Genomic DNA, 72,089 nt, shown 5'->3' on the forward strand with positions numbered 1-72,089 from the left:
TTCACGATGCTGAGAGGGTCGTGGATAACACGTTTAGTGAGTTGGCCACACCGCAGGTAAGGGCTGCACAGGCAGAAGGGAAATGGGTGACCATCAGGCAGAGCAGTAGAGGCAGGCAGGTAGTGCAGGGGACCCATGTGGCCATCCCCCTCTCAAACAGGTATACCGATTTGGATACTGTTGAGGGGGATGACTTACCAGAGGAAGGTAGCAGCAGCCAACTTCCTGGCACCAGGGGTGCTTCTGCTGCTCAGGAAGGGAGGAAAAAGAGTGGGAGAGCAATAGTGGTAGGGGATTCCATCGTAAGGGGAACAGATAGGTGTTTCTGTGGCCATAGACGTGACTCCAGGATGGTTTGTTGCCTCCCTGGTGCCAGGGTCAAGGATGTCACTGAATGGCTGCAGGGCATTCTGAAGGGGGAGGGTGAATGGTCAGAGGTCATGGTTCACATTGGGACCAATGACATGGGTAGGAAGAGGGATGAAGTCCTGCAGCAAGAATTTAGGGAGCTAGGTAGCAGATTAAAGAGCAGGACCTCAAAGGTTGTAATCTCTGGATTACTCCCAGTGCCATGTGCTAGTGAGTATAGGAATAGGAGGATAGAGCAGATGAATGCATGGCTAAAGAGTTGGTGCAGGAGGGAGGGCTTTAGTTTCCTGGATCACTGGGCCTGCTTCTGGGAAAGGTGGGACTTGAACAAGTCAGACGGGTTGCACCTGAACCAGAACGGGACAAATATCCTTGCGGGGTGGTTTGCTAGCACTGTTCGGGGGGGTTTAAACTAAAATGGCAGGGGGTTGGGAACCTGAGCAGGGAGACAGAGGAAAGGGAAACAGGGATAAAAGCAAAAGATAAGAAGGAGAAAATCAAAAGTGGCAGTCAGAGAAATCAATGGTTTAAATCAAACGTGGCCACAGTAAATAATAATTCTAATAGGTCTAAGAGCGTTAAAAAAACAAGCCTGAAGGCTTTGTGTCTTAATGCGAGGAGCATTTGTAATAAGGTGGATGAATTGGCTGCGCAAATAGAGGTAAATGAATATGATTTGGTTGGGATTACGGAAACGTGGCTCAAGGATGGCCACGACTGGGAACTCAACATCCAGGGATATTCGATATTCAGGAAAGATAGGCAAAAAGGAAAGGGAGGTGGGGTAGCATTACTGGTTAAAGAAGGGATTAATACAATTGTAATGAAGGATATTAGCTCTGATGATGTGGAATCTGTATGGGTAGAATTGAGAAATACTAAGGGGAAAAAACATTAGTGGGAGTGGTATATAGACCTCCCAACAGTAAGGCGGAGGTTGGGGATGGCATTAAAAGGGAAATTAAAGAAGCGTGCAATAAGGGCACAGCAGTCATCATGGGTGACTTTAATCTACATATAGATTGGGCCAACCAAATTAGTAACAATACTGTGGAGGAGGAATTCCTGGAGTGTTTACGGAATGGTTTCCTGGACCAATATGTTGAGGAACCAACCAGAGATCAGGCCATCTTAGACTGGGTATTATGTAATGAGAAAGGATTAATTAGCAATCTTGTTGTACGAGGCCCCTTGGGTCAGAGCGATCATAATATGATCGAATTCTTCATTAAGATGGAGAATGAAGTAGTTGACTCAGAGACTAGGGTCCTCAATTTAAATAAAGGAAACTATGATGGTCTGAGGAGCGAGTTAGGTAGGATTGATTGAGGAATGGCACTCAGAGGGTTGACGGTGGATAGGCAATGGCAAACATTCAAAGACCGAATGGATGAGCTACAGAATTTGTTCATCCCAGTTTGGCATAAAAATAAAACAAAAAAGGTGACTAACAAGTTAAATTAGGGATAGCATAAGATCCAAGGAGAGGACATATAAATTGGCCAGAAAAAGCAATAATCCTGAGGATTGGGAGCAGTTTAGGATTCAACAAAGGAGGACAAAGGGATTAATTAAGAAAGGGAAAATAGAATATGAGAGTAAGCTTTCAGGGAACATAAAAACTGACTGTAAAAGCTTTTATAGATATGTGAAGAGAAAAAGATTGGTGAAGTCAAGCATAGGTCCCTTGCAGTCAGAATCAGGGGAATTTATAATGGGAAACAAAGAAATGGCCGACCAACTAAATTCATACTTTGGTTCTGTCTTCACAAAGGAGGACACAAATAACCTCCCAGAGATGCCGGGGAACATAGGGTCTGACGAAAGCGTGGAACTGAAAGAAATCAGTATTTGTAGGGAAATGGTGTTAGGAAAATTGATGGGACTGAAGGCCGATAAATCCCCAGGGCCTGATAATCTACATCCCAGGGTACTTAAGGAAGTGGCCCTGGAAATAATAGATGCATTGCTGGTCATCTTCCAGAACTCGATAGACTCTGGAACAGTACCCATGGATTGGAGAGTAGCTAATGTTACCCCACTATTCAAAAAAGGTGGTAGAGAAAAAACGGGGAATTATAGACCGGTAAGCCTGACATCGGTAGTGGAGAAAATGCTAGAGTCTATTATAAAAGATGTAATAACAGAGCACTTGGAAAGCAGTGACAGGATCGGACAAAGTCAACATGGATTTACAAAAGGTAAATCATGCTTGACTAGTCTACTGGAATTTTTTGAGGATGTAACTGGTAAAATAGATAAGGGAGAACCAGTGGATGTGGTCTATTTGGACTTTCAGAAGGCTTTCGATAAGGTCCCACATAAGAGATTAGCGTGCAAAATTAAGGCACATGGGATTGGGGGCAAGGTATTGACTTGGATAGAGAACTGGTTGGCGGACAGAAAGCAAAGAGTTGGAATAAACGGGTCGTTTTCCGAGTGGCAGGCAGTGACTAGTGGGGTACCGCAAGGATCGATCCTTGGATCCCAGCTGTTCACAATATATATTAATGTTCTGGACGAGGGAATTGGATGTAATATGGCAAATGCACTATAATGTGAATAAATGTGAGGTTATCCACTTTGGTGGCAAAAACAGGAAGGCAGATTATTATTTGAATGGCAATAGAGTGGGAGAAGGGGAAGTGCAAAGAGACCTGGGTGTTCTTGTGCACCAGTCGCTGAAGGTAAGCATGCAGGTGCAACAGGTGGTTAAGAAGGCAAATGGTATGTTGGCCTTTGTAGCAAGAGGGTTCGAGTACAGGAACAAGGATGTCTTGCTACAGTTGTACAGGGCCTTGGTGAGACCGCACCTTGAGTATTGTGTGCAGTTTTGGTCGCCTTACCTGAGGAAGGACGTTCTTGCCATGGAAGGAGTGTAGCGAAGATTCACCAGGCTGATACCTGGGATGGCAGGAATGACGTATGAGGAGGGATTGTGTCGATTGGGCTTATACTCACTGGAGTTTAGAAGATTGAGAGGGGATCTCATCGAAACCTATAAAATTCTGTCAGGCCTGGACAGACTAGATGCAGGAAGGATGTTTCTGATGACCGGGGAGTCCAGAACCAGGGGTCATAGTCTAAGGATAAGGGGTAAGCCATTTAGGACTGAAATGAGGAGGAATTTCTTCACCCAGAGAGTGGTGAACCTGTGGAATTCTCTGCCACAGAGGGCGGTGGAGGCCAGTTCATTAAATATATTCAAGAAAGAGCTGGATATATTTCTTAAGGCTAAAGGGATCAAGGGATATGGGGAGAAGGCAGGGACAGGGTACTGAATTTGGATGATCAGCCATGATCTCATTGAATGGCGGCGCAGGCTCAAAGGGCCGAATGGCCTACTCCTGCTCCTATCTTCTATGTTTCTATGTTTCTATATTGCTAATGATAATGGTCTGCAATATCTGGGCTTTATTGGTCTGTGAATGTCTGGTATTGGATGGACCAATTACTGTAGTGTCTGTTGGGAGAGGGGATTCATGAGGTTTTGGATCAGTTAGGAACTCTGATGGTTTCTAAATATTTGCCACTGTTTACGTAATTGACTGGTATTAGGATTTATGTTTCTTGGGTTGAAGTTAATTGTCTTGATATCCTCTGTTGGGGTCAGGTTTGTAACATTGGAGCGACAGTCCTTTTTAGGGGAGAGGCAGTGTTCGGTTCTAGAATTAGACTTAGGAACATTAGGGTAGTGAAAGGTTAGGGAGGGGGTGAGTGTTGTATTAAATTGCAAGGGTTTGATAGGCCTGTAGCAGCTCGCTGGCAATCATACTAGTGAGACAGCTTTATCCACTATAAGACAAATCCACAGCATCCGGATCGTCAACACATCACCAATTCCCTGCTAGCATCTACCAAAAATGCAGCCCAACAATCCATTTATTATCTGCATGGTGCATAGAAGAGCCTCCAGACTACTGGTTGCCATCAGACTGGAGAAGAGAACGATGTTCCACAGCACAATGTTCTTGGGTTTTTCACAAATTGCCCAGAGCGAATGATCATACAGGTAACGTTCAGCACTGCAGATAAAATGTACAAAGCACACCAGACAGTTAGGGCCGTAGTAACACATGAGAGATTAGAAGAGCATTAATTTGTGAGATTAGAAGTCCATAAACAGGAGCGATTAGAAGACCAATAACACGAGAGATTAGAAGACCATTAACACGAGAGATCAGATGTCCATTAAATCGAGGGATTAGATGACCATTAACTTGTGAGATTAGAAGAACATTGACAGGAGAGATTGTAAGACAATTAACAGGACAGGTTAGAAAACCATTAAAATGAGAGATTAGAAGACAACTCGAGAGTTTAGAAGACCATTAACAGGAGAGATTAGAAGACCATTAACAGGAGAGATTAGAAGACCATTAACAGGAGAGATTAGAATACCATTAACAGGAGAGATTAGAATACCATTAACAGGAGAGATTAGAAGACCATTAACAGGAAAGTTTAGAAGACCATTTACACAAGAGATTAGAAGACCACTAACAGGACAAATTAGAAGAGCATTAACACGAGAGATTATTAGACCATTAACATCAGAGATTAGAAGTTCATTAACAGGAGAGATTAGAAGAGCTTTAATTTGTGAGATTAGAAGACCAGTAAAAGGAGAGATTAGAAGATCATTAACATGAGATTAGAAGGCCATTAATAGGAGAGATTAGATGACGATTAACACGGGAGATTTGAAGACCATCAACAGGAGAGATTGTAAGACCATTAACAGGAGAGATTAGAAGACCATTAACATGAGAGATTAGAAGACCAATAAAGGAGAGATTAGAAGACCATTAACAGGAGACATAAGAAGACCATTAAAAGGAGAGATTAGAAGAATATTAACAGGAGAGATTAGTAGAGCATTAATTTGTGTGACTAGAAGACCAGTAACAGGAGAGATTAGAAGATCATTAACAGGAGAGATCAGGGCCTAGAAATTCAGTCTGGCCACTTTTGGGGCGGTAAAGTCGGGCGTTCGCTAAAGTTAGCGCCCGCCGGAAAGTGTAGGCCACTTCGCCGAAATTCAGTAGATTTGGCCAAGAGTTTGGGCGAGCGCTGAAACTGTCGTTGCGCTGCAATCTTCAGGCGCTAAGCCGGCGATGCGGACTGATAACGCCGAGGCCGGGCGCAGCGCAGCTGCGGACATGTTTTGATTGACAGCAGACACCCTGACGCCGGCCAGCTCTTAAAGGGGGAAGGGTCGACTTTGACTGCTGCCACGCCCTGCCTAGTGGAGCCCTGCAGCTAGGCCTCAACACTGCTGGTGGACCCAAATAGCGCCTGAAGCCATGGAGAAGGCCCGTGAACGAGCGCAGCGCTTCTCCCAGCATGCTTTGAGGGTGCTGGTTAATGGTGTGGAAAAGAAAAGAGAGATCTTGTGCCCGGACAGTGGCAAGAAGGCTCCCAGGAGGCAGTACAGGAGAGCCTGGAAGAAGATCGCCCAGAGGGTCTCATCCACCAGCGATGTCCCCAGGAGTGCGGACCAATGCCGCAAGAAGTACAACGACCTCACTCGGATGGTGAAGGTGAGTACCCTTTCCAGTGTCCTCCTCATCCTTGCATGTGCACCTCACATTATGGGCAAAGGGACCTCAAAGGCCTAATGGCCAGCCCTCCTCCCGCAGCTATGGCACTGGCATGATCAATAGCACTTTCTGCACTTAACACACTGGCCAAGCTATTCGACCATGGGAGGCAGTGCACACAACAACAGGGCACCACACTGGCCAAGCTATTCGACCATGGGAGGCAGTGCACACAACAACAGGGCACCACACTGGCCAAGCTATTTGACCATGGGAGGCAGTGCACACAACAACAGGGCACCACACTGGCCAAGCTATTCGGCCATGGGAGGCAGTGCACACAGCAACAGGGCACCACACTGTACTTAGAGGCCGTCCTTTCTCTTGCAGGCCAAGCTGGCGCGGAATTTGAGGAGCCAGTCTGCCACCGGGGAGGCCGTCCCCAGTACCAGGCACGCAGTGAGCTGGAGGAGAGCGTGGCTCGACTCATGCGTGGCCGGGTGACTGGCCCTGTTGCCATTGGAGATGCGGACCCTGTACTGGGACCCACTGGTAAGGACATGACCGGTTGGACCTCTCTCGTTGCCCTCGCGCTTCAGATCGACATCCTTTCCCACTGTCCGACCAATGCGCATAATGCCACCACTCATGCCTCCCTCGCTGACGCCCTGTCCTCACTCTAAAGCTACTCTTGTGCCTTCCTGCTTTCAGCTGGTGAGGGGCAGGTGGTCCCTGAAGCTCAGAGTGCCAGGCCCTTGGAGGAGGAGGACGACGAGGACCAGGAGGAAGGCGGCACATCGGGGGAACCCTCATCTGCGCCAGGGGATGGCAATGGAGGGGACACGTCTGGCCTGGAGGAGAGCCAGGGGGAAGTGTTGCAGAGGGGTGTAGCTCCTCGGCACAGTGGGGTCGAGGCACGCGGGAAGGGTCGGGCAGCACGGCGGCCTTCTCCCCAGAGGGGGGAAGTGTTGCAGGGGAGGGCAGTTCCTGGGCCCAGTGGGGTCGAGGCACGCGGGAAGGGTCGGGCAGCTCGGCGGCCTTCTCCCCAGAGGGAGAGTCCGCCCTCCAGTCCGGAGACGGTCCTCGCCCAGGAGGTGCGCCTCCTTGATGAGATGTCCGCGGCGTCGGAGCGGCACCACAAGGAGTTCATGGGGTTGTGGGACAGTTGCCTCAGGCCATTGAGTCCCTGGCTCATAGTGTGGCCGCTTTCGGGGAATCACAGGCCAGGGGGGTCGACCAACTCGCGGCAGCACACGCCAGGGGTGTCGAACAACTCACGGCAGCACAGGACAGGGGTGTCGAACAACTCGCGGCAGCACAGGGCAGGGGTGTCCTGCAACTCGCGGCAGCACAGGACAGGGGTGTCCAGCAACTCGCGGCAGCGCACGACGCGAGTCGTGAGTCCATGAGTGGTGACGTCCAGACACTCGCAGATCTGATGCGGGCACAGACCAGGGCAGTTCGGGCACTCACTTCTGCCACACTCGCTGTGGCGCGGAACCAACGCCAGGGCACCCGCCGCCCTGCTGCAGCACAGCGGTCTGGCCTCCACCAGATTGCTGCGCTTGCTGCACTGCCAGCCCGGCCGAGTGCCAGAGTCTGTTGCGAACAGCGCGCGCCTGGCATCAGCCAACTTGCCCCCATTGGTGCAGCCAACACTTCCACTCCCCCAGCCAAGGTGCGACGATCTGCTGCTGAGACTGATGCTGGCCAGCCACAGCTGCAGCAGTCAGCAGCCGGCCCCTCCAGGGCCGTGCCTCGTCTAGGCCGACCCCCAAGGGCATCTGCCGTCACGCATTGTGGCCCTCATGAGCCTTCCCCCAGCCTTGCCACACCCACAGGGCCCAGGTTGAGGCGGAGCAGCAGGTCGGGCAGGGGCCGGAGAAGCCTGCATAAGGACTCGCCCTCTCGGCACACCCAGTAGAGTGTGGTGATAGCGCTTTTTTTGATATGGGGGTGTTTGTGTTCTGGGGGGGGGCTTATTTTGGTAAGGCCGAAGATGAAGGCATTTTGGATGGGCAAGTTTTGTTATTCCTCCCCAGGTTGTGGGAGTGAGAGATGTTTTTGACTGTTTTTTGGGGGTCTTGTCTGTTTTTCTGTTTCATGTGGGAAGGGCCCTGAGTTTGTAAAATAAAGCTTTTTATTTATTCAGCATGTCCAGGTGTCATGTTTCAAGTGGTTGTTGCGTTAAGCGGCTGAGGGCTTGCAGAGCGGCTGCATTCAGGTGCGTTCATTGCCACAGGCCATTCCCTGACAGGGGGCCTAGAAGTGTCGTTCAATAAGCCGCCGGCGGACGGCCCTTGGACCTTGTGGCTCCCTCCTGGGCTGGTACTCCTCCTCCTCCTCCTCCGCCTCCTCATGGTCCTCCTGCTCATCCTCCTGAGGTGGTGGTGCAACGTCAGGTGGCAGTGCCTGAGTCCTGCGGATAGCCAGGTTGTGCAGCATGCAGCACACGACGACGAACTGGGAGACTCTATCCGGCGAATACTGTAGAGATCCGCCGGAGCGATCCAGGCAGCGGAACCGTTGCTTGAGGACGCCAATCGTTTGCTCTATGATGTTCCTTGTGGCTTGATGGCTTTCGTTGTATGCCTCCTCCGCAGGGGTCCTGGGCGAGCGGAGCGGGGTCATGAGCCATGTACACAAAGGGTAGCCCTTGTCCCCAATAAGCCATCCCCTTGGTGGAGGCTGTGCCTCCAACATGTCAGCCACAGTAGTCTGGCGCAGGATAAATGCATCGTGGCTGCTTCCTGGAAAGCGGGCATTGACAGCTAGGATGCGCTGCCTGTGGTCACACACCAGCTGTACATTAAGGGAATGGTAGCCCTTCCGGTTGCGGTAATCCTCGGCATTGTCGATAGGTGCCCGCATAGCCACATGCGTGCAGTCAATGGCGCCCTGCACCATGGGGAAGGCCGCGATCCTGCCAAATCCGACTGCACGCTGCTCCTGCCTCTCTGGGGTCATGGGGAAGGAGATGAATTGGTGTCTCCTCGTGAAAAGGGCATCGGTGACCTGCCAGATGCAGCGATGCGCGCCGAACTGGGAGATGTTCGCTATGTCCCTAGCAGCGGCTTGGAAGGAGCCGCTTGCATAAAAGTTCAGAGCCACCGTGACCTTAACTTCCACCGAGAGAGACGTCCTGCACATCAGCTGTGGACGCAGATCTCTGTGAAGCAGCTGGCAGATCTCTGCAACCACCTCCCTTCTGAAGCGCAGCCTCTTAACACACTGTGCGGCAGTCATGGTGAGATAGGACACCTGCTGCCGGTATTCCCTGAGTGGGTAAGGCCTACGTTGCCGACGCCTGATGGCCCCTCTGCGTCTAGGCATGGCTGGGCCTCTCACACAGCGTCTGCGAGCCCTTCGCACATAATGCTGGAACTGAGGGTTGCGACCCCATACAGCCCCCATAATAAACTTGCAAACAGTGAAATCACAATGATTCAAATGTCAAAGCTCTGGCCAGAAGCCAAAAATACCTCTCCTATGTTGTCCCAAATCAGTAAGCTCTGTTCCTTGGTCTCTGTCCAGAAATCCAAAGCACTAAAGTCATTGCAGCAAAATGGCTGGGCTTTATACGTCAGTGTAAGTGCCCTTTAATTAGCACTCCCCGAGGCCCACAGGGCCTCTGTTGTGTTCCACTTCACAGTTCTTAACAGCGCCACGCCCACATTGTGCGGCCGCCACTGAATTTCCGGTTTGGGGCGCACAAACAGCGTTGCACGACGAAATGACGTCATAAGCTGCGCGCGCAGCTGAGCGGTCGCTAACACTTTGCGCCGGCGCTAAATGTCAACTGAAGTTGGGGCGAGGTGCAGATCGCGTTGCGCCCGGGCGCTAAGTGCCCAGCGCTGGAAATCTACCCCCCTTAAGGCGTTAACGGCTGGCGATCGCAACTGAATTTCTAGGCCCAGAAGACTATTAACACAAGAGATTAAAAGACCATTAACACGAGAGTTTAGAAGAACATTAACACGAGAGATTAGAAGATCCTTTACCAGAGAAATTAGAAAACCATTAATTTGTGAGATTAGAAGATCATTAACACGAGCGATTAAAAACCATTAACATGTGAGATTGGAATAACATTAGCAGGAGAGATTAGAAGACCATAAACATGAGTGATTAGAAGACCATTGAGAGGAGAGATTAGAAGACCATTAACAGGAGAGATTAGTAGACCATTAAAAGGAGAGATTAGAAGCCCATTAACATGAGAGATTTGAAGTCCATTAAAAGGAGAGATTAGACAACCATTAACAGGACAGATTGGAAGACCATTAACAGGAGAGATTAGTAGACCATTAAAAGGAGAGATTAGAAGACCATTAACAGGAGCAATTAGAAGTCCATTAACATGGGAGATTAGAAGACCATTAACAGGAGAGATTAGTAGACCATTAAAAGGAGAGATTAGAAGACCATTAACCTGAGAGATTAGAAGACCGTTAATAGGAGCGATTAGAAGTCCATTAACATGGGAGATTAGAAGAACAGTAACCGGAGAGATTATAGTGGACCATTAACATGAGAGATTAGAGGACCATTGAGAGGAGAGATTAGATGACCATTAACATGAGAGATTAGAAGTTCCTAAACATGAGAAATTAGAAGACCATTAACAGGCGAGTTTAGAAGAGTATTAAATTGTGAGATTAGAAGAACAGTTACAGGAGAGATTAGTGGACCATTAACATGAGAGATTAGAAGACCATTAACAGGAGAGATTAGAAGACCATTAACATGACAGTTTAGAAGACCATTAAAATGACTGATTAGAAGACCATTAACAGGAGAGATTGTAATATCATTAACAGGAGAGATTAGAAAGCCATTAATCTGTGAGATTAGAAGATCATTTACACAAGCGATTAGAAGACCATTAACATGAGAGATTAGAAGACCAGTAGCAGGAGAGATTAGAAGACCATGAACATGAGTGATCAGAAGATGATTAACATGAGAGATTAAAAGACCATTAACATGAGAGATTAGATGACCATTACCATGAGAGATTAGAAGACCATTAACAGGAAAGTTTAGAAGACCATTAACACGAGAGATTATTAGACCGTTAACATCAGAGATTAGAAGAGCATTAATAGGAGAGACTAGATGACCATTAACATGAGAGATTGGAAGTTCATTAACAGGAGAGATTAGAAGAGCTTTAATTTGTGAGATTAGAAGACCAGTAAAAGGAGAGATTAGAAGATCATTAACACGAGATTAGAAGGCCATTAATAGGAGAGATTGGAAGCCCATTAACAGGAGAGATTAGAAGACCATTAACCAGATTGTGAGATAAGAAAATCATAAACATGAGAGATTAGTGGACCATTAACTTGAGAGATTAGAAGACCATTGAGAGGAAAGATTAGATGATGATTAACACGAGAGATGTGAAGACCATCAACAGGAGAAATTGTAAGACCATTAACAGGAGAGATTAGAAAACCATTACAATGAGAGATTAGAAGCCCATTAACATGAGAGATTAGAAGACCATTGAGAGGAGAGATTAGATGACCAGTAACAAGAGAGATTAGAAGACCATTAACTCAACAGATTAGAAGACCATTAACACAAGAGTTTAGAAGACCATTAACATGAGAGATTAGAGGACCAATAAAGGAGAGATTAGAAGACCATTAACAGGAGACATAAGAAGACCATTAAAAGGAGAGATTAGAAGAATATTAACAGGAGAGATTAGTAGAGCATTAATTTGTGTGATTAGAAGACCAGTAACAGGAGAGATTAGAAGATCATTAACAGGAGAGATCAGAAGACTATTAACACAAGAGATTAAAAAACCATTAACACGAGAGTTTAGAAGAACATTAACATGAGAGATTAGAAGATCATTTAACAGAGAGATTAGAAAACCATTAATTTGTGAGATTAGAAGATCATTAACACGAGCGATTAAAAACCATTAACATGTGAGATTGGAATAACATTAGCAGGAGAGATTAGAAGACCATTAACAGGAGAGATTAGTAGACCATTAACAGGAGCGATTAGAAGTCCATTAACATGGGAGATTAGAAGAACAGTAACAGGAGAGATTAGAGGACCATTAACATGAGAGATTAGAAGTTCCTTAACATGAGAAATTAGAAGACCATTAACAGTAGAGTTTAGAAGAGTATTAATTTGTGAGATTAGAAGACCAGTACCAGGAGAGATTAGTGGACCAGTAACATGAGAGATTAGAAGACCATTAACATGACAGTTTAGAAGACCATTAAAATGACTGATTAGAAGACCATTAACAGGAGAGATTTAATATCATTAACAGGAGAGATTAGAAAACCATTAATCTGTGAGATTAGAAGATCATTTACACAAGCGATTAGAAGACCATTAACATGAGAGATTAGAAGACCATTAGCAGGAGAGATTAGAAGACTATGAACATGAGTGATCAGAAGATGATTAACATGAGAGATTAAAAGACCATTAACACGAGAGATTAGATGACCATTAACACGAGCGATTAGAAGACCATTAATTTATGAGATTAGCAGATCATTTACACGTGCAATTAGAAGACCATTAACTTGAGAGATTAGAAGACCATTAATAGGAGAGTTTAGATGACCATTAACAGGAGAGAATAGAAGAGCATTAATTGGTGAGATTAGACGACCAGTAATAGGAGAGATTAGTGGACCATTAACATGAGAGATTAGAAGACCGTTAACAGGAGAGATTAGAAGACCATTCATGTGAGAGATTAGAAGGCCATTAATTAGTGAGATTAGAAGACCAGTAACAGGAGTGATTAGAAGACAATTAACAGGAGAGATTAGAAGGCCATTAAGAGAAGAGATTAGAAGACCTTTAACATGAGAGATTAGAAGTTCATTAACGTGAGAGATTAGAAGACCATTAACAGGGCAGATTAGAAGTTCATTAACATGAGAGATTAGAGGACCATTAACAGGAGAGTTTAGAAGAGCATTAACAGGAAAGTTTAGAAGACCATTTACACAAGAGATTAGAAGACCATTAAGAGGACAGATTAGAAGATCATTAACACGAGAGATTATTAGACCATTAACATCAGAGATTAGAAGAGCATTAACAGGAGAGACTAGATGACCATTAACATGAGAGATTGGAAGTTCATTAACAGGAGAGATTAGAAGAGCTTTAATTTGTGAGATTAGAAGACCAGTAAAAGGAGAGATTAGAAGATCATTAACATGAGATTAGAAGGCCATTAATAGGAGAGATTGGAAGCCCATTAACAGGAGAGATTAGAAGACCATTAACCGGATTGTGAGATAAGAAAATCATAAACATGAGAGATTAGTGGACCATTAACTTGAGAGATTAGAAGACCATTGAGAGGAAAGATTAGATGATGATTAACATGAGAGATTTGAAGACCATCAACAGGAGAAATTGTAAGACCATTAACAGGAGAGATTAGAAAACCATTACAATGAGAGATTAGAAGCACATTAACATGAGAGATTAGAAGACCATTGAGAGGAGAGATTAGATGACCAGTAACAAGAGAGATTAGAAGACCATTAACTCAACAGATTAGAAGACCATTAACACAAGAGTTTAGAAGACCATTAACATGAGAGATTAGAAGACCATTAACATGAGAGATTAGAAGACCAATAAAGGAGAGATTAGAAGAATATTAACAGGAGAGATTAGTAGAGCATTAATTTGTGCGATTAGAAGACCAGTAACAGGAGAGATTAGAAGATCATTAACAGGAGAGATCAGAAGACTATTAACACAAGAGATTAAAAGACCATTAACACGAGAGTTTAGAAGAACCTTACCATGAGAGATTAGAAGATCATTTAACAGAGAGATTAGAAAACCATTCATTTGTGAGATTAGAAGATCATTAACACGAGCGATTAAAAACCATTAACATGTGAGATTGGAATAACATTAGCAGGAGAGATTAGAAGACCATAAACATGAGTGATTAGAAGACCATTGAGAGGAGAGATTAGAAGACCATTAACCTGAGAGATTAAAAGACCATTAACAGGAGAGATTAGAAGTCCATTAACATGAGAGACTTGAAGTCCATTAAAAGGGGAGATTAGACGACCATTAACAGGAGAGATTAGAAGACCATTAACAGGAGAGATTAGTAGACCATTAACAGGAGCGATTAGAAGTCCATTAACATGGGAGATTAGAAGAACGGTAACAGGAGAGATTAGTGGACCATTAACATGAGAGATTAGAGGACCATTGAGAGGAGAGATTAGAAGACCATTAACAGGAGAGATTAGATGACCATTAACATGAGAGATTAGAAGTTCATTAACATGAGAAATTAGAAGACCATTAACAGGAGAGTTTAGAAGAGTATTAATTTGTGAGATTAGAAGACCAGTAACAGGACAGTTTAGAAGACCATTAAAATGACTGATTAGAAGACCATTAACAGGAGTGATTGTAATATCATTAACAGGAGAGATTAGAAAACCATTAATCTGTGAGATTAGAAGATCATTTACACAAGCGATTAGAAGACCATTAACATGAGAGATTAGAAGACCATTAATAGGAGAGATGAGAAATTAGAAACCCATAAACACAAGAGAGTAGAAGACCATTAAAAGGAGAGATAAGAAGACATTAACAGGAGAGATTAGAAGATCTTTAACAATAGAGATTAGAAGACCATTAACACAAGACATTAGAAGATCATTAACATGAGAGATTAGAAGATCATTAACACAAGAAATTGGAAGACCATTAACATGAGAGATTAGAAGGCCATTAATATGAGAGAGGAAAGACCATAATCAGGAGAGATTAGTAGTATATTAACATGAGAGATTAGAAGAGCATTAACAGTAGAGATTAGAAGACCATTAACCCAAGATATTAGAAGACCATTAACAGGAGAGTTTAGAAGACCATTAACAGGAGAGATCAGAAGACCACTAACAGGAGAGATTAGAAGACCATTAACAGTAGAGATTAGAAGACCATTAACACAAAAGATTAGAAGAACATTAACAGGAGAGATTAGAAGACCATTAACATGAGAGGTTAAAAGACCGTTAAAAGGAGAGATCAGAAGACCATTAACATGAGAGATTAGAAGATCATTAACATGGGAGATTAGAAGACCATTAGCAGGAGAGTTTAGAAGACCATTTACAGGAGAGACTAAAAGACGACTAACACGAGAGATTAGAAAACCATTAACATGAGAGATTTAAGACCATTATCATGTGAGATTAGAAGACCATTAACACGAGAGATTAGAAGACCATTAACACGAGGGATTAGAAGACCATTAACACAAGAGATCAGAAGACCATTAACAGGAGAGATTAGAAGACCATTCATTTGTTATATTAGAAGGCCATTAAGAATAGTGATTAGTAGGCCATAAACATGAGAGCTCAGTAGACCATTAAAAATAGAGATTAGAAGACCATGAACACGCAAGATTAGAAGGCCATTATCACGAGAGTTTAGAAATTCATTAACACAAGATATTAGAAATCCATTAACACGAGAGATTAGAAGGCCACTAACACAAGAGATCAGAAGACAATTAACACAAGAGATTAGAAGACCATTAACACGTAAGATTACAAGACCATTTACACGAGGGACCAGAAGACCATTAACACAAGATATTGGAAGACCTTTAGCACGAGGGATTAGAAGACCATCAACATGAGAGATTTAAGACCATTAACATGCGAGATTAGAAGACCATTAACACGAGAGATTAGAAGACCATTAACACAAGAGATTTATGGCCATTAACACGCGAGATTAGAAGACCATTAACAGGAGAGACTAGAAGATCACGCGAGATTTGAAGATCATTAACACATGAGATTAGAAGACCATTAACATGAGAGATTAGAAGAGTATTAATATGAGGGAGAGAAGACCATAATAGTAGAGATTAGTAGAATATTAACATGAAAGATTAGAAGACAATTAACAGTAGCGATTAGAAGACCATTAAGAGGATAGATTAGAAGACCATTAATAATAGAGATTAGAAGACCATTAACAGGAGAGATTAGAAGACCATTAATTTGTGATATTAGAAGGCCATTAAGAGTAGTGATTAGTAGGCCATAAACATGAGGGATCAGTAGACCATTAAAACTAGAGAGTAGAAGACCATTAACACGCAAGATTAGAAGGCCATTAACACGAGAGTTCAGAAGCTCATTAACACGAGAGATTAGAAGTCCATTAACATGATAGATTAGAAGGCCATTAACACGAGAGATTAGAAGACCATTAACACATAAGATTTGAAGACAATTAACACGAGGGACCAGAAGACCATTAACACGAGAGATTGGAAGACCATTAGCACGCGGGATTAGAAGACCATCAACATGAGAGATTAGAAGATCATTAACACAAGAGATTAGAAGACCATTAACAGGAGAGATTAGAAGAACACTAACAGGAGAGATTAGTAGACCATTAACAGTAGAGATTAGAAGACCATTAACACAAGAGATTAGAAGAACATTAACATGAGATATTTAAGACCATTAACATGCGAGATTAGAAGACCGTTAACATGGGAGATTAGAAGACCATTAACAGGAGAGATTAGAAGACCACTAACAGGAGAGATTAGAAGAGCATTAACATGAGAGATTTAAGACCATTAACATGCGAGATTAGAAGACCATTAACACGAGAGATTAGAAGACCATTAACATGAGAGATTTAAGACCATTATCACACAATATTAGAAGACCATTAACCCGAGAGATTAGAAGTCCTTTAACACGAGGGATTAAAAGACCATTAACACAAGAGATTAGACGACCGTTAACATGAGAGATTAGAAGACCATTAACAGTAGCGATTAGAAGACCATTAAGAGGATAGATTAGAAGACCATTAACAATATAGATTAGAGGACCATTAAGAGGAGGGGTTAGAAGACCATTAACAATGGAGATTAGAAGACCATTAACAGGAGAGATTAGAAGAACATTAACAGGAGTGGTAAGAAGACAATTAACTCAAGATATTAGAAAACCATTAACAGGAGAGATTAGAAGAACATTAATTTGTGATATTAGAAGGCCATTAAGAGTAGTGATTAGTAGGCCATAAACATGAGAGATCAGTAGACCATTAAAACTAGAGGTTAGACCATTAACACGCAAGATTAGAAGGCCATTAACACAAGAGTTTAGAAGTTCATTAACACAGGAGATTAGAAGTCCATTAACACGAGAGATTAGAAGACCATTAACACAAGAGATTAGAAGACAATTAACACGAGAGATTAGAAGACCATTAACACGTAAGATTTCAAGACAATTAAAACGACGGACCAGAAGACCATTAACACGAGAGAGTGGAAGACCATTAGCACGAGGGATTAGAAGACCATTGACATGCGAGATTTAATACCATTAACGTGCGAGATTACAAGACCATTAACACGAGAGATTAGAAGACCATTAACAGCAAAGATTAGAACACAATTAACAGGAGAGATTAGAAGACCATTAACAGGAGAGATTAGAAGACCATTAACAGGAGAGATTTAAGACCATTAACACGCAAGACTAGAAGACCATTAACACACAAGATTAGAAGACCATTAACATGAGAGATTAGAAGACCATTAACACGAGGGATTAGAAGACCATTAACACGAGAGATTAGAAGACCTTTAACACGAGGGATTAGAAGACCATTAACAGCAAAGATTAGAAGACCATTAACAGGAGAGATTAGAAGACCATTAACAGGAGAGATTTAAGACCATTAACATGCAAGACTAGAAGACCATTAACACGCAAGATTAGAAGACCATTAACATGAGAGATTAGAAGACCATTAACACGAGGGATTAGAAGACCATTAACACAAGAGTTTAGAACACCATTAACATGAGAGATTAGAAGAGTATTAATATGAGGGAGAGAAGACCATAATCAGGAGAGATTAGTTGTATATTAACATGAGAGATTAGAAGACCATGAACAATAGTGATTAGAAGACCATTAAGAGGATAGATTAGAAGACCATTAACAATATAGATTAGAAGACCATTAAGAGGAGAGATTAGAAGGCCATTAACAATAGAGATTAGAAGACCATTAATAGGAGAGATTAGAAGAACATTAACAGGAGAGGTTAGAAGACAATTAACTCAATATATTAGAAGACCATTAACAGGAGAGATTAGAAGACCATTAATTTGTGATATTAAATGGCCATTAAGAGTAGTGATTAGTAGGCCATAAACATGAGAGATCAGTAGATGATTAAAACAAGAGATTAGAAGACCATTAACACACAAGATTTGAAGATCATTAACACGAGAGTTTAGAAGTTCATTAACACGAGAGATTAGAAGACCATTAACACGAGAGATTAGAAGACCAATAACATGAGAGACTAGAAGACCATTAACACGTAAGATTTCAAGACCATTAACACAAGAGATTAGAAGAACATTAGCACGAGGGATTAGAAGACCATTAACATGAGAGATTAGAAGACCATTAACAGGAGCGATTAGAAGACCATTAATACGAGAGATTAGAAGACCATTAAAATGAGAGATATAAGACCTTTATCACGTGAGATTAGAAGACCATTAACACGAGAGATTAGAAGACCATTAACATGAGGGATTAGAAGACCATTAACAGGAGGGATTAGAAGACAATTAAAAGAAGAGATTAGAAGACCATTAACACGCAAGATTAGAAGAGCATTAACACAAGAGATTAAAAGACCATTAACATGAGTTATTAGAAGACCATTAACATGAGAGATTAGAAGACCATTAGCACGAGAGACTAGAACACCATTAACACAAGCGATTAACCAATAACATCAGAGATTAGAAGACCATTAACATGAGAGATTAGAAGACCTTTAACATGAGAGATTAGAAGACCATTAACAGGAGAGAATAGAAGACCATTAATACAGGAGATTAGAAGTTCATTAACTGGAGAGATTAGAAGACCATTAACATGGGTGATTAGAAGTTCATTAACTGGATAGATTAGAAGACCATTAATTTGTGATAGTAGAAGGCCATTAAGAGTAGTGATTAGAAGGCCATAAATATGAGACATCAGTAGACCATTAACAGTAGAGATTAGAAAACCGTTAACAGGAGAGATTAGAAAACAATGAACAGATAAATTAGTAGCCCATAAACGGAAGAGAGTAGTAGACCATTAAGAGATGAGAAGACCATTAACAGGAGAGATTAGAAGACCATTAACCCAAGATATTAGAAGACCATTAACAGGAGAGATTAGAAGACAATTAACACGCAAGATTAGAAGACCATTAACACAAGAGTTTAGAAGACCATTAACATTACTGATTAGGAGACCATTAACATGAGAGATTTAAGACCAGTAACACGCGAGTTTAGAAGATCATTAACACAAGAGCTTGGAAGACCATTAACATAAGAGATTAGAAGGCCATTAATATGAGAGAGGGAAGACCATAATCAGGAGAGATTAGTAGTATATTAACATGAGAGATTAGAAGAGCATTAACAGTGGAGATTAGAAAACAATGAACAGATAAATTAGTAGCCCATAAACGGAAGAGAGTAGTAGAACATTAAGAGATGAGAAGACCATTAACAGGAGAGATTAGAAAACCATTAACCCAAGATATTAGAAGACCATTAACAGGAGAGATTAGAAGACCATTAACAGAAGAGATTAGAAGACCATTAATTTGTGATTTTAGAAGGCCATTAAGAGTAGTGATTAGAAGGCCATAAACAAGAGAGATCAGTAGACCTTTAACACGCAAGATTAGAAGACCATTAACACGAGAGATTAGAAGACCATTAACACAAGAGATTAGAAGACCATTAACACAAGAGATTAGAAGACCATTAACAGGAGAGATTTGAAGACCATTAACACTTAAGATTTGAAGACCATTAACATGGGGGATTAGAAGACCATTAACATGAGAGAATCGAAGACCATTAACAGGAGAGATTAGAAGACCATTAACACGAGGGATTAGAAGACCATTAACATGAGAGATTAGAAGACCTTTAACATGAGAGATTAGAAGTTCATTAACTGGAGAGATTAGAAGACCATTAACACAAGAGATTAGAAGAACATTAACATGAGATATTTAAGACCATTAACATGCGTGATTAGAAGACCATAAACACCAGAGATTAGAAGACCATTAACATGAGAGATTAGAAGACCATTAACACGAGGGATTAGAAGACCATTAACAGGAGAGATTAGAATTCCATTAACAGGTGAGATTAGAAGACCATTAACACAAGAGATTAGAAGACCGTTAACACGAGAGATTAGAAGACCATTAACATGAGAGATTAGAAAACAATGACCAGAAGAGACTAGAAGACCATTAACACGAGAGATTAAAAGACCATTAACACAACAGTTTAGAAGACCATTGACATGAGAAATTAGAAGACCATTAACATGAGAAATTAGAAGACCATTAACAGGAGAGATTAGAAGACCATTAACTGGAGAGATTAGAAGACCATTAACATGAGAGATTAGAATTCCATTAACAGGTGAGATTAGAAGACCATTAACACAAGAGATTAGAAGACTGTTAACAAGAGAGATTAGATTTCCATTAGCACGAGAGATTAGAAGTCCATTAATTTGTGAGATTAGAAGACCATTAACAGGAGCGATTAGAAGACCATTAACACGAGAGATTAGAAGTCCATTAAGACAAGAGATTAGAAGACCATTAACACGAGGTATTAAAAGACCATTTACACGAGAGATTAGAAGACCATTAACAAGAGAGATTAGAAGACCATTAACAGGAGAGATTAGAAGACCATTAACAAGAGAGATTAGAAGACCATTAACAGGAGAGATTAGAAGACCATTAACAGGAGAGATTAGAAGGCCATTAACAGGAGTGATTAGAAGACCACATACCCAGGTCTGATCTATCTGATTAACAATGTTGTTATATGAAGCTCTGTTCTATCTCAATAGTACACTTAGACCCAGCTCCAATCAATTGGTTCAGCTGGTTAACCAGAAAGAAGATGTTACAAATGCTTTTGGAATTCATTTACCGTGGAATAACATTTAACCTTTGAATGATGCTTTTCTAAGAAGTCTCATTGACTGGCGACAGGCTAATTTGTAGCTAAAGAACTGAGTATCCTTCACATTACCTGTTGCTTCTGTTCCAGTTGAGGAAAGGGTAACCCCACAGCTGAACTTGGGTCTTGTTGGACATGGTGGTGTTAAATAAGCAAAGGGGGCCTTTTGCAAGTCCTAGAGCAGATGCACCAAAGCAGGTACCCGAGCCAATGATAGCTAGTAGGGAGTAAATAACAGACACAAACATCTACAGACAGAAAGAAAAACAGTTACTCAACCTGTGATATGCCTTCCATTTCCTTAATGTTTTTCTTTTAATTATCTTTCAGCTCCAGTGCCTTCTAATCTGTTGGATGCCTTAAAATAACTGTACTGGTTTGCCCGTAGGCTTAGCCAATTTAAGCAGCAAATAATATAAACCCGGAAGGCCTTGGTTGCAATCCCAGTCTGTGTTGAGTTGGCTGCTCTCAGCTATGACGATGGTAGGAGTACTATAATTGGACTAAAACCCTTGCATTATCTAGAGGAAAATTGTCTATGGTAAACACCCCCGTTTGGCACCCATGGAGTGTGTTGTGTGTTGTGTGTTTGCGTGTGTGTGTGAATACACCAAATGAGCAAAGGACTAGGCTGGATTGTGATGCACCCAAAATCAAATAGCCTGCTGATACATTTTTAGCAGGTGATGTTCTGAAGGGTAGCCAGTGCCTTGGATCTGTACTCCAGGAAGGAGTCAGCACCTTGAGATGAATGCAAGGGGGAAAGGAAAAGTAGCCAAAAAATAACTGTCTACAATTCCTTGAGCAAAATGATTGTCCATGTAATCACCACAGTGAGTTCCACACACACCATCAGTATGATCACCACAGTGAGGCCTAAACACCATCAGTGTGATCACCACAGTGAGGCCCACACCCCATCAGTGTGATCACCACAGTGAGGCCCACACACCATCAGTGTAATCACCACAGTGAGTTCCACACACCCCATCAGTGTGATCACCACAGTGAGGCCCACACACCATCAGTGTAATCACCACAGTGAGTTCCACACACACCATCAGTATGATCACCACAGTGAGGCCTAAACACCATCAGTGTGATCACCACAGTGAGGCCCACACCCCATCAGTGTGATCACCACAGTGAGGCCCACACACCATCAGTGTGATCACCACAGTGAGGCCCACACACCATCAGTGTGATCACCACAGTGAGTTCCACACACACCATCAGTGTGATCACCACAGTGAGTTCCACACACACCATCAGTGTGATCACCACAGTGAGTTCCACACACACCATCAGTGTGATCACCACAGTGAGGCCCACACACCATCAGTGTGATCACCACAGTGAGTTCCACACACCATCAGTGTGATCACCACAGTGAGTTCCACACACACCATCAGTGTGATCACCACAGTGAGTTCCACACACACCATCAGTGTGATCACCACAGTGAGGCCCACACACCATCAGTGTGATCACCACAGTGAGTTCCACACACACCATCAGTGTGATCACCACAGTGAGTTCCACACACACCATCAGTGTGATCACCACAGTGAGGCCCACACACCATCAGTGTGATCACCACAGTGAGTTCCACACACACCATCAGTGTGATCACCACAGTGAGGCCCACACACCATCAGTGTGATCACCACAGTGAGGCCCACACACCATCAGTGTGATCACCACAGTGAGTTCCACACACACCATCAGTGTGATCACCACAGTGAGTCCCACAAATCCCGTTAATACATGCTATAAGATGAGTATCAGTGGTGCATTTCAAGTGTGACAAAGAGTTTGAAAAGTTATTCACTCCCAGAATGTAATCGGTGAGGGGTGCACAGTCACACTGGGGCTTACCTTAACCCTTGTGCTCATGCACAAACAGCAGCTACCATCAGCAGCAGCAGCTTTATTTTGAAGTGCAGCCAGAACTACCTGAGAAGGACAAAGTCAATGAGTTACAGCCTCAGTCCATGAGCACCAGGGAATCAGCTCAAATCTTTTATCTTTACAGAATGATTGTTATTACAAACCCTCTCTATTCACACTCAGCAGGGAAAGAGACCAGTGTTACAGCTCACAATTGTATGTTTCAGTTTGCGGTTTATGTGTTGGCTGTGGTCTATTTTTGCCTTTCAAAGAATACAAAAGAACATAAGAAAAAGGAGCAGGAATAGGCCATTTGGCCCTCAAACCTGCTCCGCCATTCAATAAGGTCATGGCTGATCTACTACCTCAGCTCCACTTTCCGCCCGATCTCCATAACCCTTGATTCCCCTACAGTCTAAAAATCTATCGATCTCAGCCTTGAATATACTCAACGACTGAGCATTCACAGCCCTCTGGGGTAGAGAATTCCAAAGATTCACAACCCTCTGAGTGAAGAAATTCCTCCTCATCTCAGTCCTAAATGGCCGACCCCTTATCCTGAGACTATGACCCCTAGTTCTAGACACTCCAGCCAAGGGAAACATCCTCTCAGCATCCACCCTGTAAAGCCCTTTAAGAATTTTATACATTTCAATGAGAATACGATGGAATTAAACCTCAGGACAATTTATGATGATATCAACCCACCAAGTAAAAGTACTTTGGGGCTCTTTCACCATGTTCAGTCATAGTGTAAGCTCTAGATGACAGTCTTCCTATATCAGTGTTGTCCACTAAAAATCACTGACGAGCCACAGGTGTGGCAACAGCGAAGCTATTGTAGTCACGTGCACTAATTTCCATTCACGCGCACACACCATGTGAATATTAATATTGACATCACATGCCCAACGACTGTGTCCATTATTCATTTTTTATTTACCAATCAGAAATGCCATCTTTCACATCTGGATTCCCAATTTGCCACTTGTGGCCAATGTATTGAATAACACTGTTCTACGTCGGGTGGTTTCTGTTATCCTTTGCCTTTGAGTCCTTTGCCCCTCATGGTGAAGGGTACACAGTGGTGTTCCCCAGGGGTCGGTACTAGGGCCACTGCTTTTCTTGATATACATTAATGACTTAGACTTGGGTGTACAGGGCACAATTTCAAAATTTGCAGATGACACAAAACTTGGAAGTATAGTGAACAGTGAGGAGGATAGTGATAGACTTCAAGAAGACATAGACAGGCTGGTGAAATGGGCGGACACATGGCAGATGAAATTTAGTGCAGAAAAGTGCAAAGTGATACATTTTGGTAGGAAGAACGAGGAGAGGCAATATAAACTAAAGGGCACAATCCGAAAGGGGGTGCATGAACAGAGAGACCTGGGGGTATATGTGCACAAATCGTTGAAGGTGGCAGGGCAGGTTGAGAAAGCGGTTAAAAAAGCATACGGGATCCTGGGCTTCATAAATAGAGGCATAGAGTACAAAAGCAAGGAAATTATGATGAACCTTTATATAACACTAGTTTGGCCTCAACTGGAGTATTGTATCCAATTCTGGGCACTGCACTTTAGGAAGGATGTGAAGGCCTTAGAGAGGGTGCAGAAAAGATTTACTAGAATGGCTCCAGGGATGAGGAACTTCCGTTATGTGGATAGACTGGAGAAGCTGGGGTTGTTCTCCTTGGAGCAGAGAAGGTTGCGAGGAGATTTGATAGAGGTGTTCAAAATCATGAGGGGTCTAGACAGAGTAGATAGAGAAAAACTGTTCCCATTGGCGAAAGGGTCAAGAACCAGAGGACACAGATTTAAGGTGATTGGCAAAAGAACCAAAGGCGACATGAGGGAAAACTTTTTTATGCAGCGAGTGGTTAGGATCTGGAATGCACTGCCTGAAAGGGTGGTGGAGGCAGACTCAATCGTGGCTTTCAAAAGGGAATTGGATAAGTAACTGAAGGAAAAAAATTTGCAGGGCTACGGGGAAAGGGCGGGGGAGTCGGACTACCTGACGTGCTCTTACAGAGCTGGCACGGGCTCGACGGGCCGAATGGCCTCCTTCTGTGTTGTAACCATTGTATGATTCTATGATTCCTAGTTTGGTCTTACGTGTAAGTTTAACCAAGTTGCATTGAGTTTCAGAATCCAAGTTATTGATGTAGATTAAAACATGTAGTGGTCCCAACATGTACCCTGGGCCACCCCACTCAGTACTCCCCCGCTCCCTCCCTCTAACCACAACACGAGGTTTCTATCCTTCAGCTAGTTTCTTATCTCTACCCACATTTTTCCCTGAATTCCCACAGCTTTGAGTTTAATTCGTAGATTTTCATGTAGAACTTTATCAAATGTCTTTTGGAAGTCTAAGTGGCACAACTTCCTTGGATTTATCACAGTCCACTTGGGTTGTCACTTCCTCAAAGAAGTTGAGGAGTTTGGTCAGACAGTATCTGTCCTTTCTAAAGTTGCATTGTCTGCTGTTTAATTAGATTGTTGTACAGATAATCCTCAACTGTACTCCTGATAATTAATTCCATAATTTTACACAGAACTAAAGTAAGACGAAAGGACCTGCAGTTGCCTGTGTCTGTTCCTTTTTGAACGTTAGCCTGTTGCCAATCCATTCATACCTCCTCAATATCCATTGACTCCTTCAATGATTGTCAGTGCCTCGCAGATCTCCTCACTAGTACCTCTCAACACTTTGGGATAAATACCATCTATCCAAGGGGATTTATTTGATTTAAGCCCTTTCACCTTGTCTAAAAATTCCATCTCATTTATATTAAAGTCGTAAATGTTACCTTGATGCTCTTAGTTTTGGGGAGGCCCTGTTGCTCACATCTTCCCTTGATGAAGTAATCATTCAGAATATTTGTGCTCATCCTCAGTTTTAAGTCCATTTGCATCTTTTAATGCTCTAACCTCGTCTGACAGCGATAGAAAGACTGAAGTGATTTTATTTATATTATGTCTTCGTAGCTATACTTTTTTCTAAGTCTCTCTCAGCCCTTTTGATTGCTCTTTTAACTCATTTCTGTGTAATCTGTGAATCTTCCTCTTGTTATCAATGGACATAAACTAAATGAATGAGGATAAAGAAAAAGAGGAGGACAATGGAATCTGACTCCGCAATCTGAAATCACTCGCCCACTGCTGCAAGTGCTATTTCTGCACAATTCACAAACACTTGAGGAGAAATGTGTCATTTTGCTCTTTCTATTTCATCATAACATTCTTAAGCAATTGCACAATGCTCCTTTTACGTGACAATATGTAGATGCCCTTTACACCCCCATTGTCAGCTGATTATTCCTCCTCAGTCACTGTGGCTTTTTCCCACTGCTTTTTTACCTTGAACGTTGCATCACTCACACTGCGTGTTGTACATAGGGACCATTAACTTCCTGAATGATGGTTTCTGAAAATTATCCACTTAGTCTGCAATGTGTGTAGCCGACGGACTACCTGTTATATTATGGCCCAGATTTTGCGGTTGTAATGATGGCGAAACTGTCAGCATACGCCATCATTACTCTGTGAAACTGACAGCAACTTCTGGCCTCCGCACATGTGTAGTTAAGCGCGGAAATCCAGAAGTTGCTTTCAGTAATTCCCTGCTGCTCCACAGGGTACTCTGTTGAAGATCCCGCAGATGGCAATCAGCATAGAATCAGTGATTTGATGTGAACTTCCCCTTTTATACTGTAATATCGCTGTTAAAAAACTCTCAAAAATTTACGCCTGGTTCAGTGAGTTGTAACTGGGTTTTTAATGGTGTACTAAGTCATAATTACAGCCGAATAACCTCTCTGGCCCTGAAAAGCTATTTTTATATTTGTAGAATGTAAAAATGTTTCATTATGATAATAATTCCAAATTTTTTCATATAATTTTTTAAAAGTTGTTTATGATATTTCAGCTTCTACCTTAATCCCATGTGTATGTCCCAATCTTTATTTTGCTCTCTGTAAAATGATTAAAAAGTGAAGGATAATCAGTGCTTTTTACTTTCTGGTTTTCTGTCTGTGAGAATTCTTCAATGTGATTAGTTGCTTAGCCTGCTTGATGACATCACTGTTGCTGGACGCTGGAGATCCCCTAGAGTTGGCATCAGAATCGATGCCACAATGATTGCTAGATCTTTTGTGGGCAGCTTTCTTCCAGGTCAGCAGCGAGCGCCGATACTTTGCTGCTGACCACAAAATCCGCTCCTATGCGATTGCTCGGTGAACTGAAGATACTGATTGAACTTGAGGTCATTTGATGAGATGTCTGAATCTCCACATCTGATTTGGGTCATAATTTTCAGAATCTCAGAACCAGAATCTGCGATCCCATTTACATATTCCCTTTATTTCTTGAAAACGATTATCCACATGCATTGTTCAAGTGTGAACTCATTCAAAGAGGCATAAATTGTACAAATTAGGATTCATAACCCACTTTCAAATTCAACCAGAGTCTAACAAGCAGAGAGATGGATTCAGTGATTGAAGTGGAATACCTCCCCAACTAGCTTTTACCTTTGATCCCACCCCACACAATGTCAGAAACCAATTACAACTACTGACCCCACCAACTTCACAACTGCTTACCCCCACAACCTTTACAATCTCATAAATAATCAGAAATACTCATATCATAAGGCCAAAGGGCAAATATCATAATTTTCAGGAAATATAACAAGTTTGTGCAGCTGTTGCAATGTAATATTTATGAAAAATTGTAGGATTCGCAAAATCCAGGAAAATACAGCCTACATTTTAAAACCCCTGAAATGGCCACATTTTTAAGAGCACAAGATGGAGTCGGCAGATCACATGACTCATTTCAGAAGGACTTACCACTGCAATACCTTAAAGAAACCTGAGTCACCACTGATTGGAAAATTCCAGACTGACTGCAATTGATATGGTAATAAAGGTAGCAGCAGTAACGAAGTCAAAAACAAAGGACTCGCACTTGAAAAGGTCATGTTAATCGCCAGATAAACGTAAACCCATCACTGAAATCACAGAGCACAGACAAGACCCATTATCTGCATCAAACTCAGCGGGACACGGGACATAACCCATCAGTTTGGTTTCGGCCACGATTAAAGTCGTTAAACTAAAGTACCAGCTTTTGTCAAAGTAGCCAGCCCAAAACTTTGACAAAAGAAAACCCCTGATTTGGCGCCAAAGATAAGGGCAAGGAAACGATATAACTGTTGGGGGAAAATCGACAGGCAGAAGGTACGATCGGAGGCAGAGAACAACGAGAGGTTAAGGTTAAGTTGAACGGTTCGAGTGGAGAGGTCCGATTAGGAGGTTCGATTACGGTTCGAGGAGCACGGAGGTTCTACAAGTTCGAGCAGGAGAGCAGGTTCAGGAGCCCGTCCCAGAAGGAAGATCAATCGGGAATCCCAGAAGCTACAGGAGCACCAAGGTCAAGGACAGTTTTAAAACCCTGGTGAGCATAGAGGCCCAACTCCACCTAGCTGACCTAGTAGAGGGATACTTTAGAGACGGGAGGGTTTTAATATTAAGGGCTTTGTAATCGGGAGTGTTATTTATCCTTCGTTGTACCGCGCGCTTTCCCCACCCCCGTTTTATTATACCGCAGCTAATGAATTGATGTATTTTAAGATAGTCAAAGTAATTCTTGTTTGTTAAATTTTAGTTCCCATTGGGAGGCGTGTTAATGATTTTGTCTGTGTTGTTTCTTTGTTCCCTGTGTTTTTATTCTCCTTATAAATAAAGAAACCATTAATTTTAAAACTTACCTTGTCTCACCTGATCCATTTGTCTTCCGAGTCACAAGTTGGGCCAACACATCAAGGTAGTCTGGCAATAAGTCCAGTGTCTAGAATCAGTGAGGGGGGAGTGCTTCAAAACCGCTCACGAGCAGTGTGAAATCAAGAATCGATCTCGCACACCACAAGCTCGTTAAAAAGACCCCTTACAGAATGGCGACCGCGGCAGGACACTGGCTACAGACCCCTTGTGTGGTGGACAAAGACTCGGGTGAGACAGATGTGATGGAGGACAGGTTATCCTCCTATGTGTGTGGTAAAGTAAACGTTGCAAAAAAATGGGTATGCGACCTGTTAGGGGCCGAGCGTCCCCTAGAGGCAGCCGCCCAGTGGACGGCTAGTAAAGAGCGCCGCAAGGGCATTGAAAAAGCGGTATGGCTTATGTGTTATAAAAAGCAGGTTCTGATACTGGACCAAGCAGTGGCCAGTAAGGAAACTAAAATAAGGCATTTGTCCCGGGAGCTGCAGGAAAAAGTTGCAGCGGAAGGGAAGGTGCTATTGGCCCTGGAGGCTGTAAGCCAGGAGAGGGCAGCGATGGTCCGGGACCATCGGGGGAAGGTAGAGCACATGGAAAGCCAGGCCGCTGAAGTGCAGCGTGAGCACCAGGCCAGGGTAGAAAGGCTGGAGGGCAAGATAGCTGAGCTGGAGGGGAGCGCTAGGTTCAGGGCCAGAACACGTAGAATATCAGGCAAGAGAATCCAGGGAGAAAGAGAGGAGATTAAAGACGGAGATTAGCCGCCTCATGGGGGAACTGAAGGCACAGGAGGAAAAGGTAGGCGAAGTAAAAGCAGCCTATAAGCTGGCCTGCGCTCGGGGGTTTGAGGAGGCAGACCACGGCCCCTGTAGGCAGGAAATAGAAAGCCTGAATATGGCGTTGGCCAGGGCAAAGGGGATGATATGCCTCATTAGCCCCAAGGTCGGCCAGGCTGAGTTCAACGGCAACCCAAGCAGGGAAGTCCCGCAGGCAGCCCCCAGAGCAACACGGGTTAGGGAACCAGAGGTTTCACAGCTACCACCCATAGCCCCTAGTTTTCCAGAGGTCTGGGATAAGGAGGGGGTGGAGGGTGAAGACTTCAAGGTAGACCAGGATAGCCCGAGAGAGAATCAGGGACCGGGACCGGTGTACCCCGTGACACAACGAACGTACGGACCACCCGGTGAGGACGGGGAACCTGGGGACCTCCAGAGCCAATTCCTGGTGCCACACAGTGCGCAACAGTTGCGCTCCATGGTGAGCTACATCCCCAAGCTCACCATGAAGGGGGACCCTTCTCTTCACTTTAGGGAGATAGAACAGGCGGCCTGTGTTAACGACTGCGACGAGGCAGAGCAGGCCAAGATGCTGTTGTTCTCCCTGGGTAGCGATCTCCTCCAGACGCTACCCGATGGGTGTAAGAGGGGTCAGGAAAATTATGAGGGGCTGAGGGACGAGATCCTGGAGGCCATGGGGATGAACGAGGGGAGTCCGTTCACCCGGGTGGAGAAAACAGTCCAGCTCCCCGGGGAATCCCCACAGGCGTTCGCGGACAGGCTGTGGCCAGTCTACCAGGGTGCGTGCCCGGGAATGCCGGCGCGAGAGCACCTGAACAGGGACTAGTTAGTCTACTGGCTCAGGTGCCTGATGAATAACTCCCTGCCCCGCGTTCGAACGCAGGCAATGGCCTGGTTCGACCCCCGAAACCCTCAGACCACGGAGGGGACGGTGATCCGCCAACTCACCATCACCTTTAGAAACGGGAGGGATAGTGAGACACCCCAGCAAAAAGGGAAGGTTTGTGAGGTCAGGCCTGGTGACCAGCCCCGTAAAGAGTGGCACCAGGAAGGGAGCCGTCCCAACCAAGGCAGACAAACGTGCTACGGTTGCGGGAAGAAGGGGCATTGGCGCAGGGACTGTAAGAATCCCTGGAAGGACACAAGGGGAAAGGTCCCCACAGCCCCAGCCCAAGCCCAGGCCACACCCCCGACCCCTGCCCCAGAGAGAGAGACGGAGTCAACTGTTCCTCCAGAGCTGCTGGAGGCGCTGCTGGCTTCGGTGAGATCGTTTGTCCTCACCAAGGGAAAAGTAGCAGCTACCACCGGTCCGGAGGGTCCCCCAACCCCTTCCCAAAGTGGCCAGCAATGACTGGAGCCTGCGCAGCCCGTCTACCTATGTGCGCTTCGGTACGACGGATGGAAGAGAAAAACTGCAGGGGGGCTGCAGCCGCAGGTCACACGGGCAGGATGAGCAGCCTGCGTGAGGGGAGGAGTTGTCCCGTCCACACGGGAGACTCCCCCATTGTTCTGGGACCCAAGAGGGGAGGAGCCGGAGATCCTAGGTCCTGTCCCTGGTCACAGGAGAGGGGAGGAGCCGGAGGTCATAGGTCCTGTCCCTGGTCACAGGAGAGGGGAGGAGCCGGAGGTCCTAGGTCCTGTCCCTGGTCACAGGAGAGGGGAGGAGCCGGAGGTCCTAGGTCCTGTCCCTGGTCACAGGAGAGGGGAGGAGCCGGAGGTCCTAGGTCCTGTCCCTGGTCACGGGAGAGGGGGGGAGCCAGCAAGGTTAGGTCCCGCCCCGGTTTTTAGGAAGGAAGCAGAGTCGGAGGACGAACGTCCCGCCCCCGACTGCGGTGAAGGGGAGGAGCCGGAGGTCTTAGGTCTTGCCCCTGAGTACAGCATCAGAGAGGTGGCGTCTGGGGGCGGAGACTCTCGACCTGGAGTCCCAGGTAGCGGAGAGGTGCCTGCCGCTGACCCAAAGCCTAGGGAGGCGGAGCCTGCGGGAGGAAGCCCACAGCCGGCAGTCATGGGGAAGCCACGGGCTGCAGCCAGGGCCAAAGCTCCAGCCAAGGGTCCGACCCACAAGGAAGCCTCACATGTGGTGACCCTCAGACGGTCAAATAGGAAACCGCAACCGAGGAAGGTTTGGTCGCCGGCTTCCACAAAAGGGACCCCCCGGAAGAAAGCTGCGGGAAGTTTAAACGGTCCACAGCCAGCAGCCACGGGCGACCAGGGACCAGCAGCTGAGACCGATGTGGGAATGCAGCAGGGGGAGGTCTGCGACGGTCCCCACAGGTTATAAGCTGGCCGTTCGGAGACGGGCGGCAGGTGTATATATATAGATAGTTTTGGGGTAATAAGGTTAATTTAATTGTAATTTTGGTAAATAACTAAGTGGCCTTCTGGAAGTATGGTAGCACTTTGGAGTGATAGAATGTGGCAAGTTTTAGGTGAGCTAGGGTCGCGGGACCCACTCACCCCGCACCCAAGCTGAGGAGCCCAGGGAGCCCGGCTCGAAACCTTTTTTTATCTCTCCGCCAGATAGTGACAAGATGATGCCAGTAGGAGGCATCATCCTCGCGGCCCTGGTGGGCCTCAACGTCGCCTGGAGGGGAGAGACGGAGGATCACCGTATCTTTGGCTGCTCCAGGGAAACTGCGCCTCTGGCCCACGACGGGCAGGGCCTGCGCGAAGCAGAGGAAGTCGCTGGGTACACCCACGAGGGCAACTGGCCCGGATGGCTGGGGTCGAACTCCATGAAATACTCAAGCGAGACTGGCTTCACCTACAGAGAGGTCTCTCTGTCGTGTCCTCGGATCAAGATCCAGGCCACGCGGATTAGTGTGAACATGGGGAAGCGTATTTGCCTAACCTGCAGGGGGAACGTCCCCCTGGATAGGTGGTGATGGCTCAGGAAACTGAGCAGGGACATGGGGAACCCCAGAGTAAAGTGGGAAAGGTTAGGGAACAACACTCACCGGACTATCACAGGGACCCAGGGAGGGTTGACAGTGTGCTGGGATAAATGGTGGGAACCCGATCAGGGGATTTACGTGTGTATGTGGGGTTCGGAGAAAGTCTGCCCCACAGGTGTTTCCATCATTTTCCACAGCCAGTGGCAAGATAACGGGAGGGGGATAGACTGGGAATCGCGCTTGGACGCATGCGCGGTCCCCTACTCCCCAATCGTGGTTAATGCCACTGAGCTAGTGACCCGCCCCCGACAGCCCCTGCCCACGACCCAGACACCACGGACGGTAGCAGAGGGATGCCCCACCACCACCAAGGGACCAGGGAACAGGTTAGTATTAGTTCCCACTGACCAAATGGCCTATCAGGGGGTCCATTACGCGGTGGCCTCGGTCATCCTCAACCTGACCGAGGTGCACCTGCCAGAATGGTGCCCCGTAGAAACGGCAAGGCTGTATCAGGCCCTGCTGAAAGAGACCCTGCAGAAGTTTTACGAGTTTGACTTCGCGGGGGTCAATAGAACCGAACTCTACACCGAGGGCCACAAGGAATGGGAGCAAGTGGGGAGACAAAGAAGGGGCGCCATGAACGACTGGTTCACAGGGTTCAACACTGGGTCATCCATTATAAATAGTATGGACGACATCGAATTACAACGGCAGGTTAACGGGTTAAATACCCTGTTGAAGGGGATCCTCACGGACGAAAACCGGGTGTTGGGTTCGGAGCTCCATGAGGATCAGGCTATGACTCTCCATTTAAAGGAGATCATAGCAGAACTGGAGAAAAGGCTCGGACGGTCAACGCTCTCATTAGGGAGGACAGGAACGCCTCAGATCAGGCTGCCCAGAATGAGGTGTGCGTACTGTACGGGGCATGGTTGCTGGGCGAGGGCCGCAGCAATCTGGAGGACTTAAAACAGGGTTTGGTCCCCTCCTGGATCAGCAACAAGCACCTCGCAGCCCTCCACCCCTTTGAGAATGCGTTGAGACCGTGCCAGCTCCGGCTCGCTTCTGAGGCCTACCCAGTCCCTGTGGACTGTGGTCGTTCCAACCACACCATCATGGGGGTCATCGTGCGGATCCCAGTAATGAGTAGGGCGGCCCGACCTGCGCCGGTGTATAGGGTGGTGAACATTGGAGTCATTCAGGGGGGAGCACACGTCCGTTTCGCAGCGGTCCCACCCTACGTCATTAAGTGGGAGCATGCTATGACGGGTACTGACCTCTCGGGGTGCCGTAGCCGGGGAGCACACTTAATCCTGTGTCCCCAGCACTTGAATGCCTATTCAACACCACAGTGCGGGTTCAGTTCTGCTGACGCTAACCCTATCAATTGCACCATGGAAGCCATGGCACAAGGCCATGTTCCCCCACAGGTGGCATACATAGGAGGTGGGACATACTGTGTCGCCACCGCAGCGTCCCACTACCGGCACGGACAGCACGGCTGGTGCGCGGTCAGTGAAAGCAGCTTCTGTTTCAAACCCAAGGCAGTCGTTCAAGTGGCACAGCTGCGGATTATCCCGATCCCTGAGCCATCCACTGTTCACCTCACTGTCAAGGAGAACTTCATCGATCTCCAGAAGTACGTGGCCCACTTTGGTTTCATAATTCCCCCTCTCCCAGAACATCTAACCGAACTGCTGAAAGCAGTTACTGTCTCCCAAAAGCACTTCTATACTTTAGAGCAGAAGACCATCGACATAGGGGCAAAAATCCTAGACATAATGGTTCCACCATGGTGGGACCTCTTTGATAATATAGAGATCCCATCATGGGTCAGACTGGCTTCCCACGTTTTAGTGGTGTGCCAGATAGGGATCGTTCTGTACCTGGTCTGTGTCCAGTGCAGGAGGAAGGGACACGACAGGGAGTTCCCTAGTCAGCAGACTTGGCGGGACCACTATGTCAGCATAAACGGGGACTCGCCCATGTAACTACCTTATTTTCCCATCTGTTTTTTTGTGTATTATAATAAAGATTGTGTTGCGTCGGGTTATGACTCTAATGCGAGTCTGCACGTAGTATAAATGTTTCTCTGGTGGGGGATAGCTACTCAACTCCGTTTTCGGGATGAGGAAAGTGCGTGTGCAAGGTACACTCCATAGTCGGGTAAACTACGGGGAAGGTCAGCTGGGGAGGGAATGGATTTATGCTCACCCTAAAACATTCATGATACAAAAAGACGATTCGAGATGTCCATTGTATCACGGGGGGACTGTAGGATTTGCAAAATCCAGGAAAATACAGCCTACATTTTAAAACCCCTGAAATGGCCACATTTTTAAGAGCACAAGATGGAGTCGGCAGATCACATGACTCATTTCAGAAGGACATACCACTGCAATACCTTAAAGAAACCTGAGTCACCACCGATTGGAAAATTCCAGACTGACTGCAATTGATATGGTAATAAAGGTAGCAGCAGTAACGAAGTCAAAAACAAAGGACTTGCACTTGAAAAGGTCATGTTAATCGCCAGATAAACGTAAACCCATCACTGAAATCACAGAGCACAGACAAGACCCATTATCTGCATCAAACTCAGCGGGACACGGGACATAACCCATCAGTTTGGTTTCGGCCATGATTAAAGTCGTTAAACTAAAGTACTAGCTTTTGTCAAAGTAGCCGGCCCAAAACTTTGACAAAAGAAAACCCCTGATTTGGCGCCAAAGATAAGGGCAAGGAAACGGTATAACTGTTGGGGGAAAATCGACAGGCAGAAGGTACGATCGGAGGCAGAGAACAACGAGAGGTTAAGGTTAAGTTGAACGGTTCGAGTGGAGAGGTCCGATTAGGAGGTTCGATTACGGTTCGAGGAGCACGGAGGTTCTACAAGTTCGAGCAGGAGAGCTCGTCCCAGAAGGAAGATCAATCGGGAATCCCGGAAGCTACAGGAGCACCAAGGTCGAGGACAGTTTTAAAACCCTGGTGAGCATAGAGGCCCAACTCCACCTAGCTGACCTAGTAGAGGGATACTTTAGAGGCGGGAGGGTTTTAATATTAAGGGCTTTGTAATCGGGAGTGTTATTTATCCTTCGTTGTACCGCGCGCTTTCCCCACCCCCGTTTTATTATACCGCAGCTAATGAATTGATGTATTTTAAGATAGTCAAAGTAATTCTTGTGTGTTAAATTTTAGTTCCCATTGGGAGGCGTGTTAATGATTTTGTCTGTGTTGTTTCTTTGTTCCCTGTGTTTTTATTTTCCTTATAAATAAAGAAACCATTAATTTTAAAACTTACCTTGTCTCACCTGATCCATTTGTCTTCCGAGTCACAAGTTGGGCCAACACATCAAGGTAGTCTGGCAATAAGTCCAGTGTCTAGAATCAGTGAGGGGGGAGCGCTTCGAAACCGCTCACGAGCAGTGTGAAATCAAGAATCGATCTCGCACATCACAAGCTCGTTAAAAAGACCCCTTACAAAATACACTTCTCCAAGTCTAACAGTCCTGGGGTTCAAGCCTGTGTACTGAAAACTACAGAAAAGGTATATAACACAGAATTGGAGACACTGCACATTGTGCCACTCCAGTGGAAGGGATGTTCATGCTTTGCTCTGCACAATGTTATTAACATTTGGGGCACTCAGTGATATACCTATCAATTCATCCAATGAAAAGCGACGAGTTAAGAAAGTAACTATAGGTTTTTATTGGCTAAATAACAGAGTCCACCCTCGTGGGTGATCGGATCCAACAAGGAGGAATACCAGCCAGTCGACCACCTTTATACCTGGGCAGGTAGGTGGAGCCATGGGCGGAGTCAGCAGTGTTCAGCCCAGGTATAACAGCGTGACAAGAGGCGACCTCGTATAGTGATACAACAGTGTGAACAGTGATAACGATATAACAGTGATAACTATAGTGTAACGATAGTGAACGACAAAAGTGGTTTACCACATTCACCCCTTGTTTAGATTTGAGTCCGGCGGGGTGAAGTGTACTACCAGTTCTGGTAAGTCAGTCTGTCCGGAGGCCTCGTAAGCCTTTCTGATCGTCGCAGCGGCGGTGTTGCATTCTCCGGTGTTGATGCTGGTGTCTGCGTGGTCGGCGAAGGCTCGTGGGGTTCCGGCGTGCCGTCTACCTGAGCTGGAATTGGGGGGGGGGTGGGGGGGGTAAAGGTAGTGTCTCCGGAATGCCCGAGGGTGCGAGGTCCCGTAAGGAGACTGTGTCCTCCCGCCCGTCTGGGTAAGCCACATAGGCGTACTGGGGGTTGGCGTGCAGGAGGTTCACCTTCTCGACCAGGGGGTCCGTTTTATGGGCCCTCACGTGCTTTCGCAGCAGGACGGGCCCCAGGGAGGTCAGCCAGGTTGGTAGTGTGGTTCCCGTAGTCGACTTCCTGGGGAAAACAAACATTCGTTCATGGGGGGTGGCGTTAATGGCAGTGCAGAGTAGTGACCGGGTGGAATGCAGCGCTGCCGGGAGGACTTCCTGCCAGCGGGAGGCTGGGAGGCCCTTAGACTTTAAGGCTAAGAGGACGGCCTTCCATACCGTCGCGTTCTCTCTTTCCACCTGGCCGTTCCCTCGGGGGTTGTAGCTGGTGGTCCTGCTTGCAGCAATACCTCTCGCTAGTAGGAACTGACGGAGTTCCTCGCTCATGAAGGAGGAGCCCCGGTCACTATGTATATAGTTTGGGAACCCGAACAAGGCGAAGAGGTCGTTCAGGCATTTAATGACCGTGGTGCTGGTCATGTCTGGGCAGGGGAAGGCAAAGGGGAAACGGGAGTACTCATCAACGATGTTGAGGAAGTACACATTACGGTCAGAGGACGGGAGGGGCCCCTTAAAGTCGATGCTCAGGCGCTCGAAGGGGCGGGGGGCCTTGATCAGGCTTGCTCTGTCCGGCCTAAAGAAGTGCGGTTTGCACTCGGCACAGGTCTGGCAGTTCCTGGTCATGGTCCTGACCTCCTCGATGGAGTATGGCAGGTTGCGGGCCTTAATGAAGTGGTAAAGTCTGGTGACCCCGGGGTGGCAGAGGTCGTTGTGGAGGGTCTGAAGTCTATCACTTTGCGCGCTGGCGCATGTAATTCGTGACAGAGCATCAGGGGGATCGTTCAGCTTACCTGGCCGGTATAAGATATCATAATCATAGGTGGATAGTTCGATTCTCCACCTCAATATCTTGTCATTGTTGATTTTGCCCCTCAGCTTGTTATTAAACATAAAAGCGACCGAACGCTGGTCGGTGAGGAGGGTAAATCGTTTGCCTGCCAGGTAATGCCTCCAGCGTCGTACCGCCTCCACAATCGCTTGGGCCTCCTTCTCGACCGACGAGTGTCGGATCTCAGGGCCCTGTAGGGTCCTTGAGAAGAAGGCCACTGGCCTCCCCTCCTGGTTGAGGGTAGTGGCTAGGGCGAAGTCGGATGCATCGCCCTCCACTTGGAAGGGGATGGACTCGTCCACTGCGTGCATTGTGGCCTTGGCGATGTCTCCCTTAATGAGGGAGAAGGCTGCGCACGCTTCCTCCGTAAGGGGGAAGGATGTAGACTTCATGAGGGGTCTGGCTTTGTCTGCATAATTGGGCACCCATTGGGCATAGTAGGCGAAGAGCCCCAGGGTTCTCTTCAGAGCCTTTGGACAGTGGGGGAGGGGTAGCTCCATGAGGGGACGCATTCTTTCGGGGTCGGGGCCGATGACTCCGTTCTCTACTACACAGCCGAGGATGGCAAGGCGCGAGGTGTTAAACACACATTTCTCCTTATTGTAGGTGAGGTTCAGCCGTTGGGCCGTACGGAGGAATCTCTCCAGATTAACGTCATGGTCCTGCCGGTCGCGGCTGCAGATGGTGACATTATCTAGGTAGGGGAACGTGGCGTGCAGCCCGTTCTGGTCAACCATCCGGTCCATCTCCCTTTGGAAGACCGAAACCCCGTTGGTGACGCTGAAGGGAACCCTAAGGAAGTGGTAGAGGCGGCCATTCGCCTCGAAGGCGGTATACTGGCGGTCCTCAGGGCGGATAGGGAGTTGGTGGTAGGCCGACTTAAGGTCGATGGTAGAGAATACTCGGTATTGTGCGATCTGATTGACCATATCAGATATGCGGGGAAGGGGGTATGCGTCCAGCTGGGTGTACCTGTTTATGGTCTGGCTGTAGTCGATGACCAGGCGGTTCTTATAGCCCGTCTTAACTACCACGACCTGGGCACGCCAGGGGCTGGTGCTCCCTTCGATGATGCCCTCCTTCAGGAGACGCTGCACCTCAGAGCTAATGAAAGCTCTGTCCCCGGCGCTGTACCGCCTGCTCTTGGTCGCGACGGGTTTACAGTCGGGGGTGAGGTTAGCGAACAGGGAAGGTGGCGGGACCTTGAGGGTGGATAGGCCGCAGGTGTTACGCGGTGGGCGGTTTAAAATCTGTTGGTTGTCGACTGTGAGTGGGGGGAGGGGTCCGCCGTATGCTAGCGTGACGCTTTGGAGGTGGGATTGGAAGTCTAGCCCTAGTAGGACGGCGGCACATAGCTGGGGGAGGACGAGGAGTTTAAAATTTTTATACTCCGTACCCTTAACCGATAGGGTCACAACACAGTAGCCGCTGATGTCTGTGGCGTGGGATCTCGATGCCATCGAGATCCGGTTGCGCGTTGGCAGGACAGGGAGGGAGTAGTGGCTCACCGTGTCTGGGTGGATGAAACTCTCCGTGCTTCCGCTGTCGAACAGGCAGGTCGTGGCGTGGCCATTTACTCTGATGTCCATCATTGACTTGGACAGGTGATGCGGGCGGGCTTGGTCCAGTGAGACGGAGGCTAGTGTATAGCTGAGCGAGTTGCTGTAGTCTGCGGGTGAGGCGGTAGTCGGGTCTAGAGGCACGGTGGCGGTCGAGCGTGGTGGGTAAAATGGCGTCTCCCACGAGGTTGGACAAAATGGCGGAGAAGATGGCTGCCCCCGTAACTCACATGAGGCACTGCTGGTGTCGGTTGCCTGTATCAAAGATGGCCGTCCCCATGACTCACATGTGGGGATGCTGGCCTCTGTTGCCTTGAAGGAAGATGGCCGCCCCCACAGCTCGCATGAGGCACTGCTGGCCTCTGATGATCCACCTCTGCAGGCCTTAGCGAAGTGGCCTTTCTTCATGCAGTTTGAGCAGGTAGAGTTCCTGGCTGGGCAGCGCGACCTCGGGTGTTTCACCTGGCCGCAGAAGAAGCAGCCGGCGGCCCGATCGCGGGGGTCCGATGTCGGAGCCGGTACCGGGGGTGGCGGTCTTGATCGGGTCCGGGACGCCGACGCTGAGGTAGGTCCCAGGGGGGTTGCTGCGGGGGGTATCGCGGTCGGGGTCGGTCCCAAGTCCCAGGGTCGCGAGTTACAGTACCTTGAGTATGCCTCGAGGTCCCGATGGGCCACTTCTAGAGAGAGAGCGAGGGCTGCAGCTTTGTCCAGGTCGAGGTCCCTTGCTTCCAGTAGTCTTTGCCGTGAGTAGTCGGACCGCAGGCCTTTCACGAAGGCATCGCGGACATTGTCTTCAGTATTTTCTGCCGCCGTTACCGCTTTAAAGTTACAGTCTCTGCCGAGTGCTTGTAGCACCCGTAAAAATTCCTCCACGGGCTCTCCTGGCTGTTGCGGGCGGGATCTTAGGAGGTGTCTGGCATACATGGAATTTACCGGGGTTTGGTACTGTCTTTTCAGCCGGTTGATGGCGTCCTCGTATGTTTTAAGGTCCCGGATGAGTGCGAATACTTTAGGGCTCACTTGGGCGTTCAGAACTCTTAGCATGGATTTCTGAGGCATGCTGGATTCTCCCAGGTAGGCTTCGAAGCAGCTCAGCCAGTGTTCGAAGTCGAGGGCTGAGTTTGCTGCCTGTGGGTTTAGGTCCAGGTACGGTGGTCTGAGGGCTCGCAGCCAGGCCGGCTGCTGTGGCTGTTGTAGCTGGGCGTCTGGCTGGTCGCTTGGCTGGTCGTTTGGCTGGTCGTTTGACTGCTCAAGTGTCGACATTTTAAAATTTAGCCAATAAAATTGATATACCTATCAATTCATCCAATGAAAAGCGACGAGTTAAGAAAGTAACTATAAGTTTTTATTGGCTAAATAACAGAGCCCACCCTCGTGGGTGATCGGATCCAACAAGGAGGAATACCAGCCAGTCGACCACCTTTATACCTGGGCAGGTAGGTGGAGCCATGGGCGGAGTCAGCAGTGTTCAGCCCAGGTATAACAGCGTGACAAGAGGCGACCTCGTATAGTGATACAACAGTGTGAACAGTGATAACGATATAACAGTGATAACTATAGTGTAACGATAGTGAACGACAAAAGTGGTTTACCACACTCAGATAACCAGGTTCCCTCTTACTGTACCTTCTAAGTATTCTGTAACTTCCTTTTACCTCAGATTCATTGTTAAATAAACTCCTTCCATGCCTCCTGTGGGGCATTGCTACAAAATAGTCACAGGTGAAAGCTCAAGAGCCTCAGCATTTGATCTAACCCCCAGACCATGAGATTTCAAAACAGTCTCCAAACCAACAGAATTTCGCAAAACCTGCATGGCAGTTTATGACGCTGTATATAGATATGTACGAATGCTTTCAAAGTTGTTTAAGCCTCCTTCCTCCAAGGTCACAGATTCATAACAGTCCAAAGATAAGGACTTTCCTAACAGATATGAACCCTTCACATGCTTGCACGAGGTTCCTTGGTCCACTGTCATATCAGAAGCAGTAACTCATCTTCCCCGAATGTCTCCACCCAGCCAGGTCTCTCTCCCCACCTCTGATTGCATACAATCCTGCTGCCCAATCTTCCCCCACTGCTGCATCCCTGCTGTCCCAAGACCAATCGCTCTCCCTCATCCATCCTGCCGCGAGACCCATCTCTCTCCCTCATCCCTCCTCCCCAGAGACCCTGCTCTCTGCCTCATCCCTCCTGCCCGAGACCAATCGCTCTTCCTCATCCCTCTTTTCCAGAGACCCTTCTCTCTCCCTCATCTCTCCTTCCCAGAAACTCTTCTCTCTCCCTCATCTCTCCTTCCCAGAAACTCATCTCTCTCCCTCATCCCTCCTTCGCAGAAACTCATCACTCTCCCTCATCCCTCCTTCCAAGAGACCCATCTCTCTCCCTCATTCCTCCTTCCCAGAGACCCATCTCTCTTCCTCATCCCTCCTGCCCTGAGACCGCTCACTCTCCCTCATCACTCCTTCGCAGAGACCTATCTCTCTGCCTCATCCCTCCTGCTCCGGGACCCATCTCTCTCCCTCATCCCATCTCATAGAGTCATAGAGTCATAGCGTTATACAGCACAGAAAGAGGCCCTTCGGCCCTTCGCGTCTGCGCCGGCCATCAAGCCCTGTCTAATCTAATCCCATTTTCCAGCATTTGGTCCGTAGCCTTGTATGCTATGACATTTCAAGTGCTCATCCAAATGCTTCTTGAATGTTGTGAGGGTTGCTGCCTCTACCACCCTTTCAGGCAGTGAGTTCCAGATTCCAACCACCCTCTGGGTGAAAAAGTTCTTCCTCAAATCCCCTCTAAACCTCCTGCCCCTTACCTTTAATCTATGCCCCCTTGTTATTGACCCCTCTACTAAGGGAAAAAGTTCCTTTCTATCTACCCTATCTATGCCCCTCATAATTTTGTACACCTCAATCAGGTCCCCCCTCAGCCTTCTCTGCTCCAAGGCAAACAACCCCAGCCTGTCCAGTCTTTCTTCATAGCTGAAGCGCTCCAGCCCAGGTAACATCCTGGTGAATCTCCTCTGCACCCTCTCCAAAGCAATCATATCCTTCCTATAGTGTGGCGACCAGAACTGCACACAGTATTCCAGCTGTGGCCTAACCAGCGTTTTGTACAGCTCCATCATAACCTCCCTGCTCTTATATTCTATGCCTTGGCTAATGAAGGCAAGTATCCCATATGCCTTTTAACCACCTTATCCACCTGTTCTGCTGCCTTCAGGGATCTATGTACATGCACACCAAGGTCCCTCTGATCCTTTGTCTTTCCTAGGGTCTTACCATTCATTGTGTATTCCCTTGCCTTGTTAGTCCCTCCAAAATGCATCACCTCACACTTTTCAGGGTTAAATTCCATTTGCCACTGTTCCGCCTATCTGACCAACCCATCTATATCGTCCTGCAGACTGAGGCTACCCTCCTCGCTATTTACCACCCCACCAATTTTCGTGTCATCTGCGAACTTACTGATCATACCTTTCACATTCACATCCAAATCATTAATGTAGACCACAAACAGCAAGGGACCCAGCATTGATCCCTGCGGTACCCCACTGGACACAGGCTTCCAGTCACAAAAACAACCTTCAACCATCACCCTCTGCCTTCTGCCACTAAGCCAGTTTTGGATCCAATGTGCCAAGGCACCCTGGATCCCATGGGCTCTTACCTTCTTGATCAGTCTCCTATGCGGGACTTTATCGAAAGCCTTACTGAAATCCATGTATACCACATCCACTGCACTACCCTCATCCACACACCTAGTCACCCCCTCGAAAAATTCAATCAAATTGGTCAGACATGATCTTCCCTTGACAAAGCCATGCTGACTATCCCTGATTAATCCTTGCCTCTCCAAGTGGAGACTAATTCTGACCCTCAGAATTTTTTCCAATAATTTCCCTACCACTGATGTTAGGCTCACTGGCCTGTAATTCCCTGGTTTATCCCTACTGCCCTTCTTGAATAATGGTACCACTGTAGGAATGGCTAGATTCCTAACTAAAGGACTGAGGTCCAGTCAGTCTATCAAACAAACGATGTTTAATACTAATCAACAGAGTTTAAAATGAAAACACAGGAGAACTACATTACAGGTCTGTACTCTTTGCTGGCTCCACGAGGACTGGCTAGGGTGGCTCCTCAGCCTGACGTCATGATGTCATCACATTTTCCCGCCGCTGGAGGATCACGTGATCAACGTGATGACGTCATTGCGTTTGGTCTCATTCTTAAAGGGACCGCGCTATGTACATGCAATGATATGAACAAAGATACAGATTCATTCTGTAGCTAATAATTTGTTAAAGATAATTATGTACTGTGGCGACACGCCACCACTGGACATAATCCGCTCACGGCGGCACAGACAGTCTAAGCAGAAGCCCCCAGCCGGGGGCCCTTTCCTCCAGCAACTTGTTTCCCGCAGGGACAGGCTGCCGGGAGCACTTCCTGTCTGGGAAGTATTTAAGTGGATGTGCGGGCTTTTCTAGTTCCTTTTTGCCATGTGGTCAGAATAAAGCAGTTGTGTTTTCAATAGCTCTGTCTCGACTCCCACGTTTGCCGCGGTATCTCAACACTGGTGACCCCGACGCTCAGGACGAATCCTAAGCTAGCATGGCGGATACAAACGTAGTCACGGTTAAATTACCTGACTTTTGGGAGAACCTCGCCGAAGCCTGGTTCGTTCAAGCTGAGTCCAGATTCCGGCTGAAAGGCATTACAGTCGACGCCACGAAGTACGACTACCTCGTCGCCTCGCTCACCTACGCTACAGTCCCCAAGGTTTGGGCAGCGCTGCAGAATCCACCAACGGAGGGCAAGTACGAGCATCTGAAGGCTGCGCTACTTTAAAAATTTCAAACGTCCTCTTACCAGCGCCACTGCCAACTCCTGGACCTCCCCGGCCTTGGTGACGCTTCACCATCAGACCTGCTTTCCCACATGCTGTCCCTCTCCGACGACAAAAATCCCGGCGCCCTTTTTTGCACGCTTTTCATTCGGCAGCACCCCGCCAGCATCCGCCCGCTCCTTGTGGAGTCTGACTCCACGGACCTGAATGAGATAGCCGAAAAGGCCGACCGGCTGCTCTCTGCACAGGCCGCTCGCGACGTCGCGCCCGACCTCACGGCAACGACCACGCGGTCTTCCCGGGCCGCTAGGCCCGACCGCCCTACCACTCCGGGTCACTGCTACTACCACACCCGTTTTGGCGCTAGGGCTCAACGCTGCACGCCACCGTGTTCCTTCAAACCCCCCCCGCACCGGCCCCCGCGATGGCCGCGGGGCAGAAGGAGCCCCTACTGTACGTCACTGATGACAGAACCAACCGCCGATTTCTGTGCGACACAGGGGCCCAGCACACATCACCCCCGCCTCCGCCCTCGAGATCCAACGCGGCACACGGGGTATCACACTGGCTGCAGCCAACGGCTCTGAAATCCGCACATATGGCACCCGCATGGTCACGCTCGACCTCGCGGGCCGCCGCTACTGCTGGGAGTTCCTGACAGCCAAGGTCCTCTGCCCACTCATTGGCGCCGACTTCCTACGTACCCACGGCCTCCTTGTCGACATTCCGAGGCACCGCCTCGTCGACATCAACACTATGGCCCCCATCCCCGGCGCCTTTACCCCGGCCCGTTCGGCCGGCCCGACGACCTACTGCCTCGCCAGAGCCACGGACGACTACTCGGCACTCCTAGCTGAGTTTCCCGCCCTCACTAACCCGACCTTTTCGGCCAAAACCGCCAAGCACGGTGTGGAACACTATATCCCCACCACCGGCCCCCCAGTTTCTGCCCACGCCCACAGACTCAACCCGGCCAAGCTGGAAATCGCGCGGGCCGAGTTTACCAACATGGAACAACTCGGCATCATCCGCCGCTCCAGCAGCCCTTGGGCCTCGCCCCTCCACATCGCCCCCAAGCCCGGCGGAGGCTGGCGCCCTTGCGGGGACTACCGCCGCCTCAACGACGCCACCACCCCCGATCGGTACCCGGTGCCACACATCCAGGACTTCTCGGTCCGACTGGCCGGACGAACCGTCTTTTCCAAAGTCGACCTGGTGCGCGGTTACCACCAAGTCCCCGTACACCCCGCGGACATCCCCAAAACGGCCGTCATCACCCCATTCGGCCTGTTCGAGTTCCTGAGGATGCCCTTCGGCCTCAAGAATGCAGCACAGGCTTTCCAGCGCCTTATGGACTCAGTCCTCCGGGACCTGAACTTCCTATTCGTCTATCTAGACGACATTCTCGTGGCCAGCTCCTCCAAACAGGAACACCTCGAACACCTTCGCATCCTGTTCGGGCGCCTAGCCCAACACGGGCTCATCCTCAGCCCGGCGAAGTGCCAATTCGGCCTAACCGAGATCGATTTCCTCGGTCACCACATCACCCCTGCTGGGGCCGTCCCCCTGCCCAACAAGGTGCAGGCCGTCCAGCAATTCCCCCACCCCACAACCATCAAGGGCCTCCAGGAGTTCCTCGGGATGGTGAACTTCTACAACAGGTTCATCCCCAGAGCCGCAGCCCTTATGAAGCCCCTATACGACTCCCTCCGAGGAAAATCCGGCAAGATGGACGTAGCCTGGACCACTGGCACGGCAGCCGCCTTCGACGCCACCAAAAACGCGCTCGCCGACACCACTCTGCTCGCGCACCCGAGGGCCGATGCCCGGGTCGCGCTCACCACCGACGCCTCCGACCACGCGGTTGGGGCTGTGTTCGAGCAGTGGGTCAATGGCGCGTGGCAGCCACTTGCCTTCTACAGCCGCCAACTGCGCCCCCCGGAGGTCAAATACTCCACTTTCGACCGCGAGCTTCTCGCACTCCACCTGTCGGTCCGCCATTTCAGGTTCCTCCTGGAAGGCCGCCCCTTCACCGCGTATGTGGACCACAAGCCACTCACATATGCGATGGCCAAGCACACCGAACCCTGGTCCGCTAGGCAGCAACGCCAGCTCGCGGCCGTCTCCGAGTTTACTACGGACATTCAGCACGTCTCCGGTAGAGACAACGTGGTCGCCGACTGCCTTTCCCGTCCCGCCGTCTGTGCGAATCACCTCGCGGTCGACTACGCACAACTAGCAGCGGCCCAGCTCACGGACCCAGACCTCCTCTCGGCGGCTACCAGCCTGCCAGGGCTACGCCTAGCCAAGGTCGCGCACGGGCCCGAAGCCACGGCAGTCATGTGCGACGTCTCACTCGGCCAACCCAGGCCGGTCGTCCCTGAGACCTGGCGCCGCCGCGTCTTCGACGCGCTCCACGGGCTCTCTCACCCGGGTTCCCGCGCATCCGTCAAACTCCTCTCCAAGCGCTTCGTCTGGCGCGGCCTTAGCAGAGATGTTCGGACTTGGGCCACCTCCTGCCTCGCCTGCCAACGGGCTAAGGTACAGCTGCACACCAAAGCACCCCTGGGAGACTTCGAGGTACCCAGCCGCCGCTTTGACCACGTACACGTCGACATCATCGGTCCCCTGCCGCCATCGCAAGGCCAAACTTATCTCCTCACGATGGTCGACCGCTACACACGCTGGCCTGAGGCAGTGCCGCTGACCTCCACCACCACAGCCGACATCGCCAGGGCGTTCGTTAACACCTGGGTTGCGAGGTTCGGCGTATCGGCCGACATAACCTCCGACAGAGGCGTTCAGTTCACCTCCGAACTCTGGACGGCCACAGCACGCAACCTCGGGGTGATGCTCCACCGCACCACGGCGTACCACCCACAGGCCAACGGACTTTGTGAACACTTCCACAGGTCACTCATGGCCTCACTCCGCGCCGGCCTGCAGGACAGTACCTGGACTGACCGCCTACCGTGGGTGCTACTCGGCCTACGCACCGCGGTCAAGGAAGACCTCCAGTCCTCGGCAGCGGAGTTAGTCTACGGACAACCGCTGCGCGTCCCAGGCGAATTCCTTCCGGAGCCTACCAAGTCTTGGTCGGCCGAACAGCAGCGGCTCGACTCTTTCTCTTCCGCTCAGCAGTTCGCCCCACTTCCGGTCAACCGACACGGCGAACTCGCACCTCACATCCTGCCAAATTTACAGCAGGCGCGCTTCGTCTTCGTGCGACACGACGTGCACCGCGGGCCCCTGCGACCCCCGTACGATGGTCCGTACGAGGTACTACAAACCGGGGACAAGGTATTCAAGCTGCGACTCGGCGACAGGGTCGAGACAGTCTCCATCGACCGGCTCAAACCAGCACACACAGAGCCAGGGGAACAGGTCCCCGTGGCCCAGCCTCCAGACAGAGGCCGTCCCCCCGGCAAGCCAGCACAGCTGGCGGCGAACCGCCCGACCCAACCAACCAGACCGGCGACCACTCAGAGCCGCTGCGGCAGAACCATTAGACCACCGTCACGACTCGTCCACTCCTCCTAAGCGGATTCTGGGGGGAGCTCTGTGGCGACACGCCACCACTGGACATAATCCGCTCACACCGGCACAGACAGTCTAAGCAGAAGCCCCCAGCCGGGGGCCCTTTCCTCCAGCAACTTGTTTCCCGCAGGGACAGGCTGCCGGGAGCACTTCCTGTCTGGGAAGTATTTAAGTGGATGTGCGGGCTTTTCTAGTTCCTTTTTGCCATGTGGTCAGAATAAAGCAGTTGCGTTTTCAATAGCTCTGTCTCGACTCCCACGTTTGCCGCGGTATCTCAACAGTACATTAGATCAGAGTCCCCCTGGTGGCTCCACCACATGCGCCCCCCCCAGAATTGTCTTTAACAGTAAAAGTCAATCGACTAGGAGGCCTGACAAGCCTGTCAGAGCGACTCCTGTATTCTTGGAGTGGACGTTGTTGAACAGCGGGCGGGCTGGCGGATGGAAGCCTTCGATCTGGCGTGGATGCAGCGGGAGGTCGACCACGTCGTGGTGGCTGTGCAGTCTCTACTGGCCGGTCGATGTCCAGGTGTGCCGGTTTGAGACGGTCAATGGATATGTGGTCGGGTTTACCACCGATGTCTACAGAGAAACTCTTGTCGCCTGTCTCCAGTACGCGAAAAGGGCCTGTGTAAGGGGCCTTGAGCGGATCCCTATGGGCATCATGACGAATGAATACAAATTCAGCATTCTTTAGCTCCGCTGGTACGTGTGAAGATGGAAGGCCGTGATGCGAAGTTGGGATAGGCGCAAAAGCCCTGGCTGTTTCCCGGTGGCTGCTGAGTTGTTCGGCTGCGGACCACGGCTCAGTTGGAAGCGGCAGGAAATCTCCCGGTACGCAGAGTGGCTGGCCGTACACGAGCTCCATGGCGGACGATTGCAGGTCCTCTTTGGGTGCCGTGCGGAGACCCAACATGACCCACGGAAGCTTATCCACCCATCCGGCGCCTTGGAGGCTGGCCCTCAGCAATGCCTTTAACGATCTGTGGAAACGTTCGCACAAACCGTTTGCTTGCGGGTGATAGGCCGTGGTGCGGTGAAGCTTGGTGCCGAGACCCTGGGCCACAGCGGTCCAGAGCTCGGAAGAGAACTGTGGACCGTGGTCTGAAGAAATGTCCGCCGGAACGCCGAAACGTGCGACTCACGAGGAGAGGAATGCTCTGGCGACATCAGCGGACATAGTAGGCGCCAGAGGAACTGCTTCTGGCCATCTAGTAGTACGATCGACTATAGTGAGGATGTGTGTGAACCCCTGTGACGGTGGAAGCGGCCCGACGAGGTCCACGTTGACATGGTCGAATCGACGTTCTGGTACTGCGAACGTGGCCAATGGGGCCTTAACGTGACGTTGCACCTTAGACGTTTGACAGATGACGCCGGTGTTAGCCCAGTCGCGGATATCCTTACGCATTCCTCTCCAGATGAACTTAGCCGACATTAATTTTTGAGATGCCTTCACGCCAGGATGCAAAAGCCCATGTATGGCGTCGAAAACTTTGCGGCGCCAGGCGACTGGAACGATCAGGTGGGGATCTCCCATGGAGACATCGCAGAGTAACAAGGTGCCTGCAGCATGGAATTGCACATCGGTCGGTTGGAGGCTAGGGATGTCAGTGCGATACGCCTTTGTTTCAGGGTCGGATGCCTGATCGGTAGCCATGAGGGCATAATCGATGCCCAGCTGGACCACCCATACGGTCACGTGAGAAAGGCAATCAGCTACCAAGTTGTCCTTGCCGGGCTTCAGGACGATGTGGAGAGGCGAGGACCAGGGACTATTCGACCGGCGAATAATCCCCAGCCGTTCCAGCGTGGCAAACTCTGCCTTCGCAGCCGCGAGCTTGCCGGGTTCCAGGCGCCGAGCTCGCGCGTAAACCGGAGAGCCAGTCGTAGTAATGTGGTGTTCGACACCATGCTTAGTGGCTGAGGAGGAGAAAGTGGGCTTGGTCAGCTTCGGGAATTCACCTAATAGGCGAGTGAACTCGTCTGGCGAGGACAATGCGCAGGAGACAGTGTGCGACGTTGCGGAACTGCGGAAGCAAGGGATGGAGTGGAAGGTGGCCACGTTGACCAATCGACGATTTCGTACATCCACCAAGAAGCTGTTGGCGCATAAGAAATCCGCGCCGAGGATGGCTTGCGAAGCCTTGGCTGTAATAAATTCCCACTGAAACCGTTGCCCACCGAAGCACACCTGGACCCACCGTTTGCCAAAGGAACGAATGGCTCCGCCATTAGCTGCCACAAGGGAGAGGCCATGCATCCCAGACTGAATATCGAGTGCTGAGGCAGGAAGGATGCTACACTGTGCCCCGGTGTCGCATAAAAAGCGCCGGCCTGAGAGGGAATCTGTAATGTAGAGGAGCTTCCCGGAATCTCCAATTGCCATCGCGGCCGCGGAACGTCCCTCAGACTCGGTTCTCCTTTTCTGGAGTTGCTGCTGGTGTTGATGTCGGTTTTTTGTTTTAGGTGTGAAACTGCAGGGAGGGCAGCAGCCTCTGGCTTTCGCGCCGAAACGGGCGTGGTAAAAACACAAGCCGGGGGATGGAGGTGTCGGGGCGGCGTTCGCGGGGGAGGGGTGCCTCGTGGTGGCGCAGAATTGCTGCGTGACCGCATAAATTGTATCTGCTTCTGCAGCAAGTGCTGCGCAATCTGTGGCTTCCGATCTGGCGAGGGCAGCCTGAACCTGCTCGGGTAGTTGACTCAGGAATAACTCCCGAAAGAGGAAACATTGTGGTTCTGAGCCAAGGAGCGTGAGCATCTGGCTCATTAACTCAGATGGCTTGGAATCACCAAGCCCGGGCAAAGCGAGTAGCCGACGGGCACGCTCCGCCTTCGTGAGCCCGAAGACCTGTATTAACCGCGCTTTGAGAGTATTATACTTGCTGTCAACCGGGGGGTTTTCGAGCAGGCTGATGATCCGTGAGGCCGTGGAACTGTCGAGTGCGGAGACCACGTAAAGGTAATGGGTCTGATCCACAACGATGTTTCGGAGATCGAATTGTGCTTCTGCTTGGACGAACCAGGAGGCCGCCTGTTGTTCCCAAAACTGTGGGAGCTTCAAAGACACGGAGTTCGCTTTCATGTTTCGTCGCGCTTCGCTTCCGCGAAAATTGTTCACGAAAATTCGGGGTCACCACTGTAGGAATGGCTAGATTCCTAACTAAAGGACTGAGGTTGAGTTAGTCTATCAAACAAACGATGTTTAATACTAATCAACAGAGTTTAAAATGAAAACACAGGAGAACTACATTACAGGTCTGTATTCTTTGCTGGCTCCACGAGGACTGGCTAGGGTGGCTCCCCAGCCTGACGTCATGATGTCATCACGTTTTCCCGCCGCTGGAGGATCACGTGATCAACGTGATGACGTCATCGCATTTGGTCTCATTCTTAAAGGGACCGCGCTATGTACATGGAATGATATGAACATAGATACAGATTCATTCTGTAGCTAATAATTTGTTAAAGATAATTATGTACATTAGATCAGAGTCCCCCTGGTGGCTCCGCCACACTATGTTAGCTGTTCTCCAGTCCTCTGGCACATCCCCTGTGGCCAGAGAGGTTCTGAAAATTTGTGTCAGAGCCCCTGCAATCTCCTCCTTTGCCTCACACAGCAGCCTGGGATACATCTCGTCCGGGCCTGGGGATTTATCCACTTTTAAGCCTGCTAAAACTGCTAGTACCTCCTCCCTCTCGATGCTAATATGTTCAAGTATATCACAGTCCCCCTGCCCGATTTCTATGTCTACATCGTCCTTCTCCATAGTGAACACAGATGCAAAAAATTCATTTAAAACCCCACCTACATCTTCTGGCTCCACACACAGATTGCCACTTTGGTCCCTAATGGGCCCTACTCTTTACCTAGTTATCCTCTTGCCCTTAATATACTTATAAAACACCTTAGGATTTTCCTTTATTTTGCTCGCCAGTGTTATTTCATGGCCCCTCCTCGCTCTGCTAATTTCTTTTTTAAGTATCCCCTGCACTTTCTATACTCCTCTAGGGCTTCCTCTGTCTTTAGTCCTTTGTATCTGCCAAAAGCCCCCCTTTTTTTCCTAATCCATTCTCGTATATCCCTTGACATCCAAGGTTTCCTGGGCTTGTTGGTCCCACCCTTGACCTTTACGGGAACATGTTGCCATTGTACTCTCTCAATTTCCTTTCTGAAAGGCTCCCATTGCTCCGATGTGGATTTTCCTACAAGTAGCTGATCCCAGTCCACTTTGACCATCTCTCTCCCTCATCCTTCCTGCTCCGGGACCCATCTCTCTCCCTCATCCCTCCTGCCCAGAGACCCATCTCTCTCCCTCATCCCTCCTGCCCATAGACCCATCCCTCTCCCTCATCCCTTCTGCCCGAAACCCATCTCCCTCCCTCATCTCTCCTGCTCCAAGACCCATCTCGCTCCCTCATCTCTCCTGCTCAAAAACCCATCTGTCTCCCTCAACTCATCTGCCCTGAGACCCATCTCTCTCCCTCTTCACTCCTTCCCAGTGACCCAACTCTCTCCCTCATCCCCCCTTCCTGGAGACCCATGTCTCTCCCTCATCCCTCCTGCTCCAAGACTCATCTCGCTCCCTCATCCCTCCTTCCCAGAGACCTATCTGTCTCCCTCAACTCATCTGCCCCTAGCCCCATCTCTCTCCTTAATTCCTCCTGCTCTGATACCCCTCCCCACCTCCCACCCCCCCCCCCCCCACTTTACTGGTAGGGCACCGGGACCACCCCCCCTCCCCCCGTTGTATCAGTAGGGCTCCGGGACCCCCTCTCTCCCCCCGCTGTATCAGTAGGGCTCCGGGACCCCCTCTCCCCCACCCGCTGTATCCGTAGGGCTCCAGGACGCCCTTCTCTCCCCCCGCTGTATCGGTGGGGCTCCGGGACCCCCCTCTCTCCCCCCACTGTATCAGTAGGGCTCCGGGACCCCCCTCTCTGCCCCCGCTGTATCAGCAGGGCTCCAGGACCCCCTCTCTCCCCCCCCCCTGTATCAGTAGGGCTCCGTGAGCCCCCGCTCTCCCCCTGCTCTATCAGCAGGGCTCCGGTACCCCCCTCTCTCCTCCTGTTGTATCCGTAGGGCTCCGGGACCCCCCTCTCTCCTCCCTCTGTATCAGTGGGGCTCCGGGACCCACTCTCTCCCCCCACTCTATCAGTAGGGCTCTGGGACCACCTCTCTCCCCCCGCTGTATCAGTAGGGCTCCGGGACCCCCCTCTCTCCCCCCGCTGTATCAGTAGGGCTCCGTGAGCCCCCTCTCTCCTCCCGCTGCATCAGTAGGGCTCCGGGAACCTCCTTTCTCCCCCCGCTGTATCAGTAGGACTCCGGGACCCCCTCTCTCCCCCCGCTGTATCAGTAGGGCTCCGGGAACCTCCTTCCTCCCCCCGCTGTATCAGTAGGGCTCCGGGAACCTCCTCTCTCCCCCCGCTGTATCAGTAGGGCTCCAGGACCCCCCTCTCTCCCCCCGCTGTATCAGCAGAGCTCCGGGACCCCCCTCTCTCTCCCCTCTGTATCTGTAGGGCTCCGTGAGCCCCCTCTCTCCTCCCGCTGTATCAGCAGGGCTCCGGGACCCCCCTCTCTCCCCCCTCCGTATCTGTAGGGCTCCAGGACCCCCCTCTCTCCCCCCTCTGTATCAGTAGGACTCCGGGACCCCCCTCTCTCCCCCCCCCCCCGTATCAGTAGGGCTCCAGGACCCCCCTCTCTCCCCCCTCTGTATCAGTAGGACTCCGGGACCCCCCTCTCTCCCCCCCCCCCCCCCGTATCAGTAGGGCTCCGGGACCCCCCTCTCTCCCCCCGCTGTATCAGTAGGGCTCCGGGAATCTCCTCTCTTCCCCCGCTGTATCAGCAGGGCTCCGGGACCCCCCTCTCTCTCCGTAGGGCTCCGGGACACCCCTCTCTCCCCCCGCTGTATCAGCAGGGCTCCAGGACCCCCTCTCTCCCCCCCCCCCGTATCAGTAGGGCTCCGGGACCCCCCTCTCTCACCCCGCTCTATCAGTAGAGTTCTGGGACCCCCTCTCTCCCCCCGCTGTATCAGCAGGGCTCCAGGACCCCCTCTCTCCCCCCCCCCCCCCCGTATCAGTAGGGCTCCGGGACCCCCCTCTCTCACCCCGCTCTATCAGTAGGGTTCTGGGACCCCCTCCCTCCCCCCGCTGTATCAGTTGGGCTCCGGAAACCTCCTCTCTCCCCCCGCTGTATCAGTAGGGCTCCGGGACCCCCCTCTCTTCCCCCACACTATCAGTAGGGCTCCGGGAACCTCCTCTCCCTCCCCCCCCCCCCGCCACCCCGCTCTATCAGTAGGGCTCCAGGACCCTCCCTCTCTGCTGGCGCTGCTTCGCATACTTGGAAAAATGCAAAACTTACTAAAATATATATTGTTTAATATACAAAATATACATACAACATATAAATTATACACTGTATACAAATTATGTAAACTATAGACTATAAATTATATAAAACACTGTATATAAATCTCATACCTTTTGATATACAATTAATTTTATTCATTCACTTTTGATGAATATTCCCTTTATTCCCACAGCTCTAAAATTGTATAAAAACTTATGTAATTTATTCTAATTATCCAATTACTTTAGTTAAGTTCAATTGCTGTGTAATTTCTTTTTTAAATGTAATCAATTTTACCTTCATTTATTTTTAAACATACATTTTATTCCCAACAGCAGCAGATGTGTCAGCACAATAATCATCTCTTTGTTGTAGAGTCTAACCCTCCTGTCCTGGAGTAAACTCTCTTCTCAAGGGATATCGGGATCGGGGGGTTGCGGGCGGTGGGGGGGGGGAAGGTGGAGTTGAGGTAAAAGATCAGCCATGATCTTATTAAATGGTGGAGCAGGCTCAAAGGGCCAAATAACCTACTCCTGCTCCTATTTCTTATGTTCTCCATATTCTCGACTTGAGCACAAAAATTAGGCTGAAACTCCAGTGCAGTGCTGAGGGAGCACTGCACTGTCGGAGGTGCCGTCTTTCGGATGAGACGTTAAACCAAGGCTCCATCTGCTCTCTCATGTGGACATAAAAGATCCCATGACCATATTTCGAAGAAGAGCAGGGGAGTTATCCCTGGTGTTCTGGCCAATATCCATCCCTCAACCAACATAACAAAAACAGATTACCTGGTCATTATCTCATTGCTGTTTGTGGGAGCTTGCTGTGCGCAAATTGGCTGCCGTGTTTCCCACATTACAACAGTGACTACACTTCAAGAGTACTTCATTGGTTTTAAAGCGCGTTGAGATGTCTGGTGGTTGTGAAAGGTGCTATATAAATGCAAGTCTTTCTTTCTTATTTCTTTCCATCAACGGTGATCTAGTGGAGTGGATCACCCTCCCATTCTATAACCCGCCAGGTGTTCATCCCACTGAAATCAGTCGGATGGAAATCGGGTGGGTTCTAGAATGGGCAGGTGATCCACTCCGCTAGATCACTGCCCAGGCGCAGTTACCCCAGTGTATCCTGACTCACCAGGGCCAAAACCAAGGGGAGATGCAGCAATGTGAACAAATATCTTTCGCCAATGTACCATGAAACCTCTGTAACCAGTGGCACCTGGGAAATATTTTCCTATTGACCCACTGAGCCTTTTGATATTGGACAGTGTGGTTTGGACATCTTGCAGGAAAATGAGGAACCTGAACTCATAGAATCTTAGAAATTTACGGTTAAGAAGGAGGCCATTCAGCCCATTGTGTCTGTACCAATACTGTACTATAAGTAGCTGGTCCGACAATAAGTGGTGCCGCAGAGCGGACTGTCCTCGCCCACTTTAACCCCTGGGAGAATTGTAGAGGATCATAGCACAGAAAGGAGAAAGAGAAGTGGGGGGCGTTGAGTGTGGGGTGGGGGCTTGAGGTAAATATTGGCTGGAGTGGAAGGAAGTAAGTCAAGTGATGGAGGAAGAGGAATAGAGCAACCTGATCTTGTGAAGGATGGGTGGGGTGGGGTGGGGGCGGGGTGTAGAACTCAGACCTTGTGGAAGATTGTTGGGGGAGGATAGAGGAAATAGATTTGTAAAAGATGGGGTAGGGTAAGAAGGCATAGATATGGTACTTGCTGAAGCAAATTGCATCCAATAGACATTAGCGATCAACCAGAATTTAACGCTGAGTTACTGCAGCACCTACTCACACACAAATCAGTTCAACTCCCTCCCAACCTACACCCTTCTGTACTTCAGGTCTCTAATGTACTTGTTATGCTTCAGGATTCTTTCAATATTTTCCACAGAAAGGATTTTGCAAAAAAGAGTTACTTCATTGTTTTAAAGCAAAATGTATTAATGCAAATTTTTTAAAGGGGGCCTGAGACAATAGGTTATTCGGCGGTGGCATTAGGATCCTGCAACCTGTGCATTTTGATAGGGTCCCGAGCCAGTCAGAAGCTCCGTGCAGATCTAGTGATAGAAGACATAAAAACAGAAAATGCTGGAAATTACTCAGCAGGTCAGGCAGCATCTGTGGAGAGAGAAACAGAGTTAACGTTTCAGGTCATCACCTTTTGTCAGAAACATTAACTCTGTTTCTCTCTCCACAGAGACTGCCTGACCTGCTGAGTATTTCCAGCATTTTCTGTTTTTATTTCAGATTTACAGCATCTGCAGTATCTTGCTTTTGTATTAGTGATAGAAGAAGGCAGTCGCCCCACAGCAAACCTCTGCAGGGAGCCCCCACAAGCCAAATACAGCCTAATGTTTATGAGTTAGCTTTCATGGGTTTTCTTTCCAAAAACTGTAAATAAGCAACTCGTTAGCCTGTCTCCACAATCAAAACCCACATCACGTCCATTTTATTAACAGTCATTGCTAGCTGGGAAAAGCAAAATATAAAACACAGATAGGAAGGCTTTTAGAAACAGGAAGGCTTTGATCGCAGTTTGTTAAAGAAAGAGCCATGGGGGCTTTCACGGAGGCAAATAGATTAGAAATGCTGGAGGATAGTTAGAGGTCATCCTGTTTAAGTCAAGTAAGACAACCCACTGATGTGGGGTAACATGGCGTGTTCTTTATTTTGTATTATTACTCTAACTGTTTGAAAGAAGTGAGCCGGTTCAGAACTGTCATTCTGTATTTCACCTCACTGTCAAATTGAGCAGCTCGTCGATTCATATCAAGCCTCGTCTCAACAAATGTTTGCTTGGTCTACTTTTGCAGAGATTGAAGGAGCTCGAAGGGCGAAAGACACGAATATCCAGTTCAGGTCAGAAGGGGGTATTATTGCAGCCTGGATTACTCTGCCATACAAGTAACTTTTCCAAGCCACAGTCAATATATGAAGCAGCTTTGAACTGATCAACTACCTTAGTCTGTACAAGGAGAAAGTTCATTTACCTCCAAGTCTTGGACAAGAACGCTTCTTTTGCGCCGATGGAGATCTCATTTTTAAAACTGCTCGCCCTCTTCTCCAATTCCCTGACCCTAGCCCCACGGTCTATGCACTTTGGGTTAAAGTGAAAAGATGATCTTACCATGAACCCACTGCCCCACAGTCCGGGCAGAAAAATGGCCTCCCAGGTAATATGTTTGTCCATAAGATATTCCGTTTCCCCATTCGGGAAGAGCAGGATGACACTGGCACCGATGGCGATGAGAGCCAGAGGTATGAGCGTTAAGCCAACACAGCGAGCGCAGCGGCCGGGACACATCTCAGCAGATCGCTCGGGCTCAAACTCCTGCTCACTCCTTCCTCTCCAGGCAATGTCGCCTGGAATCTTTGCTGATCCGAACCCCTTCCCCCTTTGCAGCTTCTTCTGAATTGACTTGTGGCGGAGGCTGGGATTGAGCAGTGACTGAGCTACAGGGATCTCCAGAGCAAATCCCAGCAGAACGGATATCCTTACTGGGCTGTCCTGTCTTGTCCTCCAGTGATGACAACTTTGGGACCCACCATCTGTCAATCAACAGCGAGTTAAAGATAGATTCTCAACTACAGTGTGATCCTGTTCCGGGATTGAAAGACATTCTTACCAAACACGCCTCCCATTTGTTTACAATGACACGGTGATGATTAGATAGCGCTTCCATTGATACAGATTCCCATCACGTCCTCAGAAGGTCTGGAAGCGATGGGTTGCAGTTACTGGGGTTATGCGGGCAAATGGGACAGTCAGTTCCCGCAAGCAGCAAATTCAGGAATGGCCAGAGAAGAAGAGAACCTTTCCACTTTGGCCCTCCCGCGAGTGCCCGGACATAATGACCAACAACACACTCCGGTCCTTGATTGTCCACCAATTATAATTGATGGCAGTACGCTGGGGGTACCACATTTCGTGATATGTACATCTAGTGTGTGCTAGAGGGGAAATCTCCCTTGCTACGTTCCTCTGGTGGTGTTGGTTGGGGTAGGAACGTTGACCAGGTCACCAGGAGAACTCCCTGCTCTTGATCTAGCACCAACAACAACTTGTATTTATATTGCGCCTTTAACGTAGTAAAATGTCCCAAGGCGCTGCACAGGAGTATTTTAAGACAAAACTTTTGACACTGAGCGGCATAAGGATAAATTAGGGCAGGTGACCAAATGCTTGGTCAAAGAGGTAGATTTTAAGGAGCGTCTTAAAGGAGGAAAGAGAGGTAGAGGCAGAGAGGTTTAGGCAGAGAATTCCAGAACATAGGGCCGAGGCAACAGAAGGCACGGCCACCAATGGTTGAGTGATTATAATCAGGGATGCTCAAGAGGGCAGAATTAGAGGAGCGCTGATATTTTGGGGGGTTGTGGGGTTGAATGAGATTACAGAGGTAGGAAGGGGCGAGGTCATGCAGGGATTTGAAAACAAGGATGAGAATTTTGAAATCGAGGCGCTGCTTAACTGGGAACCATTGTAGGTCAGCAAGGTCAGAAAACTTTCACACCACCTGTGTGGGCAGAAGGGATCTTTTCACCTATGAAGGGCACTTTCAACACTGCAGCATTCCCACAGCACTGGCATTGCAGAGAAAGAAAGACTTGCATTTCTATAGCGTCTTTCATGATCTTGCTGCATCCCAAAGCGTTTTACAGCCAATGAAGTACTTTTGAAGCGTAGTCACTGTTGTAATGTAGGAATTGTTGCAGCCAATTTGCACACAGCAAAATCCCACAAACATCACTGTGTTATTGACAAGATTGTAGCAGAGACCACATAGGGACAATAACACAATGTATAGCCAATGCTGTTATATGTATCTAAACACAATTCACTTTGTATAGCAATGTTGTGATATGTACATGCTGGGTTGGGTTATTGGTGCAGGGTCCCTTTCAGAGCGTCGGGAACGTGATGACGTCATGACGTCGGTTGCGTGATGACGTCATAGCCCCTGCACGGGGCTGAGCCTTCAGATCTCGTGGAGATTGATTAAAGTAAGACAAATTTTGTTTTTGCTTAAAGAAAAGTCTCAGCCTGTTGATTTCTGTCGACTCCAACATTGGTGACCCCGCTGCTCTTTTGGACGATTCCAAAGACCTCATCTGAAATGGCGACGAACGCCGTTTCCATCAAATTACCCGAGTTTTGGGAACAACAGGCGGCCGCTTGGTTCGCCCAGGCCGAAGCTCAATTTGCAATCCGGGACATCACCACGGACGACACGAGGTACTACTATGTTAGCTCTACTCTCAGCAGCTCCACCGCGGCCAGAGTCATGAACCTGCTCGAAAACCCCCCGGAGCTCAACAAATACGAAATGCTGAAGGCGCACCTCTTACGAACTTTTGGACTCACCGAAGCCGAACGCGCATGCCAGCTTCTCTCTCTACCCGGGCTGGGTGACTCCAAGCCCTCGGAGCTGATGGACCGCATGCTGGCCCTCCTGGGCACACACAGGCCGTGCTTCCTCTTCAAGGAACTGTTCCTCCAACAGCTGCCAGGTCAGGTACGGTCGGCGTTAGCCAACTCTTCCACTACCGATTTCCGCGACCTGGCCAAGGAGGCCGACAAATTTTTCTCCGCCGGGCAACAGTACTGCGTGGCCACGCGGAGCCCTGCCCCCACTGATACAGCCCAACGGCGGCAACCCTCAAGCCTCTGCTTCTACCATGCGCAGTTCGGCCCCAAAGCCAGGAAGTGCTGGCCCCCGTGCAGTTTTCCCGCGTCGAAGCAAACTAAAGACCACTCGTCGGCTGCCATGGCTGTCGGCCGTTCAGTTTGTTGTTTATTACAGACACCGACTCGGGACGTCATTTCCTTTGCGACACGGGCACCCAGGTGAGCGTCCTGCCCGCGTCAACCATAGACATTCAAGGGGGGAACCATGGCCCCGTCCTCGAAGCCGCCAATGGCAGTTCCATCCACACCTTCGGGAAACGGAACGTGGCACTTTGTTTTGGCGGGCAACGGTTCACCTGGGACTTTGTCACAACAAAAGTGTCCACCCCCCTTCTCGGCGCTGACTTCCTCTGCACCAATGGCCTTTTGGTGGACGTCAAGAACCGACATCTCATCAACGCGGAAACCTTCAGCTCACTCCCATGTTCCCTCAGCGGGTCCAGCATGACGCAGTTGTCCAGTGCACTCTCGGCCTCCGACGAGTTTTCCCGCCTCCTCGCCCAGTTCCCGGACCTTACGAAACCCACGTTCTCATCCGCCACCACCAAACACGGGGTAGAACATCACATTTAGACCACCGGTCCGCCCGTCTACGCCCGCGCTCGGCGCCTTGACCCGGGGAAGCTCGCCATCGCCAAAGCCGAGTTCGACACCATGGAGCGCCTCAGCATCATCCGCCGGTCGAACAGTCCATGCGCTTCGCCCCTCCACATCGCCCCGAAACTAGGCGGCGGTTGGCGCCCGTGCGGAGACTCCTGGCGCCTCAACGACGCGACGACCCCCAACCGCTATCCGATTCCACACATCCAGGACTTTTCCGTCCGCCTGGCCGGGAAAGTGGTATTCTCAAAGGTGGACCTCGTCCGGGGTTATCACCAGGTCCCCGTCCGGCCGCAGGATGTCCCGAAAACCACGGTGATCACCCCGTTCGGGCTATTCAAATTTCTCCGCATGCCATTCGGCCTCAAAAACGCCGCACAGGCTTTTCAACGCCTTATGGACACCGTGTTACGGGACCTGACGTCCCTGTTTGTATACCTGGATGACATCCTCATCGCCAGCACCTCCAGGACGGAATCTTTTCGAACGACTCAGCCAACACAGCCTAATCGTCAACCCGGCCAAGTGCCAGTTCGGGCTGTCCTCAATCGACTTTCTCGGGCACCGCATCATGAAGGATGGGGCGGTGCCACTCCCATCGAAAGTGGAGGCCGTGATGGACTTCCCGCGACCCCTCACCGTTAAGGCCCTGCAGGAGTTTTTGGGCATGGTGAAATTTTACCATCGTTTCGTCCCCCGAGCAGCCCAGCTTATGCGGCCCCTTTACGAGGCCCTCAAAGGCAAGCCTGACAAACTCGCCGTCAACTGGTCTGATGAGATGGCCAATTCTTTCACGGACACGAAAAGGGCCCCGGCTAACGCGACCATGCTGGCGCATCCGTTGCCCGATGCGCCGATCGCTCGCACCACCGACGCCTCGGACTATGCGGTCGGCGCCATCCACGAACAGTGGGTCAACGGCGCTTGGCAGCTGCTCGCCTTCTTCAGCCGGCAGCTCCGCCCCAACGAGCGGAAGTATCGTAACTTTGATCGCGAGCTTCTCGGCCTCTACCTCGCCGTCCGACACTTCCGTTTCCTGCTGGAGGCCCGCCCGTTCATGGCCTTCATGGACCACAAGCCGCTGACCTTCGCCATGGCCAAAGCCCCCGAGCTGTGGTCGGCCCGTCAGCAACGCCAGTTGGCCTTCATCTCGGAGTTTACAACGGACATCCAGCATGTGGCTGGGAAAGACAACCCCATCGCCGACTGTCTCTCCCGAGCCATCGCCAGCGCCGTGCACCTCGGCATTGACTACACCCGCATGGCGGCCGACCAGGCCTTCGACCCGGACGTCCAGGCCTCCAGGACGGCAGTCACGGGGCTTCAACTAGCAGACGTCGCGTTCGACACTGCCGGCACCACACTCCTGTGTGACGTCTCCGTTGGGCAGCCACGTCCCGTCATGCCCGAAGGGTGGAGATGGCAAGTATTCGACGCCGTCCATAATCTTTCCCACCCGGGCAGGAAGCCGTCACAGAAGCTGGTGGTGGCCAAGTTCGTCTGGCACGGGCTCAGGAAAGACGTTCGCGACTGGGCCAGCACCTGCGTGGTATGCCAACGCTCGAAAGTACATCGCCATACTAAGGCCCTGTTGGCGCCTTTCGCGGTGCCCAAGAGGCGGTTCAACCACGTTAACATGGACCTGGTGGGGCCCCTACCGCCCTCCCGCGGGTTCACCCACCTCCTCACAATGGTCGACAGAACCACCCAATGGCCGGAATCCATCCCACTGTCTTCAGCGACGGCCGCCGATGTGGCTCGGGCATTCATCAGCACTTGGGTCGCCCGGTTTGGCGCCCCATCTGACATTTCCTCCGACCGGGGGCCCCAATTCACGTCAGAGCTCTGGAACGCTGTCGCCCAAGGCCTCGGGTTGAGACTCCACCGCACCACAGCTTACCACCCTCAGGCTAACAGGCTGTGCGAACGGTTTCATCGCTCCATGAAGGCCGCGCTCCGGGCCAGCCTCCGGGACGACAGCTGGATCAACAGACTCCCGTGGGTCATGCTGGGACTCGGGACCGCTCCCAAGGAGGACCTCCAATCCTCATCCGCTGAGCTCGTCTACGGACAGCCGCTGCGGGTTCCCGGGGATTTCGTCCCCAACGCAACAGAACCTTGGTCACCAGCCCATCAGTGGTCCGACCTTCTGGACAACGCCAAGGTTTTCGCTCCGGTGCCCACCTCGCAGCACGGCCTCCCGCAGTCCCACGTTCTGCTCGACCTTCGTGCGGCGGAGTATGTTTTCGTCCGCCACGACGCCCACTGGGGACCTCTTCAGCCGCCCTACGATGGACTATTCTGCATCCTGGAAACCGGGGACAAGACCTTCATCGTGGATGTCGGCGGTAAGCCGGACTGCATTTCCATGGACCGTCTCAAGCCAGCCCACCTGGATCTGGACTGACCCGTTGAGTTGGCACAGCCCCCGAGATGGGGCCGACCTCCGGTTTCCACACCCTCAATCCACCACCGAGTGCCTGAGGTCCCTCCGACAAACCCACTGGTCCCCACCCCGGAATTGAGGAGCCGTTCCAACCGTGTGATCCGGCCCCCCCCAACGACTGACATTGCCAGTACTAGTGAATTCTGGGGGGACGTATGTGGCGGAGACCACATAGGGACAATAACACAATGTATAGCCAATGCTGTTATATGTACCTAAACACAATTCACTTTGTATAGCAATGTTGTGATATGTACATGCTGGGTTGGGTTATTGGTGCAGGGTCCCTTTAAGAGCGTCGGGAACGTGATGACGTCATAGCCCCTGCACAGGGCTGAGCCTTCAGACCTCGTGGAGATTGATTAAAGTAAGACACGTTTTGTTTTTGCTTAAAGAAAAGTCTCAGCCTGTTGATTTCTGTCGACTCCAACAAGATAATGTTTTAGTGATGTTAGTTGAGGGATAAATATTTGCCAGGACACTGCGGAAAACTCCCCTGTTCTTCCTCGAAATAGTGGCTTGGGATCTTTTACATCCACCTGAGAGAGCAGACGGGGCCTCGGTTTAATGTCTCATTTGAAAGATGGCACCTCTGACAGTGCAGCACCCCCTTAGTACTACACTGGATTGTCAGCCTAGATTTTGTGCTCAAATCTGTGGAATGGGACTTGAACCCACAACCTTCGGACTCAGGGGTGAGAGTGCTACCAACTGAGCCACAGCTGACGGTCAACATCTTTTACATCCACCTGTGTGGGCAGATGGGATCTTCTTACCTAAAAGAGGACACTTTCAACACTGCAGCATTCCCACAGCCCTGGCATTGAAGTGGGGCAACACACACTTGAAAGGAGATGACTAGTTTTGGTAGCTGCGTTTAAGATAAATTTGAGCTCCAGCAGCTCCCTAAACAGCTATTGCCCCTTAAATGGAGCCCCAATAGCTTCACCACTACGTGTAAGAACAAGCCGGTGAATGAGTATGCATTTACATAGCACCTTATTATTACATAGGATATACAGCACAGAAACAGGCCATTCAGCCCCATCAGTCCATGCCAGCGTTTATGCTCCACTCGAGCCTCCTCCCGTCTTTCCTCATCTAAATCTATCAGCATAGCCCTCTATTCCCTTCTCCCTCATATGCTTGTCCGGCCTCCCCTTAAATGCATCTATACTATTTGCCTCAATTACTCCCCATGGTAGCAAGTTCCACATTCTCATCACTCTCTGGGTAAAGAAGTTTCTTCTGAATTCCGTATTGGATTTTTTGGTGACCTCTAGTTATGCTCTTCACCACAAGTGGAAACATTCTCTCTCTATCCACTCTATCAAAACCTTTCATAATTTTAAAGACCTCTATTAGGTCATCCCTCAGCCTTTTTTCAAGAGAAAAGAGACCCAGCCTGTTCATCCTTTCCTGATATGTATACCCTTGCATTTCTGGTATCATCCTTATAAATCTTCTCTGCACCCTCTCCAGTGCCTCTATATCCTTTTTATAATATGGCGACCAGAACTGCACGCTGTACTCTAGGTGTGGTCTAACCAAGGTTCGATACAGGTTTAGCATAACTTCCCTACTTTTCAATTCTATCCCTCTAGAAATAAAACCAATGCTTGGTTTGCTTTTTTATGGTCTTGCTAACCTGTGGCGCAACATTTAGTGATTTGTGTATTTGTACTCTGAGATCCCTTTGTTCCTTTACCCCACCTAGACTCGCACCCTCCAAGTGAGAAGAGACCTCCCTATTCTTCCTACCAAAATGTAATACCTCACATTTATCTGTGTTGAACTTCATTTGCCAATTATTTGCCCATTCTGCAAGTTTATTAATGTCTTTCTGTAACTTGTTGCAGTCCTCCTCAGTATTGACTAGCCCCCTCCCCCCCCCAAATTTGGTATCATCCGCAAATTTAGAAATTGTGTTTTTGATTCCTGAGTCTAAATCATTAATGTAAATTGTGAACAACAGTGGTCCCAGCACTGATCCTAGTGGAACACCACTACCCACCTTCTGCCACTGTGAATAGCTACCCTTTACTCCCACTCTCTTCTTTCTGCCCTGAAGCCAGCCAGCAATCCATTCTGCTACTTATCCCCTGACTCCGCATTCTCTGACCTTGTTCATGTCTATTATGGGGTACCTTATCGAAGGCCTTTTGAAAATCCAGATAAATTACATCCGCTGCATTACCATTGTCTACTCTCTCTGTTACCTCTTCAAAAAAATCAATTAGGTTGGTCAAGCAAGACTTTCCCTTTTGAAATCTATGCTGACTATTCATTATTGTATTTTTCATTTCTAGATGTTCTTCTATTCTCTCCTTTAGTAGGGATTCCATTATTTTTCCTACCACCGATGTTAAGCTGACTGGTCTCTAATTCCCTGGACATGTTCTATCCCCCCTTCTTAAATATCAGTTTTACATTAGCTATCCACCGGTCCTCTGGCACTATACCTTTTTCTAACAAATTATTAAATATGTGTAGTAATGCCTCTGCTATCTCTTCCCGAGATTCTTTTAAAATGCATGGAAGCATTTTATCCTCTTTGAGTTTGATTAGTTTATTTAATATATTCCCTTTTTAAATTTTAAATGCACTTATCTCATTACTCAACTCATCATTCAATGTCATGCCCACCTGTTCTATCTCCCTGGTAAATACCGAAGAGAAATAATGATTTAATATTTCTGCCATCTCCCCATCGTTACCTGTGGTATTGTCCTGTCCATTCCTTAATGGCCCTATTCCCATCCCAACCTTCCTTTTTTTATTGATGTGCCTGTAAAATATTTTACTATTTTGTTTTATGTTCCTTGATAATTTAATTTCATAGTTCCTCTTTGTCTTCCTAATTGTTTTTTTGACTTCTCTACTAATCCCTTTGTATTCTCTTTTATCATGCACTCCCCTGCTGTCTACGTACTTAATGTATGCCTCTTTCCTTACCCTCAATTGTTCCCTTATGTCTTTATTCATCCATGGAGTCTCATTAGTGTTTCGTTTGTTCTTTCCTTTCAGTGGAATATATCTTTCCTGCACTCTGTTGAACACCCTTTTAAATGTTTCCCATCGTCATTCTATATCGTTGTTTGCCAATATTGTTGCCCATTTTATCTTCCCAAGTTCTATTCTCAGTCCCTCAAAATCAGCTTTTCTCCAATCTATTAACCTGCTTTTTATCATACTTATGTCCTTCTCTATTATCATCTTAAAGCATTTTATATTATGGTCACTACTGCCTATATGTTCGCCTACTTTTACTTCTCTTATCTGCTCTGGCTCATTTCCCATAACTAGATCCAATAGCGAATCCTTCCTTGTTGGGTTTTTTACATATTGGGTTAGAAAGGAGTCCTGTAGAGATTGTAAGAACTCCATTCCCTTATCCCCTTTATCTACCTCTTCTGTCCAATTAATATCAGGGTAGTTGAAATCCCCCATGATTATTATTCTATGTTTTTTACTCATTTCTCTAATTTGTCTGTATATTTCTTCCTCCACCTCCCTTCCACTATTAGGTGGTCTGTAGATTACACCTATTAGTGTGATTGATCCTTTATTATCTTTTATCTCTATCCATATGGATTCTTATAACCCAAAGGGAAGTGTAGTCACTATTGTTATGTAGCCAATTTACACAGAGCAAGATCCCATGCATACCAAATGAAACAAATGACCAATTAAACTGTTTTTGGTAGTTATTTAGGGAAGCGATGTTGCTCAGGGCACTTCAGTAACTCCCTGCTCTTCAAATAATGCTATGAGAACATAGGAACAGGAGTAAGCCTTTTTTATGGCCACCTTAACAAGCAGACAGAGTCTGAGGTTAACCTGAAAGGCTCACATAGTCTCTGATGTGACATGCCATAAGAGGTAATTCAGTGACATGCTATTCCACTTATTATGTGTACAATACTGCAGGTTTTAGTTAAATTGCACAAGGGTTATCCCCCAACCAGCATAACAAAAACAAATTATCTGGTCATTATCACATTGCTGTTTGTGCGCAAATTGGCTGCGTGTTTTCCACATTACAACAGTGACTCCACTTCAAAAGTACTTAATTGGCTGTAAAGTGCTTTGAGATGTCCGGCTGTCATGAAAGGTGCGATATAAATGCAAGTCTTTCTTTTATTCTTTAAAGGAAGACAAAGCACCAGGGCCCCACCAAATACATCCTTGGATCCTAATGGAGGTGGAGGAAGAAATTGGTGAGGCCGTACAAATTATATTTCAGGGCTCTAATGTCAACATTCAAGATTAAATTAGCGGATGAAGGAAAAGGATGGGTTATTTCTACCTCTGTGTAATCATATTACTTGTAAATAAACAAGAGCATTTGTTTTAGCCTGAATGTAATGATCTTTCAGTGTGCTATTTACTGGCTTTTGGAGTAGATAGAAGAATAATTGGCTAGCTCACATAGTCTCTGATGTGACATACCATAAGAGGTAATTTGGTGACATGCTATTCCACTTATAACGTGGACCACTTTCCATACCTTGGGAGCCTACTGTCAACAAGGGCAGACATCAACGATGAAGTCCAACACCGCCTTCAGTGTGCCAGTGCAGCCTTCGGTCGCCTGAGGAAGAGAGTGTTTGAAGACCAGGACATCAAACCCGGCACTAAGCTCATGGTCTACAGGGCAGCAGTGATACCTGCCCTGCTGTATGCCTCAGAGACATGGACCATGTACAGCAGGCACCTCAAAGCACTGGAGAGGTACCACCAACGCTGCCTCCGCAAGATCCTGCAAATCCATTGGCAGGATAGGCGCACCAACGTCAGTGTTTTTGCTCAGGCCAACATCCCCAGCATTGAAGCTCTGACCACGCTCAATCAGCTCCGATGGATGGGTCACATTGTCTGCATGCCCGATACGAGACTCCCAAAACAAGCGCTCTACTCGGAGCTCCGGCACGGCAGGAGAGCCCCAGGTGGGCAGAGGAAACGCTTCAAGGACTCCCTCAAAGCCTCCTTGAAAAAGTGTAACATCCCCACTGACACCTGGAAATCCCTGGCCCAAGACCGCACAAAGTGGAGGAGAAGCATCCGGGAAGGCGCCAAACACCTCGAGACTCTTCGCCGGGAGCAAGCGGAAGCCAAGCGCAGGCAGCGCACGTCAACCCAAGCACCCCACCCACCCGCCCCTTCAACCATCGTCTGCCCCACCTGTGACAGAGACTGTAGGTCCCACATTGGATTCATCAGTCACCTGAGAACTCATTTTTAATGTGGAAGCAAGTCATCCTCGGTTCCGAGGGACTGCCTAAGAAGAAGAAGTAGTACAACACTGCAGGTTTTAGTCTGCTTATAGAACTTAATTTTTGCTATAAACACAAGTTAAAACTGTTAGGAAAAAACCCAATTTGCATAAGGGTTATCAAGTTAACCAGTAATCCCTAATCTCCAAGTTTCATTTGTCTCCCGGAGCAGTGAGATAACAAAGGAGCAAATCTCTTGGGGGAAAGAAGCCAGTCCAGACTGCTGCACCAGGATCTGTTCAACCTGTTTCAAGAGGAGGACAGGGATGTCTAGCACTGGGTATGTATAAAGTCTGCCAAAGGTTTTATTGCTGTAGGTTAGCAAGAAACTATCACCGTCCTAATAATTTCAGGGTTTGGTGGATTATGTTCTGTACTTCAAAATAAAAGCCACGAGATAGAGACAGACATGGAGATGCTGCAATTGCAGGTTGCTGCTGTACTGACAAGAAATCTAGATGCTGATGCCAGATCAAAGAAGTACTGGTAATCCCTCCATTGAACATGGGATGTGAAGCACTTCCAATGGAGAAGCTTCAATCTATCAAGATACATACAGTACTTTTGAAGTTTTCTATCACAGTAGTGTATCGTCAACCTACTGCTTGCTTGTAAAGCACCGTCATCATTTTGACTTCCCCTCCCTCAAAGATTTTGTGCAAGAGGCAACATCCACAAGTCAACAGTTTCCCATTTGGGGAGGGGTGTCAGCCTAAATGATGTGCTCAAATCTTGTAGTGGGGTTTGAACCCACAACCTTCTGACTCAGAGGCACTAGAGTGTGAGCAATCTGATTCACAACTGGATCCATAACACTTGCTGCTGGCTATAGTTTTTGCTTATTGCACAAGCTACCATCACCTGATGTGCCCTGGGGTGTGTAGAAACATTAAGTGTTTTTACAGGTATATTAAAAGAGAAAGAGGGTGGCTAAGGGTAAGGTCGGCTTCTTAAAGACAGCCACAAGTGATATTGTAGTTGAAAATGAGGAAATAGCAATCTTGCTAAATAATTACAATCTTCACAGTAGAGGAAGAGGGTAAAGTACCAGATACGAGGAAAACCACAAATAAATCCAAGGAAGGAAAATGGTAATGGAGAAAATAAATGAGACTGAAGATAGACAAATCTCCAGGACCTGATGGTTTCCACCCCAGCATATTAAAAGAATTAGGTGAGGAAATTGCAGCGATCTTCCAATGCTCTCGAGTCAGGAATTGTCCCCTTGGATTTGAAAATTTCCATGTCACTCTATTATTTAGGAAGGATGGGAGAGAGAAACCAGGTAATTATAGACCTATTAATCTAAAATAGGAAGCTACTAGAATCTGTTATTAGGAACAGAATGGCTGAGCACATGGATAAATGTGAACTGATCCGATTAGAGAGAGCCAACATGGATTTGTAAAGGGCAAGTCATATCTAACGAACCTAGTTGAATTTTTTTTGAGGCGGTCACTAAAGTGGTAGATAAGGGAGTGTCTATGGATGTTATTTGTATGGATTTCCAGAAGACATTCGATAAGAGACTGTTAGCAAAAATGAAATCACATGGAATTAGAGGCAACCTTTTGACATGGTAGGGGATTGGTTGGGAGAGTACAGATAATGGGTATGTACTCCAATTGGCAGGATGTGGTGAGTGGTGTCCCCCAGGGATCTGTACTGAGGCCTTAGCTTTTCACTATATTTATCAATGAGTTAGATAAAGGAATAGAGAGCAGTATATCTAAGTTAGGTGGTGTCGATGGGAGCAGAAAGTTGCAAAGGGACATTGATAGATTAATTGAGTGGGTAAAACTGGCAGATGGAGTTTAACATGGGGTGGGGGGAAGTGTGAGGTCATCTGCTTTGGACCCAAGAAAGAGAGATCAGAGTATTCTCTAAATGGTGAGAAGCTCGGAACTACGGAGGAGCAGCGAGATTTAGGGGTCCAAGTACAGAAATCAATAAAAACTAGTGGGCAGGTACAAAAAATAATCATAAAGGCTAATGGAATGTTATCCTTCATCTTAAGGGGGCTGGAATACAAAGGGGTGGAAGTTATGAGAGTTGTATAAAGCTCTGGTTGGACCCCCATCTGGAGCACTGTGTTCAGTTCTGGGCACCGCACCTCAGGAAGGATATACTGGCCTTGGAGGGGGTGCAGCGCAGAGTCACCAGAATTATACTGGGGCTAAAAGGGTTCAATTATGAGGGCGGGTTGCATAAACTAGGCTTGTATTCCCTCGAATATAGATTAAGGGTGAACTAATTGAGGTGTTTAAAATGATTAAAGGACTTGATAAGGTAGATAGAAATCATTTTCTCTGGTGGGGGAGTCCAGAACAAGGGGGAATTGTAGTGTATGTACCCGTCTACCTTTAAGGGAACTATTGAATGTAACCGTTCACCTTTAAGAGAACTACTTTAGGTGTGGCACTATTTGTTTGGCTTCTGTATACTGTAATACCGATAGTGACCACACCAGTATATAAGTGTTGTGGCCGGATTGCTGGGGCAGATTCGCCCGGACCTTCGAATAGTAAAGACCTGTTTGTTTGTTACTTCTGAAGTCTGTGTATTTATTAACTGCACAACCCACAGACTTTACAGTGGCGACGAGTCCGATCGTACCCTGCGGCAAGACTACCAAAGCAGCGAAGAGCGTCGAAGAGAGGCAACCGCCCTCGTCGTGCTGCTGGGAGAAAACACGAGGCTGCAGCAACAGAAAGCGAAAACACGAGGCGGCAGCAACAGAAAGGAAGCAGACTAGCAACAAAAGTTCATCAGCAACAGGCACTGACTACCCTTTTAACACGGTGCGGAGTGAGCCAATCAGCAGGAAACAAGGCGGCCGCGGAGATTGTGAGTAGGGGAAGGTGTAGAGAATATCCGGAGGATAAGGGCTGTGCACTCGACCACGGTCGAGGGGGGAACGGAGCCGGTCAGAAAGTCGGGTCCAACGGCGTCGTGAGACAGTCGGACCTCGATCGGCGGGAAAAGCCGGGCAGCGACCGCAGCCACGAAGCGCTGAGACTGGGAGTAGGCGCGGGAAGAGAAACCCAGCCGCAGCCGGGGAGGGAAACACCGGTCTGCGAGAGGGCTGGGAGGCGAACAGGAACCGTGCGGGTGGGAGAGAGAGACAGAGCCGAGCAAGGGGAGAGAGACTGCGCGAGAGCCAGTCCAGCGGCTGAGCTGTCCTCCACCAACGGGGCACCCAGGGCCGGTAGAACCGAACGTGCGGGAGAGAGAGCGACAGAGCCGGGTATGGAGAGAGGCTGCGCGAGAGCCAGTCCAGCGGCTGAACTGTCCTCCGTTAACGGGGTGTACCCAGCGCCGGTAGAGCCGTGCGGGCGGGAGGAAAAGACAGAGCCGAGTAAGGGGAGCTGTGCGAGAGCCAGCCCAGCGGCTGAACCTGTCCGCTGTGGGGAAAGCGTACCCCTTCCACCAGGAAGAAACGTGGGAAGCCGTCATTAGGCGGAGGAGACGACAGAAGCGGGAAACCGCCATTGAAGGGGGCGGGGAGAGAAAGGAAGAGCGGGAAACCGCCATTTTCGCGGGAAAACCGCCATCTTAGAAATAAACAAATAAATAAGAATACTTAAAGAAATACTGGTGCTGCTCCCAAGGGAAGAAAGATGCCTAAGAGAGGGAATATTAACGATTTTAATTCTGAAATAGAAGACTGGGCCACGTACGTGGAACGCATAGAGATCTATTGCGAAGCCAACAAAATAGAGGAAGACGACAAGGCGATAACATTGCTAAACTCGATGGGGGCAAAAACATACGGGCTCTTGAAGCATCTAATAGCACCAAATAAACCAACGGATCAGACCTTCGAAGAGATTGTGGCTGTGCTGAAGGACCACTTGAACCCCACACCGTTGATGCTGGCTGAACGATTCAAATTCTACGCAAGAACGCAGAGGAAAGACGAAAGCAATGCGGAATACTTGGTCAAACTGCGTAGGCTAGCGAAATACTGCCAGTTCGGAGGGAATCTGACAGAAGCACTGCGGGACAAGTTCGTATGCGGATTGTCCAAAGAAGGGACGCAGAAGTGACTACTGGAAGAGAACGACCTCACACTGGACAGGGCTGTCCTTATAGCTGCATCGCACGAAGCCGCAGCGAAAGGAACGGCGGAAATGCAACTAAAGGCGGCGGCACTCGGGGTGGACCAAATTACTTCAAGCACAACAAAATGCTACCGTTGCGGGAAGACAAAGCA

General features: G+C 48.7%; 1 protein-coding gene across 1 annotated transcript; it reads right to left on the reverse strand.

The window, feature by feature from the left end:
• Positions 1–2,913: 2,913 nt before the first annotated feature.
• LOC147116070 (transmembrane 4 L6 family member 1-like) lies at positions 2,914–57,358 on the reverse strand. Its single transcript, XM_085990779.1, has 4 exons — positions 56,993–57,358; positions 22,921–22,998; positions 21,115–21,290; positions 2,914–4,394 (listed from the first exon to the last, which is right to left on the reverse strand). The coding sequence occupies exons 1-4, from the start codon at positions 57,167–57,169 to the stop codon at positions 4,217–4,219; spliced, it is 609 nt and encodes a 202-aa protein (XP_085846905.1). The 5' UTR covers positions 57,170–57,358; the 3' UTR covers positions 2,914–4,216.
• Positions 57,359–72,089: the final 14,731 nt, after the last annotated feature.

This window comes from Somniosus microcephalus, chromosome 6 (assembly GCF_052327205.1).
Source record: "Somniosus microcephalus isolate GS21.2 chromosome 6, FLI_Smic_1.0, whole genome shotgun sequence".
In the NCBI taxonomy this organism is placed as follows: Eukaryota; Metazoa; Chordata; class Chondrichthyes; order Squaliformes; family Somniosidae; genus Somniosus; species Somniosus microcephalus.

Coding starts and splice junctions, on each gene's coding strand:
- LOC147116070 (XM_085990779.1), bottom strand. CDS start 57,169: ATGTGTCCCGGCCGCTGCGCTCGCTGTGTTGGCTTAACGCTCATACCT. Junction 22,999..56,992: donor TGTGGGGCAGTGGGTTCATG/GTAAGATCATCT, acceptor TGTCCTTCTCAG/GTAGTTCTGGCTGCACTTCA. Junction 21,291..22,920: donor GCATGAGCACAAGGGTTAAG/GTAAGCCCCAGT, acceptor TTCTGTCTGTAG/ATGTTTGTGTCTGTTATTTA.